This window comes from Setaria italica, chromosome VI, assembly GCF_000263155.2.
Source record: "Setaria italica strain Yugu1 chromosome VI, Setaria_italica_v2.0, whole genome shotgun sequence".
Lineage (NCBI taxonomy): Eukaryota > Viridiplantae > Streptophyta > Magnoliopsida > Poales > Poaceae > Setaria > Setaria italica.
Genome location: NC_028455.1, coordinates 32,220,909 through 32,288,745, shown reverse-complemented (window position 1 = coordinate 32,288,745; position 67,837 = coordinate 32,220,909). Strand labels below are relative to the sequence as shown.

The 67,837-nt window shown below is 47.1% G+C and overlaps 8 protein-coding genes, 1 long non-coding RNA gene and 2 pseudogenes across 12 annotated transcripts; 5 read left to right on the top strand and 6 right to left on the bottom strand.

Annotated features, from left to right (window-relative positions):
• Nucleotides 1–12,672: 12,672 nt before the first annotated feature.
• On the bottom strand, nt 12,673–15,871 carry LOC101772615 (E3 ubiquitin-protein ligase UPL5-like). Its single transcript, XM_004974778.3, has 3 exons — nt 14,576–15,871; nt 13,312–13,901; nt 12,673–13,152 (listed from the first exon to the last, which is right to left on the bottom strand). Exons 1-3 carry the CDS (start codon nt 15,141–15,143, stop codon nt 12,889–12,891), a joined length of 1,422 nt encoding a protein of 473 aa, XP_004974835.3. The 5' UTR covers nt 15,144–15,871; the 3' UTR covers nt 12,673–12,888.
• Nucleotides 15,872–17,541: 1,670 nt separating this feature from the next.
• Nucleotides 17,542–21,426, top strand: LOC101772209 (E3 ubiquitin-protein ligase UPL5). Its single transcript, XM_004974777.2, has 3 exons — nt 17,542–19,267; nt 20,121–20,710; nt 20,923–21,426. Exons 1-3 carry the CDS (start codon nt 17,668–17,670, stop codon nt 21,184–21,186), a joined length of 2,454 nt encoding a protein of 817 aa, XP_004974834.1. The 5' UTR covers nt 17,542–17,667; the 3' UTR covers nt 21,187–21,426.
• Nucleotides 21,427–21,478: 52 nt separating this feature from the next.
• On the bottom strand, nt 21,479–26,306 carry LOC101769120 (glycerophosphodiester phosphodiesterase GDPDL4). 2 transcript variants are annotated; one of them, XM_004973787.3, is made up of 9 exons: nt 26,020–26,306; nt 25,295–25,588; nt 24,750–24,865; nt 24,171–24,669; nt 23,947–23,985; nt 23,554–23,844; nt 23,268–23,407; nt 22,346–22,832; nt 21,479–22,012 (listed from the first exon to the last, which is right to left on the bottom strand). In XM_004973787.3, the coding sequence occupies exons 1-9, from the start codon at nt 26,159–26,161 to the stop codon at nt 21,714–21,716; spliced, it is 2,307 nt and encodes a 768-aa protein (XP_004973844.1). In that variant the 5' UTR covers nt 26,162–26,306; the 3' UTR covers nt 21,479–21,713. The 2 variants fall into 2 exon arrangements, with proteins under 2 accessions (XP_004973844.1, XP_004973845.1); XM_004973788.2 differs by having other exon boundaries at nt 21,485–22,012; nt 22,342–22,832.
• A 5,360-nt stretch (nt 26,307–31,666) lies between these two features.
• On the bottom strand, nt 31,667–33,226 carry LOC101768717 (uncharacterized abhydrolase domain-containing protein DDB_G0269086). The gene is made up of 2 exons (XM_004973786.4): nt 33,071–33,226; nt 31,667–32,856 (listed from the first exon to the last, which is right to left on the bottom strand). The coding sequence occupies exons 1-2, from the start codon at nt 33,083–33,085 to the stop codon at nt 32,071–32,073; spliced, it is 801 nt and encodes a 266-aa protein (XP_004973843.1). The 5' UTR covers nt 33,086–33,226; the 3' UTR covers nt 31,667–32,070.
• Nucleotides 33,227–37,943: 4,717 nt separating this feature from the next.
• Nucleotides 37,944–39,548, top strand: LOC101767643. Its single transcript, XM_004973783.3, has 5 exons — nt 37,944–38,392; nt 38,549–38,657; nt 38,749–38,830; nt 39,027–39,084; nt 39,212–39,548. Exons 1-5 carry the CDS (start codon nt 38,084–38,086, stop codon nt 39,356–39,358), a joined length of 705 nt encoding a protein of 234 aa, XP_004973840.1. The 5' UTR covers nt 37,944–38,083; the 3' UTR covers nt 39,359–39,548.
• Nucleotides 39,549–39,563: 15 nt separating this feature from the next.
• Nucleotides 39,564–44,194, bottom strand: LOC101768042. Of its 2 annotated transcripts, none has more exons than XM_004973785.3 (6): nt 43,324–44,194; nt 42,370–42,481; nt 42,111–42,282; nt 41,817–42,022; nt 40,387–40,521; nt 39,564–40,026 (listed from the first exon to the last, which is right to left on the bottom strand). In XM_004973785.3, exons 1-5 carry the CDS (start codon nt 43,980–43,982, stop codon nt 40,390–40,392), a joined length of 1,281 nt encoding a protein of 426 aa, XP_004973842.1. In that variant the 5' UTR covers nt 43,983–44,194; the 3' UTR covers nt 39,564–40,026; nt 40,387–40,389. The 2 variants fall into 2 exon arrangements, with proteins under 2 accessions (XP_004973842.1, XP_004973841.1); XM_004973784.3 differs by having other exon boundaries at nt 42,370–42,484; nt 43,324–44,193.
• A 5,082-nt stretch (nt 44,195–49,276) lies between these two features.
• Nucleotides 49,277–51,267, top strand: LOC111257751. The gene is made up of 4 exons (XR_002678332.1): nt 49,277–49,558; nt 49,657–49,744; nt 50,699–50,803; nt 50,926–51,267. It is a non-coding gene; the product is annotated as an uncharacterized LOC111257751 (long non-coding RNA).
• A 2,237-nt stretch (nt 51,268–53,504) lies between these two features.
• Nucleotides 53,505–56,312, top strand: LOC101766283 (serine--glyoxylate aminotransferase). 2 transcript variants are annotated; one of them, XM_004973781.4, is made up of 6 exons: nt 53,505–53,654; nt 54,421–54,637; nt 54,749–55,033; nt 55,125–55,491; nt 55,618–55,828; nt 55,910–56,312. In XM_004973781.4, the coding sequence occupies exons 2-6, from the start codon at nt 54,430–54,432 to the stop codon at nt 56,045–56,047; spliced, it is 1,209 nt and encodes a 402-aa protein (XP_004973838.1). In that variant the 5' UTR covers nt 53,505–53,654; nt 54,421–54,429; the 3' UTR covers nt 56,048–56,312. The 2 variants fall into 2 exon arrangements, with proteins under 2 accessions (XP_004973838.1, XP_004973839.1); XM_004973782.4 differs by having other exon boundaries at nt 53,556–53,654; nt 54,407–54,637.
• On the bottom strand, nt 56,288–56,958 carry LOC101767249 (annotated as a pseudogene).
• Nucleotides 56,959–60,850: 3,892 nt separating this feature from the next.
• Nucleotides 60,851–61,414, top strand: LOC101771801 (annotated as a pseudogene).
• A 5,285-nt stretch (nt 61,415–66,699) lies between these two features.
• On the bottom strand, nt 66,700–67,370 carry LOC101765869. Its single transcript, XM_004973779.2, has one exon. The coding sequence runs from the start codon at nt 67,296–67,298 to the stop codon at nt 66,876–66,878; it is 423 nt and encodes a 140-aa protein (XP_004973836.1). The 5' UTR covers nt 67,299–67,370; the 3' UTR covers nt 66,700–66,875.
• Nucleotides 67,371–67,837: the final 467 nt, after the last annotated feature.

The window sequence follows — 67,837 nt, the reverse complement described above, 5'->3', positions numbered from 1 at the left end:
CATACGATAAGATTTCCAAAACATAGTCATGCTTGACTATACCTAGAAATATATTTAAGAAATAAATTTTAACATAGATAATTATGACTACTTCAAACAAGTACTTAAACAATAAAAACAAATGTTTCGTTTCCACGAACAAAAATGTTAAACATGGCACACAAACAATAGTACACTACTAATAGAAATTGAACATTGAGAATATTTTATTGTATGTGACAAACAATAGAAACTAAATATTATGAATAAATGAATCCACGTCACCAAACACTTTAGTCTTTAAAGCAAAAATAATTTAACATCATGAACAAATTAGTCTATAAAATGAAATAAATAATTTTATACGTGAGCAAATTATTCTACATGGAAACTAACGTGTCCACATCGTGAACAAGGTATTCTTATTGGCTAAAAATTTAGTCACAAAGAGAACAAAAGATTTAACATCGCTAACAAATTAGTATACAAAATGAGTAAAATGGCTCCACACATGTCAAATTTTTCTAAATAAATAACAAACGCTTCGAAAACTCAATCTTATAGGCGAATAAAATATATATACAAATGGCGAACAAGTGAATATACAAAATAAAAGGAAAAGAAAGTGAGAGAGAAAAGAAAAAAGAAAGACAAATAAATAAAATAAAACAAAGTTAGTATTATCGGAAAAAGAAAAAAGAAAAAAGAAAAAAAATAGGACATGGCTGCAAGCATAGTTATATAAATATATGGTGTAAATCAAACTATGTTTTAAAATAATCACATGTTCTCTAGTGGCATAGTGGTGGGAACTTCCCTTACTCCTTGTAGGTATGTTTGAACCCCTCTCCTTGTGCTATTTTTAGTTTTATACTGTAGGAAAATAAAAGAATCGGGCACGGGCTAAGCCATATCCTGCGGCCAAAGACTAAATGGGTCGAATTTCTCTTCCTTCCTAAATTTCTGAATGCCCAACAAAAACACGTTTTACATCGCTCTCCTTATTTTTCCTCTTCTTTTACCCTTCCTTTCTCTTTCCTCTGTACCCTTCTCCTATGGAATCCTTTGAACCCTTCTCCTATGAAATCCTCTGTGTGCATCGATCGAGGACCCACCCCCACACCATAAAATATATCACCAGCGACTACTAGTTGAAAAAGGAAGGAGACTCCATTACAATCACTTGCAATTAGAGAGGAGAGGTTTCTTTCCCAAGGTCGAGGGGTGCACAGATTTGAGTAGAGATGGCAATGACAGATCCACGCGTTGTGATTTATGCCTTGTGGCGGCAACAGATCTACACGTGGAGGATCGTAGGAAGGCGGCATTGACCACGCATATGGCATAGAAGAGGTGTGGCGGATCTGCGCGTCGTGAGAGGTTGTGGATCCATGCATGGTGAGTGATGCGCCGTGACGGCAACAGATTGTTGTGAAGCAAACGACAGCAAGGAGGCAGCAATGGATCCACACGTCATGAGTGATGCGACGTGGTGGCAGTGTGGGAGCAATGACAGGAGCGGTGTGCACGGTGGTTGTATGTTTTCCCCTTTTTTCTATACATTTTTTTATACACAAATCTTTTACACACACAAGTCTTTGCTACACAAAATTGGTATTCTTTTGTCTGCAAAATCTATGCTCCAAAGTTTTTGGCTTTAGTTTTTTCATTTTTTTTGTGTTCTCCAAACTTTTTTTGATATTTTATTTTCTATAAGTTTCCACCCATGATTTTTTACAAATCTCTTTACTATAAATATGATTTGTAAATATTTTAAATAAACTTTTTGTAAATAAATTTATCATATAAAAATGTTTAATATAATTTTTTTATGTATTTTGTATATACCTACCATATTCTAATTTCTATATGTAAATTTATGCTATGTAATTTTTTAATATAAATCCCTATTATATAAGTATGATTTTATGTACAAGGGAAAAATGAGAAGGGAAAAAGGAAAGGAGGTGGTTCGATAAGGGTGAGGTCCATATATTAATAAAAATAGAAAAAAAGGGGATGTGTGGTTATGAGTGGGGGGTTGGGATGGGAGATAGAGGGGGCTTGGTTACGCATTGCTTTGGTGAGCATGGTGCAGACAATGCCATCACGGAGTGCACGGAGCAGCCCTCTTTGCAAGAGTTGTGTTACCTTTTCTTTACCTACCTGGTGAGTTCATCCCATAAGAAGAAAATAAGATATTGAGGTTACCATGGTTTTTTTTTGGAAAAAAGTCTATTTGAACCCCTTGACTATCGTGTGACTATGAATTTCCTCTCCAGATGGTTTAAATCTGGTTTTGTCCAATGTGGTGCCATATCACGCATCCTTGCTGGCAACCTACTTGGTCGGCCCCACATGGCAGTCTCTGGCAGTCTCTATCCTAATCTTATATCTTTCGTTCTCTCTCTCCTCACATTTTGTTTATATAGTTATCCCCAATCGCAGATGCCGACAAGGGTGAAGCGGAGCAAGTGTTAGTGATCCTACATGATATAACTCGAGGTTGAGTTCCCATTTGTCACCTTATGCGTGGTGAAGGCAACACAGGAGATGACATGGGAGCAGCTCCACCTAGCCTCCTGGATCAAGGTGGGCGCCTTCTGGAGGGACACCTACGTGCTTGCCTACCTCCATGTTGCTCGGCTCCTAGCAAGAGAGAGTCGCTCAAGGCGCTCAACATGGGCCACTAGGATCACGGTGCACCACTTCCTTATCAGCCTCACATCTTGTAACAACTATACCTAAATTAAGTGCTTTTAAACCTAAACAAGTGGTTAATCACTAAGCAAAGAGGTGAAATGTCCATTTTGACCCTAAGAAGCTCTTTTTGGAGTTTAAAATAAAACATGAGATTTTATATGCAAACTTAATTTTTTACCCAAATAAGAGTTGTAAAAATTTTAATTTCAAACAACATTTGTTAAAGACACTTTGTATAATTCGGAGTGGGAGAAGGTCAAAAACAGGAATCAAAACAGGAGTATTAAAGAACCCTATAAACCACCTAAGTCCTGGAATTCAAGTTTTCCTTCAACTTTGCAACCTGCTATCTCACGAATTCATATCTAACCTCAAGTCAGGCCGTTAATAAAAGTTGTAGTCCCTTGAGTGTATCCTAACTTTGTTACACTAACCCTGGTCCAAATCGAATCGAAACCTTCTCAAATTCTTGGTCAAAGTTGGGTAAAACAGTCAACTCAGCCCCTTGGGCATTCCAACACTAAGTCTGGAAACTGTCTAGAGTGCGCCTCTTGGCGAGGGCGTTCCTCCAAATTTTTGAACTAAACTCAAGAAAAATTCTTAATAGAAGTTGAAGTACTCAGTTTGGAGATCAACTCCTTTAATAACACTTTGGTCTAATTCAACTTAGAAGCTGCCCTAAAGTCGACTCAAAGATAGCAAAACTCCTGAAATTCAACCCCTTCGGCCAAAAATGGCTAAGTCTGAATTCTCAGATTTTTGGAAAACTTTGGCTCGGGCTATCTCCAAATCCTTACAAAATCTAGACAAACACCTTTAACAAAGTTTGAACTACAACCAGAGTTGTACAAGTTTGCTTAAAGGAGTTTTGAGCTTTTATTTTAAAAATCCTTAGAGGGAAGCTCCCAAAGCCGGTCACGCTTGCTACCCGGCATAGCCTCGACGCCCGCGCACCCGGGGCATGTTCGCCCGCACGCCGCGTGGCCGCCGGCCACCGGCAGCTCGCCGGCGCCCTATCCCCAACGAGACAGCGACAGGGCGGGAGCCTCGACGCCCAACCCGCGTCTACGACAGGACAGGGCGAGCGCCGGGCCAGCCAACCGCCGGCCGAGCGTATCCCTTCCCCCTGCCGCGCATCTGCTCCGCCCAACCAGAGCTTCGCCCGCCCGTCGGAGAAGCTGCCATGCCGCCGTCGTCCCACGCCTCCGCCCGCTCGCCCAACCCAAGCTTGGCCCTCCGCTTCGCCCGCCCGACAGACCGGAGGCACACGCCACGCTTCGCCCTAGGCCAATCACGGCAGGAGAGCGCCCGGAGCTCCACTTCCCCAGCCCAATGGCGCCGCTGGCCAATGGCCACCTCGCCCGCGCACCCGCCGCTCCCCGGCCTTATCCTCCGGCCACTGGAGCCCCGCCTCGACCCTCTGCTCCACCAGTGCCCTATAAAAGGGTCAAGCTCACCGTTAGCGCCACCCTTTGCCACCTCCCGCTCACCGCGCCCCTGCTTCTCCTTTGCGCCGCCGCTAGGCTCCCATGGAGCGCTCACCTCCACACCACCCCACACTCCGATGACTTCTCCGCCCGCTTCGCCACCCCTCCGCGCACGTCTCCGAGCAGCTCGTGGCCTCCCTGACGCCGCTGGTGTGCCGGAACGCCGCCTGCACCGCCAACCGCCAAGCCCAGTCGCTGGCCATCTCCGTCGTCCCAACCCCACCAAGTCGAGCTCAGGTGAGTCCCTGACCCTCTCCAGCAACTTGTTGCCCGGTCCCCGCCGGCGAACCGCTGGGGATTTCACCGTCGCCGCCGCGCGCACCCTCGGGAACGGCATTGCGTCTTCCCCAATCTTTCCAGGGGCCTGGGCGCAAAACTCAGGGACCCCTACGTGTTTAAACCTTAGACTCAGGGGGTAGAGTGCAAGTTTGCCACGGTTTTTAGTTTAAAAATAGGCAGAAAAAGAGTTAAATTTTGTAAATTCCCAGTAAATCGTAGAAAAATCAGAAAAATACCAAACCACTTTTGTTGGAATCCTTTCTCTGTCTAGTTCCTAAGAAAAATAAGTTTGCTCGTGTTACTATTGTAAATAATATCCTATATTTTAGTTATGGTTTAAAGCTTTTAAATCATTATAAATAGAAGAAAGGTGAGAAAAATGTAAAACCAACTCTGTGATGCTTGTTGCTATGTGTAGAAGCTCAGAAAAATAATTAGGGCTCTAGTCTAGAACTTACAGTCACTGCTTTAACTTTATTTTGAGAATCTAAGATTAAATCTTCCTTTTTGCATAAGTTTTGATCCAGGGCTCTGAAAAATGTGAAATCAGTTGGGTTGAGTTTTTTTTGCAGTATAGTTGGCAGAAAAAATATGAGTTGTGGTAAAAATCAGAAAGAAAATCACCTTCCTTGTTAAGCATCTTTAAATAGAAGGTAAATAGGGAATTAGTTGTCCTTCTCCAAAAATCATGAAAAATTCACCAAAGCTCCTGTAACATACCTTTAACATACTGGTAAAATTTCACCCTCAGTTTCACTGTAATTTTGGAGATAGAAAAAGTTAAGATCATGCTACCTTTAATAATGAAATGCATATAATTCCTTTTGAAGTCATCCAGTGGCTTCCAAAATTTTACAGCAACTTATTAATGGCTTAAGTGAGGTGCTATAATTTTCTCAGTACCTTTAGCTACTATTTGGTTATGAAATTATTTTTGGATAATTAATCGACCTAAAGGAATAAAAGGGAGCACAAATCCTAATACGTTAAATAAGTGGAATTGGAAGAGGTACATAAAAACATTTAGAAGTAAGTAACTTACCTCATGCCCTTGAACCACCCCAAACACGACCTTCCACTCTCTTCGTGCAACTCTAAGTCGTAAGAAACTATATATGTACACAATCGCCATTAAATTCAACCTCAAGTTTAAACCGACCACATTCTTTTGAAGTTAAAGAAAGTTAAACCTTGTCGAGGTGAATGTGGCTGTTATGCAACTTCCTTTCTACTTTAAGCCATGCCTTGCATCGTTGGGTACACGCGCGAATACAACTAAACTCTTGCATGTGCATGTCGTATAGAAGCTAATCTCGCCGACGGAACCTACGAGCTCCACCCTGCACCGGAGGAAGAACCCGCCGCGGAGCTTCATCACTTGGAGGGAGAGCCTGACCCAGATCAGGACCCCGAGGAACCACTAACTTTTCCTGAAGGCAAGCCCCGGTGCATGAATTCCCTGTTTTACATTTATACCCATTTGTTGATGCTTATGATTGTGCATTTACGTTGTAGGAGTTGATTGAAACCATAGATGCATGAATTTAGTACCTTGATCTGAATACTAGTTGCTAAGGTCGAGTAGTTGCGATGCTTAATAGGTTCCGGTAAAAGTCGAGTGATTTCATGTCACTCGCGAGTTATAGGAGTTGAATGTTTTATTTATGTTGCAACTATAAGGACGACGGACGGGGTCGGGCTTATGTTCGATACTTGATGGATTGCCCCGTCTGTCTAAATGAAATTGGACTAAGGTCAAAACGTGTCGGCGTTCGTGATCAAGTGTTTGAAAGTACTAATCTCATACCTAGTATGGGATGGGGAAGCCTAGTACCTGATTGAACTGGATCGTGGCATACCCTCCGGCTATCCTTGGAACGTCGTTACCATGGTGCATCATGTGGGTGCAAGTGCGGTCATAGTACGACAGAGGCCAGGATTATGGAGCATTGCATGCCAAAGGCAGTTGGCCCTGACACGTGCCTAAGGGATCGATGGGGACGGCTGACAAATGAAGCGACCCTTCGTGGTGCGCGGATGTCGTGAGATTAGGTTCGCCATGCATGGTTAATAAATTCGAATTGATTCGTCTGCCTCTCACAGTTTGGGACTACTTGATCGCTATTCTGCACTGAGTAAAGATGGAACATGATAAAGGTCTTAATCTTGATGCTTGTTCTTTAAATTGTTTGGAAACTATGCTTGCTTAGTATAAGCTGCTAATTTAGACTGGTTAAAGGAACATAGAACTTGAGCTAAAATATTGAAAGTAAGGACCAACTATAGATGCTTTTGGCAAAGCAAACCCAAAGCCACAAAGCCTTGCATGTCTAGGTGCTGGTGAAAATAGTTTACCCGACGGGTCAGTCTTGCTGAGTATTAGTTGCTCAGACTTGTTGTGGCTTAACTTTTCAGGTGATGTTAATAGTTTGGCTACTGGCACCACTTGGCCTACCCAGCTCCCTCTGGGCTGGACATCGAGTGGGATCCCTCCTCGGACGGCGAGGGCAGGGATTATTGATGTCATGATCGGCTTCGTCATGATATCGTGTATCGACGTTTAGCTTCCACTTGTTTTTATTCGTCTGTTTGAACCTTACAAACTTGTTTAAATTTTCAAGAACTCTAATGTAATAATTTGTTGAACTAAGTTAATGCGATGGGAATGTTGTAATCTCTGTGCTACTCACCTTCATGTGAGCAATGCTTCTCGATCCTGTGTAAGTGGTTCATCAGATGAAATCCAATGGTCGACCAGGTTGACTTGCTTAAAGTGCATAATCGCGTGTCAGGCGACTTAAATGCATTTTAGTCAGGTTAATTTGGGCGGTTCCGCCACACATCTATCCCGTCCGCCTTTGCCTTTGCATACCTGATGCCCGTGTCGTTGTTGAAAAGGATCAAGATGTCACCTAGAGGAATGAATAGGTTTTTCTTGATAATTGAACTTACACGTGAATTAAACGAAGTGCTCTAATAACCTATCAGTTGGTCCAACACTAGAGGGGTTGAAATATCGTGTAGGTTATTAGAATCTTCAATGACATAAAAGAGCAAACACAAATTTAAGAGGTTCAAAGTTATAGTTTTATGAGGTCAAACTTGTATGATTTGGCTCAAAGTTATGAAATTAATTGTGTTTGAAGCTGCAAAGAAAGAGTAGAGAATAGAGAGGCGGGGTAGAAGGGGATGCTTTCACAAGAAAGGGAAGGAAAATGGTGCATGAATTTGTGTTTCATGTACATGTGCGAAGCAAACATCAGAATTGATAGGCTCGGACTTCGATATCTAATTGCCAACCATGTAAACACACTTTTAGGAGTTCAAAGCTGATGATTTGAGTTTGAAGTTCTGAAATCATTGTGTTTTGAAATAGCGGAACTTAAAAGAGGGATGAAATGGAAAGGGATGCTTTAACATGAGAGGGAAGGGGAATAGTGCATGAGTTTGTATTTCACGCACATGTGTGAAGCACACATTTGGATAGGTCCCTCCTTGGACTTCACTCTCTGACGAGAAACTGCACAAAGAGGTTCAAAGCTCTACCTTTTACGAATTCAAAACTGTATGGTTCTACTTCGAAGCTAAGAAATCATTATGTTTGAAGTCTAAGGAACACAGAGGCAAGACAAAATGTAAAGGGATGCTTTCACAAGTTAGGGAAGGAGAACACTGAGTTTGTGTTTCACGCACACACGTGAATGGAGCGCATATCTAAATTGGTCATCTCAAAGTTTTCTCTCCAACCAGTAAGTGCACATGGCTTTGTCTACTACCACCTGCCTCAAATGGTACTCCACAACTGACCTCCTCATTCAAGTCGACCGGTGAAATCCAACTCCTGGTGCACAACATAACTTCTGAACCATAGTGATCCATCTTATGGTGCTCAACCGCATTTGTTAACCCCTGGCCCGCAGTGGTGACTTATATGTCATGTGTACGCTGGCTGGGTGCTCCAGCTCAGGGCAACAATTGTCGAGCTCAGGCTTTCCCAGGATGCTAGGATTCATCTGAGTATCTGATCTCCCTGATTTGCTCCAGATGATTTTTGCTTCTCGTGATGATCTTAAGCATTGCATGTCATTTTAATTTCTTCAATTCTTCTTGTGTTCGCAAGGCATATTGGCATGACATTTTGTCCGTTATAGCAGGAAGGGGATGACTATGTAGTGAAACTTTAGCATGTGTAAGACACACACATAGACTTTTGTTACAAATTATTCATGTTTTTTCACATACATCCTTCACACATTCCCTCTTTATATAACCTATCACGTTAGGGATATACGGAGAGCCCTAGCCCACGCACATAAATGCTTGCTGCTTGCTCCCAATCACTTCATCTTCCTAGTGCAACTCCTCCTCTCTTCATCTTCTCGCGACCCTGAACACAGCCCTGCCCAAGCATCCCAACGCCGAACCGACCTTTTGATGCCACCCTTGGCACCATTAGCCCCACCGCATTCCCCCCTCACCCCCACCAGTAGTCGCATCTAGTGAAGCCTCACCGCACTACCTACACCCACCATCGGCACCCGCTAGCTTAGCCTTGCCCTCCCATAACCACTTCAGCAAGCTTCCCCCGCCACCTACCTTCACAACTACCCCGACCTCCCCTTTAAATCTGATAGTCATAGATGCCCTTCCCAACCCCAAACCCCTAAACCCTAACCTAAATCCCTATTCTCAACCTAAATTAGAGCTTGCCGGAGTTGGACTTGTCATCGACGAAGATGAGGTGCTCGTCAGAGAAGAAGAGGTCGCTGGAGTTGGATCTCCCTAGGATTTGTTATCCGATTTTGCTTCCTCCTCCTCCTTCTTTCCACTTTTTTTCCCTATTTTGGATGTTCTTATTCTAGTGATCTGGTTTCTAAATTTGGGGCCTCTTGATTTAAGTCTAAATGGAGAGGTCTTTACACTTAGATTTCCCATAATTTAAGTCCCCTTGTGTGTAACACCTCATCCTCCAAAGCCGCACCACCCAGCCCTTCCGAGAGGTGGGCACGCGTACACATAGCACCCTGCTTACACTTTCATCCTCGCTTTGTGTAAAAGGGTTAACCTGAAGGTGTTATGGCTGGCTCCACCCTTGCTCAACTAGCAAGGTGGTACTAAACATGCGCAACTGCACTCATGGGCCACACTGGGCCAACCATATTGGGCCGGGTGTCACATTGTGCATGTAAAATTCTAGCATGTGTAAGAAGCACATGGCACATGCGTGTGTGTGAATGTGGGTACGAGTGTGGTGTACACTTCGTGCGCGCGCGCGTGGGTGTGAGTGTATTGTACGCATCTTCGTTGTACTTCCATATACTAATTCCTCTACATTTCCTTCCATGTACTAATTCTTCTTTTGCTTTTACACTTCCTTCTGCATCACAACATTTCATCTCGATCCACTACGCATAAGTCCCTTGCTTTTCTCAAGGAGGATGATTGGATTAGCCTTGATGCATAAAGTACATCCTAGAAATGGATGCATGTCTCGTTGATTCAGATGCTCTGGGATTGAAGTTTTCTTGAGAAGTTGAGGTGGCAGGGTCGAGAAAGGATAGAGTTCTTCCAAGGAGGCAAGGATTCTCTGTTACCAGCGAGAACATATGCGAGTACATCCGCCTGTTGATCAAGGATAACTTCGTGGAGTGCACAAGATGTCATCGAAGCAGTTTTTCTGCTGGATTTAGTAGCATGTTCATCGACTGGGTATCCCCAAAAGCGTTCTTCGAGAGCTTAGACATCACAAGTTTTGATCACATGTTGTGGTACAATAGCCCATAGCTGGGAAAGAGTGGATGGCACACACCGAGTACATCAAAGATCGGACACACAACAGAAGAATGCTAAATCAGCTGGTTTTGGAAGGTATGTTCAATTGCTATACCATTTGAAAGAGGAATCCATGGGCACAATAGCCAGCGAGTAGGCTAGCGGATCCCAGCAGAAGTTTGTATTTTTTTTCAAGATTTACTCCTTATCAATCAATTAAGATTTTACTTATCCATCGATCTCGGTAATTTTTATAAGAAATTGAATACAGATGGGTATTTGAGGTTAAAATTTGGGAATTTGGGGTTGGCGATTACCTATAGATTGTAGGCTTAGAGGGAGTTCCGAACGTCTAGCGGCTCACTGGCTAGTGGTGGAGGTGGGAAAGACGGCGGGGGAGCATAGGCGGCAAGGGTGCCACCAAAATAGGCGGTGGTGGTGGTGAGCCTTGCTGGCTCCAACGGGTTAGTGTCGGATGATGAAGGATAGGAGCGGTGGAGGCTGCTTGTGCCGAGTGGAAGGCAGTGGTGATGGGGCATCTGGCGTTGGGAGTCGGGCAGTGGTGACGAGGGATGTTTGGCACCATAAGTCGGGCAGTGCCATGATGGGTCTTCATCGCATGAGGAAGATGGAAGAGGAGGAGATAAAGGAGAGACCAAGAAGAGCTAGATTTGAACTATTGTATCTAGATTCAACGGTTAATGATGATTGATGAAACAGTAAGTTTCAACTAGCTATTAAGGAGATAGATCTTTTTCATTTTTTTAATTATGTGTGTGTCACAACGAATACATTTCATCCCAGCCTCTCAGGTTCTTCTCTCGGAACATACTGATTAGTGTGTGTGCGCGCACGCGCGCGTGTGTGTGGATTTGTTGTTCTCTATGTACCTCAAAACATTTGTGCCGTGAGCACACAACTCCGGGGGCGTTCAAAAGCAGAGGTTATCGTGGGATTAGACAGTGGCATCAGATTTGGTGGCAAGAGGTGTTAAAGATAAGGAAGGAGAGTGGAGTCGGGGCAATGGGACGATGGATGATATTTCAGGATGAAAAATGATTCGATGAGGTAGAGGGAAGTGACTATTAAATTTTCTACCTAACGATCAAACAATTGCCTTGGGATCACAAATACGTCTTAAACAAATCAACACCCAAAGCAATAGAAACATGTAATAGTCAGTGCACACTAGAAATTTCCTTCTCACCTTCAAGCCTAGTTGTCTCCCTTGCCTTCTCCTTCCTTTGCACAACACCAAGATCTCCTACCATTGAAGCCTTCCTTGAACAACAACGGCAATGATCGAGCTCCCTTGCGTTCTCCCAAGTGAAGCTCCTTACTTGCAGTGCACTAGAATTTATCATATGTAGATCTACAAAGCACAAAAATCAAAGAATTTTCGTTCTCACCTCCAAGCCTTGTAGAACAACAGAATTATCTCCTTTGTCTTTTGCTTCCTTTTCTTTAACAACAGAGGAACAAATCTAGCTCCCTTATCTTCTCCGCAAATAATGCATTTCCTTCCCCCTCCTCATGGACACAAGCTCCTCCTCCAACCTCGATCTGAGTGGCGGCGGCTTGGAGTCTCTCTTCTAGAGTTTGGGTCATGGGGGTGGGCCGTCCTGGCCATGGCTAGTGGTTAGTGCTTGGGACGGTAGGGATGGAGTTATCTCGACGGTAGTAGAATTGTTTTGAGGCGGGGATTCAAGGGTTCAGGGAGGCACTGGAATTGAAGGGTTTTATTGGCGGGAGGAATTGGAGGAGGTGACAAGACGGAGGTGTCAAGGGAGGGATTTGGCGGCAGCGTGCTGCATGGGGAAGATAGCAAGGCGCGAGCTAGAATTCAGTGGTGGGATTGGGAAATTTTGGTGGCGTGGATAGCTGGGGTGGTGCAGGAGCTGTAATTTCGAAAGACTTTTTTGTTACTAATTGTTTCTAAGGTTAATTTCGAAAGACTTTTTTGTTACTAATTGTTTCTAAGGTTATATGCCAACAAGGTGCACATGTAGCATGAAGTGGTATCACCTTCCTCAATCTTCCCTACTAGAGAGTGAACTCTTAGTCGGTTTTCAATTGGCACTCTAGGGAAACAAACTTTTGCTAGGAGCATCACCATTTTCCAAGGAAATAAGAAAACAACAGGGAAACTTGACGTTTCCTGTAGTGAAATTTTACTTAATATTAAATATTCGTAGATAGCATTGTCGGACTTTGACTCATCCCATATTCGCACATTTATCCACATTTATAACAAAGATAATCCGACATTAATATCTGTATCTAAATACTAGCATGTTTGGTCCGCAGCCACGTCACGCCACGCCACAGACTGTGGCGTGGAAATCAGTGCCACAGGCCGTGGCGTAGCGAGCCACGGCTGGGAACTAAGCACACCCACTATCTGTGCCGAACTCTAAAAAAATATAAAAACAAACATGAGGTCAACAATATGTAAACCCAAACAAGAAACTTTTACATGATGTCATGTAATGACCTGGGATGAATCTTTCTCGCGACAGACTTGCATGTCTCTTAAAGTAGTCAAGACCAGCCTAAGAACACACCGCTACTACGATGTCAGTTACAGTATCCAAAATCAGTGCATACAAGATACACTCCAAATGCGGAGGATTAAGTTACTTAACACTGAATCGGAGAGCAGAAGAAGCTACGACGCACCAAAGCCGCAGCTCACATGTTCCTGAACGACCATCTGCAGCCGGCTTTGCATCATGCTTAACGAAGTGTAAGCTGGCAGGTTGAGGTGGTAGAAGCAGGTTTGCGAGGTGGGGAGATGGTCGCGGGAACTGGAGGCCCTAAATATGAACAGCCTGCAATCGAGCCCCAAGAAACCATCTGACGGCAAATGCTTCACCGAGGTCCAGAAGAAGAGCAGCCTCCTTTGCTGTTCAACCGTCATGCTTTCCACAACCTGCCATGCGAAAGATTTTCTGTTAATTGTTACTCGAATCATATGTTGAATAATTGTCTGTTAATTACATTTGATCAAAATTCAGCATCTCGAAACAGTTTAAATCATCTACATAGCTTACTACTCATCAAGACACATGAGTTAAAGAGACGGCCATACCTTCCAGAACCAGTTGACCTGGCCATCATTTTCTTTGTATCCACGGTGGTGAGTATGAGCTCTCCATTGTTTCACATCTATACTGTCCTTGCTTCCACCAAGCATCTCGTCAAAATCTTCAACATTCAGACTCTCGAAGAACGCTGTCTGAGATATCGTTTCGCCAAGCATGCTGCTAAATCCTTCAGCGAAATGGCCCAGTTGACGTCTGGTGCAGTTCACGAAGCTATCTTGAATTAGCAGATTGATGTACTCATATAGATTCTCACTATTAACTGAAGTATCCTTTCCTCCTGGGAAGAGTTCAGTCACCGTCCTTAACCCTAACACATCGACTTCTCGAATGAATCGTAGCCCCAACACGTCTGAATCCACAAGAGTCGGATCCATTTCTAGGATCTTCTTGCAGCTGGCATGCAAGGATGGATCTGGATCCGCAATGTCATCCAGCGTAATAGGTCTTCCAGCTAGTTGCAAGAATAATGTCCGGTCAAATAAAACTCCCACATGGATTTTATGCCTCAGGGCTAATGCAATCATCCGTCCTGCGAACTTGAAGTACTGCAGGTGCAGTGGATCCACGACGGATGCTGCAATACGGATGGAAATGCAAAAGGTTAGAAAGGTATGAAAGGAACCTTGAACATTATTGGGAGTTTGTGATTGATTGCGGTGTGAATTCAAACATGTACCCAATGAAGCCACGCCCCACGACACACGAGGGAGCATGTGGCTCGTATCGTGGGTCCGTGTGCAACACAAATCAATTGGTATAAATTCAAACATCTGTAACATAGTGCAGAACTGAAAACAAGTAAATCTTTGGTTTAAGAAACAAAAAACAGGGTGAAACAGTTAAAAGTATTCGGTGACAAAAAAAGTAGCAAAAATAATTAAATGGAAGAACATTTAACTATGGTTAGAAAAGAAACCGGCATAAAAGAAAATTTCAGTTATAAAAAAATATATTACATTTTTGTAGAAATGCATTGAAGGTCCGCGCAATTCAGGAATAAACTGAAGATAACTGCTTCGTCATCGAGCCATTTGAATATTTATTGCATGATTGCAACATTGGATGAATTTTGACCAACACAAACAAACTTACTGATGAAGTTCTTATGATTTTACCATTGCCTCTGTTACCCTGAATCAAACTAAAAGAGGGCCACTGGTGCCTATGTGTTGAAAAGATTATCATGCCAATCTTGTAGAAACAAACCGACATAGAACTTTATCAGAAGGCCAGGAGAAGCAAACTCACTTGGATTGATGAAGAACCTTCGCCTGTCATGCGGACACGGTGAGAAGAGAACAAGGCAAGGGTTGAACAGGGCCTGGCACACCAAGCAGAACCACTCTCTCACCACGCCAGGGCCGGCGGCTTGCTCGTGCTTGAACGCCACTACCAGAGCCGCAGCGCGAAGAGCCCGGGGCGTCGCGAGAGCAATGTACCCGAATGAGTCGGAGAGCAACCTCGAACGATGAGCATCTCGTGCGGCGGTGGCGCGTCTCTGCCGGCGACGGATTCCGGCAGCATCGCCATGGCCAGGTGCCTCCGCGCCTCGAACTCGAGAAACGTCCCTGTGCCTGGTGATCCAGCGGATGTTCTGGCTCAGCTCCCTCCCGGCGCTCAGCACAAGCGCAGTGACCGCCGTCGCGTGCACCTCCAACGTGTCTCCGACCATTTCGTGGATATCCGGCCACGCGTCCAGCTCGGCCAGGACGGCCCAAACAACGCTGTGCAGCGAGGCTGTCCACTTGGGCACCGCGCTCGACGACGAGCCGTGCTGCTGGCGCAGCAGCAACAAGCTCGTCTCGAACATAGCCATCCAATCGTTGACGCTCCTCAGCAGGGGTCGCCACCGTACCCTCCTCGTCGGGCGACGCGGCGTGCCGGCATCATCATCCTCAAGCACCTACGCGCGGAGCACGGACCAGAAGATCTTGAACTCGGCCAAGTTCTTCATAGCCGACGTGTGGGACAGCACCTGCTCGTCGCCGGCGATCTCTTCAATAAGAACGTTCGCCATATCCCCAGCAAGCCGGGTCAAGTGCTCGGCGACCCGCCGTCGCGGCACGTCGCGCCAGCGCTCCGTGGTCCGGTTGGGATCGGAGAGCGCCGTTGCAAGCAGGCTCCGAAAGCCAGTGTAGAGCGGGTCGTCCGCACGCGCGCCGCCGGCGAAGGACCCGCAGAAATCCAAGAGCAAGGGCGCCGTCCACGCCTTGACGGTGGGCAGGAAGCATCGGATGGCGCGCTCGGCTCCGCCGCGGCACGCCTCGTCGCTGGAGAGGTAGAGCTGGACGAGCAGGACAGGGGCGCCGCTGCGGAGGAAGACGTCCAGGTGGTCGTCGAAATCCCACGAGCCGCCAGAGTACGCATTGGCGGCTCGGTCGAAATCAAGAAACCTCGCGACGACCTTCTCCAGGGACGCGGCGGCGTCCTGCTGACCAGCCGCGGCGAGACTGGCCTCGGCGGCGATCTCGGACGCGCAGGTCGCCCCTGCGGACGGCGCCCTTCCTTAGGCGGTCGAGGACCGAGTCCAGGGTGTCATCCCGGTGCGCCCGGATCACGGTGGTGCGGGAGTCGATGTTGCGCAGCAGAAGCTTTCTACAAAGAGATACTAGTAGCACTTTAATTGAACTTTCGTTTCAGTTGGTCGTGACCAAGAAACCACATCGGCTTTGCTTGGTGGGCCGGAAATGTTAGAGTTATCAATTTGTCCGGTAAGTTACTTGGAGTTGAGGTCAGCTGATCTTGACTTATAATCCCGCAATCACGTAAATTGCCTGAAATTTTAAGGAACAAACAGCAAAGATAATGTTTAAGGTTTCAGTCGAACTTTCAGTGTTTATTTATTCCATTTTGGTGTTCATGCAACGATAATATGAGTTGGAGTCTTTGAGTGAAACGTTGCAATACAAAAAATTTTAATCTCTAAGATACATCATTATTATGCTACGGAAGAATCCTTGTCGTTAGAGGATAACTTCTTGCTAAACGGCTCAATAACAAGCTGGATGTGTTGACGTCCGTTTCTTTTTTCATCAGGGATTATATTCTTTTCTTAATCTTGGATTGTTTGAGTTGGTATCGCTGCCAAAAGAACATATCTTTAGCTCTCGTAGGCTCCATTTTCTGCATATTTAATCAGTCATTTGACTACTACTACGAACAGGGAGCAGAAATTAGCTTAGAATATCACTTCCTTTATTTAATTGAATCAAATGCAGGTTGCTGCCTTCATGTAGAAGTGTCCTGTGATGGTATCTTTTCTTTTGTGTGTGGTCAAATGAGAAGCTACTTCCATGTATCTTTAATTGGAGAGTTTGCTGGTTACGTTTTATTAGATACTACATGTGTTTGTTTTAATGTAGTATTATTTATGAAAAATAGGGATGCTTTTGCAACGAGATTGTAGAAAACGGGCCGTTGCATGATAAGGAGAGTTCTAATACAGCTATACAAATACAATCATCGGTCAATGGATAATTTTAGTAATTATTAAATTTCATATGGTTTTGGGATTGTGATTTTCACCAGCTTGGCGGAGGTGGTGGTTGGTGGGTGGAGTGGCAAAGCGGCAGCCGCCGCGGGCCGTGGGTGGTGGAGGAGGCTGGTTAGGTGGTGTTGGGGCGATAGCATCACGAGTTGAGAGGTTAGCATTGGGGACTTGGGGCGGTGGTGGATCTGACTAAGAGCCCGGGGGTAGGATGGAGGTGAGGTTGAAGATGCACCTGGACTATTGGATTTCCATCTAATTCAGATGTTGATGGTCCCTAAAACATCCGAGTAATAGGCAGACAGCCCTAAAAATACCCTTTGTTTTCATCGTCCAACATTTGACAGCAACAAAAAACATTACATGATCCTTTCAACCTAAAGGCAGGAACCTTCACTTGATTCCGTTTTTTTTTTTTTTTGAAAAAAGAGGTGAGCACATTCTATGTGTTCTGCAGCTAATTTGACTTAAAAAACTTTTTGCCCTTTTCCAGTCACATAATAATCAGTTAAATTTGCTGAAGGATTAGATTGACACAAGTGGTCCACCTTGCAAATCAGTAGTGATACGCAAACTCCCAGCCAGTAAGATTGATGGGGAGGAATGTCAATTGTCAACCCATCCAGGGCTCCAGCCTCCAGCTTTGTGAATTGTGATTGCGTCGTTTAGACCAAGAGCGAAGTTATCCTCGCTCAGTGGTCGCTTCGAGTATCACACGGAAATTGGCCCCCAAATTGGTCTTTCGGGGGAAAAAAAACCCCAAAAAACTAGGCCCCCAGTCCCGTGCTCTTCGATCGGACTTTCCCCTACTCACCAAAACCCCCAAAACAGCCCCAAGTGAACACGCAACCGCATGGCTACGCCCGGCGCCGCCGCGTCGGAGCCCGATCACGGCGCCCCGCCCACCGCCGCCGTCCAGCTCCTGCTTCGCAACATCGACTCCCGGACCACCGTGATCCGGGCGCGGCGGGAGGACACCGTGGGCTCGGTCCTCGACCGCCTCGGCAACGGCGTCCCCCCGCGCGGGGGCGAGCTGCGGGCCGTCCACGCCGGCCGGGAGCTCCCGCGCGGGGCGACGGTCGGGGAGCTCGGCCTCCCCTGGGACGCCACGATCCACGTCTCCTACCGGCTCCTCTCCACCCCGCACGCCGACGCGTGGCGCCTCGCGTCCGAGATCACCGCCGCGGCCAGGGTCGCCGCCACCGCGACGGGCGGCCAGCAGCAGCCGCACGAGGCCGCGCCCCTCGAGAAGCTCGTCAGGAGGTTCCTCGATTCGGCCGGCGCCGCCCAACAGAGGAGATCGCACAGCGCCCTGGGGCCCGTCGCCGACCACCTGGACATCTTCCTCCGCAGCGGCGCCCCCGGCGTGCTCGTCCAGCTCTACCACTCCAACGACGAGCACCGCCGCGCCGTAGCCGAGCGCGCCATCCGGTGCTTCCTGTGCCCCGACGCCCCGTCGGGGAAGGGCATTGTCAGGGCGTGGACGGCGCCGGTGCTCTTGGAGTTCTGCGGGTCCATCGCCACCGGTGCGCGCACGGGCGACTCGCTCTACACTGCCTTGCGAAGCATGCTCGCGACGGTGCTCTCCGACCCCGAGTGGACGCCGGAGCGCTGGCACGGCGTGTCGTGGCGGCGGGTGGCCGAGCAGTCGACCCGGCTTGCTGGGGAGATGGCGAAAGGTATTATCCAAGAGATCGCCACGGCGTACAGGAGCTGCTGGAGCCGCCCAGCGGCAGCTACGAGAAACTTGGTCGAGTTCAAGGCATTCTGGTCCGTGCTGCGTCGCCAGGTGCTTGAGCTGGACGACGACCGCATTCAGCCTTGGAGAAAGCTTCTGAGCCAGATACTGGAATACCTGCTGAGGAGCGTTAAAGACTGCATGGCCAGGTTCGAGATGAGCTTGCCGCCGGCGCCGCCGCCGGGGCACAGGCATACCTCGTCGTCGAGCGCGCTGCCCAAGTGGACGGCCTCGCTGCACAGCGTTTGGGCCGTCCTAGCCGAGCTGGACGACTGGCCGGATCTCCACCACGCTATGCGAGCCACGCTGGCGGCGCACGCGAGAGCAGTCACCGCGCTCGTGCTGAGCGCCGGGAGCGAGTTCATTGAGAACATCCGCTGGATCACCAGGCACAGAGACCTCCTCGAGTTCGACGCACGGAGGCACCTGGCCATGGCAATGCTGCCGGAACTCGTCAGGGGTACCGACGCGCGGCCGCCCTACGAACTGCTTGTCGATCGGGCGCGGCTGCTGCCGGACTCGTTCGGGTACATTGTTCATGCGACGCCCCAGGAGCTAGGCGCTGCCATGTCTGTGGCGTTCAAGCACGAGCAAGCCACCGGTCCCGGCGTGCTAAGGGAGTGGTTCTGCTTGGTGTGTCAGGCGCTGTTCAACCCACGCGTTGTTCTCTTCTCAGCGTGTCCACATGACAGGAGAAGGTTTTTCATCAATCCAAGTGAGTTGCTTCTAGCGGCCATCTGATGAAATTGAATATCAGTTTCATTGTATTGTACAATCCTGACTGTTCTTCTAGTATATTGTCGTGATAATTTCTTCAATACAGAGATGCTTACTTGACAGGTAGTTCAGACATTTGTCCTCTTTTAGTTCGAGTCAGGTTAGTGAACATTGGTCATGTAAATGTACTGAGGAACACAAGCATATCCTTACGCTAAGGTCCATTTGTAAAATATAAGAACTTGACCGGTAAGTTTGCTTGTGTTGGTCAAAATGTTAATCAATATTGCAACCATCGATCAAATAGCTAAATTATGAAGCTCAAACATGCTAAGATGATTTTTGTAATCTGGCCAATTCGGATTGCAGGAATCGAACCTTTTACAGTGAAACTTGTTAGACACACGGGTCAATTTACCCATAGCTTTAAACTGGAGACATAAGGTGAACAATATACAATTTTCAGTCTAGTGTTCCTGATTCTTAGGGAGCTTTGGTGCATTTCTTCAAAAAGATAGTGTTAGTAATTTAGTATCCTTCTTATTTTGAGCTGAATCTTTCTTTTAAGATGGTTTCTTTTCAAGGACAAGATTCAGTTTCCTTATATTTAGTTATTTTAGCTACTTTTTTTACTGAATATTATCTCTGTTTTGTTTTCCAATCCAAGATAACTCTGTTTTCCTCTGTGTTACTTGATCTTTGCATTCATACCACAAGCAATCAAAGTACCATATGCATGTCACTATAGAAGCAGGTGCATACACCATTTGAGGTTCCCAAATCTCAATAATGGTAACACTATTGTCCCTCTGACATCACTCTAACCTTCTGCACTTACATCTGCATTGCAGCATCTGTTGTGGATCCACTGCACCTGGAGTACTTTGAATTTGCAGGGCGGATGATTGCATTGGCCTTGAGGCACAAAATACATGTGGGAGTATACTTTGACCGGACATTGTTCTTGCAATTAGCTGGGAGACCTATTACACTGGAGGATATTGCGGACACAGATCCATCCCTGCATGCAAGCTGCAAAAAGATCCTAGAAATGGATCCGGGTCTTGTGGATTCAAACACATTGGAACTAACATTTGTTCGAGAAGATGAGGTGTTGGGGTCTAGGACAGTCACCGAGCTCTTCCCTGGAGGGAAAGATATTGCTGTTACTAGTGAGAATAGATGCAAGTACATCGATCTGCTGATTCAAGATAGGTTCGTGAACTGCACCAGACGTCAACTAGCTTATTTTGCTGCAGGATTTCGTACTATGTTCGACAAATGGAAACCCTGGACAGAGTTCTTTGCGAGTTTGGATAATGAAGATTTTGATCAGATGTTGGGTGGTAGCAAGGGCACTATAGATGTGAACCAGTGGAGAGCTCATACTGACTACCGTGGATACAAAGAAAAAGATCGCCAAATCAAATGGTTCTGGAAGGTAAGCCCAACTCTTTAACTCTATCTTGAGTAAGTTAACTAGAAGGTTTTTAATGTTCAAAAAAAGTTAACTAGAAGGTTTTACCTCTTCCAAGCCAGTGAATTTTGATCAAATGGAACACATTTGTCCAATGGTGCCTTTGTGTAGACATAAGACAAAGCAATATGTAGTGATATATTTTTCATGAAAATAAATATTTTTTTACATGCCAGGCCGTGGAAAACATGACGGTCGAACAGCAGGGGAGGCTACTTTTCTTCTGGACCTCAGTGAAATGTTTGCCGTCAGATGGTTTCTGGGGACTGGGGTGCAGGCTGTTCATATACAGGGCCTCCAGCTCCCGCGACCATCTCCCCACTTCGCAAACCTGCTTCTACCACCTCCATCTGCCAGCTTACACTTCATCCAGCATGATGCAAAGCCGGCTGCGTGTGATCGTTCAGGAACATGTGAGCAGCGGCTTTGGTGCGTCATAGCTTCTGCTGCTTCCTGGTTCAATGTAGTGTTGTACATACAGAGGATTGTCCTCCGCAGTCGTGCTCTATCTTATATGCTAATGTTTGATAGTTGATACTGTGACCGAGAGCATAGTTGCAATATGTTCTTAGGCTGTTCTTCACTTTAGGAGACAAAGCTTAGTCCTAAGAAATGTTCACCTTTTAACTGACATCAGGAAAATTTGTTATGTGCGTAAGGGTAAGGCTTGCCAATTTGCTGAACATGTACCGTGTCATTTAGCTCAGTATGAGGATCTATGCAGAGCAGTGATGTGCAAACACCAGGAACTGTGGCTTCCATTAGCAATGTATAACACCAATGCTCGCTGAATAGTGTAACATTTCTACCGGGGAATTTATACAGGTGGAAACGAATATGCAGGGACATACTGAAACAGCTACAGAAACAAGTGCTTGGGAGCACCAAAACATCGGTCGAAGCTTGCCTGAATCATACAGCCTCAAGGTTTGCTCAGATCAGCCTACTATACAGCCTCATGGTTTGCTCAGATCAGAAGAGCTGTGAAAACCATTACAAACAGCATGCCAGTACTTACAGTAGCCTTGTGAGCAGCAGCAGGAGGCGCACCAGGAGTTTCGGCGCCACTTGAGGAACCACCGGACCCATTTCTTGACGCAACAGGAGGAAGCGGTGCCTCCTCCACGCTTGAAGCATTCAGTGTCGGCATTGGCGGCACAGATGGCGGCTGGGCTTTGAAGGGTTGAAGTAACTGGTAAAGGGAGCCAACGTCAATGCGCTGCATGTAGTTGGGCATGTCATTTCCCAAACCTGTACAAGTGTTTTCTGCCAATACAGGAGTATGCAAATGTCAGAAACAGGAGAGTAAATAATGCAGCTACTAATTAAATACTATAATAGATTAACCCTACGAAAGAATGTGAATAATCATCTCCCTAATCTTATGGCAAAAGCAGGGTGAATGTAGGATCATAACTCGAAATTTTGATATCGCACAAGCTACATGACAGTGGAGTGGAAAATGGCACCACCATTGCGAAGGCTTTAAAAATGGCCTAAGCACAACTAGCTATGTTCGCATGCTACTTTCCATCATACCCTGTAGATGCAAGCAGTAAAATCACGACCCACTATATGTGGATGACAAACGAGACTTACTTTTGTATCTTCTGACTGTCTTCGGGAAGTCAGTTATGATGCCTGACAGATTAAATGATTGAACATAGTAATTGATCTCAACAGTTTCATCTGCAAAGAAGTCCAACGGTTGTGATACAAACTCATTCCGGAACACCTGTGCGTACACAGCTAGCCCTGCTGACTGTAGATCTTTCACAAGACTGTTCTGTCGGATCGCAAAATCTTGACTTAAGGTAAAAACAGATTTCCTATCAACAACTACAGCATCAGCAAACTTCTTCATGGCTTCTAATGAGGAAGTAGAAGCATCCCCAATGCCTAAGGGGAGAGTGTACACAAGCTTGCATTTTGTTTTCTGCTGCTTCAGTTTGACAAGAACAGCACTATCTTTCGACTGGATCAGAACTTGCTTGGTAGTCTGATTATCATAGCCAGCAGCACTTAAGGCAGCATTTACAGAATCAACTATGTCAATTCCTAATGACTTTGCCACAAATGCAGCATTCTGCAGTACAAAAGATAGAATGATATATGAATAAAGAACTCCACTTATTTGAGATAAGTCAAGATATTTGTCATATGCAAAGCTGAATAGAATATGTGGTAGGGCATGAGAAAGAAATAGTGTCTTTCCATTATCTAATCCCAGAGGCCTATACAAGTACAAGTTCAGTGTGTCTATAATAGATATAGAACTCATCGAGATGACAACAGTTAAGCAAGCTATACCATTTACAAATATAAAAAATGAAAACAGATCATGAGCTCTTCGTTAAAATAAATTATATTGATTATTCTTCAAGATATAGAAAGTTTACGATCTGGTAAACTTTTGACTGTCACATACTCATAATAGAGATATAAAATTCAGGTATAAATTATAAAGATTAACCCTATGGGTCATATCAAAATAACCAAAACTTCAAGCAAAAGTTATCACCTCAATGATGATCATGACACCAGACAAATCCTTATCCATTCCGATTGCTAGAAAGTCAGATAAGTTCAGAAACTTCCCTTGATTTGTGTACCTTGGGTTCCTTACAAGATAATAATCACTCACTGGGGAAGATATTTTGGCTGTAGGAAAAGAGCAAGTCAAAAGGCTACTAATGGGTTGTGCTTTTTTGTAAGCCATTCTTGCATCTATAATGTTATTTGCCATTTACTTTAGGTAGAAAACAACAACAACAATTTATCTGGATAATGATACAAAAGAAACTCACGTTTTAAGGTGCTACTATTAATGTCATCCCAAGTAAGGTTGAATGTGAAGATTCCTGCTGTAGCCTGAATTTCTGGAACAACAGAACTAAGAGAGCTGAAAGTTGTTCCCTGCACATTCGTGGTATCAAGCAGGTTAATGGAACTCATGCACATAAGAACTCCATCACTTGTCACTTGAACAGGACAATCAATGACATCTGCGCCATCATTAATTGCACTATTGTAGGCCAGGTCCGTACAGTCTGGATAATCTCCACTAGCACCATTATGCGAGATAACTAAGGGTTCCCCTGTATAAAAACACTACAACAATTAAACTGAGTTTTAATAGAATACATTCAACCATCATGGTAAAACTACTAAGGTAGGTCTTACACCGAGATGAGACATACCATGACCAGTCTCACTTGAATTCAGATTAGCGAAGCAACCTGCAGATGAGGAGATTCAAAGGCATAAAAAAGAGCATGTTGCTTATTTGTTCACAAATATCATCCTAAGAAAATTTCCGCAATGGGCACAACCGTATCTTAAAGTGCGGTAAGATTATTTTGCACTCTGCAATTCCAATCTATAGTATTATAGTTGAGTCTTTAACATGTACTTAGTAACTTACCAATAGCCTCTGATGCAGTAATAGGGTGTTCTGACAATACACCATCAACAGAGAAGCCACCATCGCTGATAAAGTTTAGGTATTCTGCCAATGGATCATAACTGTAGTTATAGGGAATAATTCTATCATTTGCAAAATCAGAGGCATATATTTCCAGCCCTGCATTGTGGGCTTCGGCGACAATTGATGTGGACGGCTGTAGATAGTTATCCTTTGTCACTGGCCAAATGTATGTCTTCGGGACCATTATGCCAGATGCAATAGACTTAATAAGCGTTAGGTTACTCAAAAGTGAACCATATGTTTGGTTTATAGAATGATCCAAGAGGGATTTATCAAGAAAGCTAAACACAAGCTTTGTTTTGCGATGAACTGTTCCAGATATATTTTGGAGGAAGCCAAGTTCAGGTGACGAGATATAATCCACAGATACACGCTTTTGGATGGAAAGTATGTAGTTCCTCATGTTCAAACCATGTTCTTTGTAGAAGGTGTCATGCTACACACATGAAATAGAAATCAGCTTTTGAAGGTAGCACTAGCAACAACAAATTCCAAGCTACAAGGACAATACTCAACCTGAACATTCAACCAAACAGAAGGCTGCTTGACAATGGACAGCAAGTCTGTGACAGAGAGGATAGAATATCCGACAGAATCGAATCTGTAGGTGCGAGACCAAATTGCTTGTGTTACTGCTCAAAATAGTAGATAATCAGTTAAGAGTAAAGAAGCTTACATCATTAGATCATCACACTTTCAGCAAGTATTTATAAGGCACTAAAAGCACAAATGCTTGAGTAATGAGTACACACAACTTGAGAGAAAAAGGAAGCCCATAATGTGAAACTAGTTAAAAATAATAAAATAAAACTAAACACAACGAAAATCGTAATACGTTACATTGTTTCAAGATTCATGACCTTGGTGGTGTGTCCAGGGGCATGTCTGCGCATACTTAGTCTTTTTCTTTGTGAGGGAAAAATACTACTAAAGAGTAAAGACTGCTAATGCGTATACCCAATTATTATTAGTTTGTACTTACTACACGTCTGAGATGTACAGAGCTTACGGAATCCAATTGCTCTATAGTGAAATGTTTGCAATGATATTGTTATACTCACAAGAAACAGACTGAAGCTCATCCTTGGTAAAGTCCAGAGCAAACCATCCATTTTTCCGCACGCCATCGATGACATAGGTCCGCTTTCTCGCCTGGTAAGTGTGGGCGACGTTGGTGCAATTATTCATGTTTATGTCCCGAAGGCAGACTCCAACGCCATCCTTTGTCAGCTGGACGTCACACCACAGAGTTGTACCGGGTGCGCTGGCGATCAACGCAAAGGAGTAGGCATCTGAGCTGGAGTCGGGAAACACTCCTGAGAACCCGCCTTTGGCCACAACTCGTGGAGCATCACCTGCACGACAAATGCACATGATTATTCCCGTTAGAGAATATCCGCTCAAACCATCACCCAATTAATTTGACAAGGCTTGACCACACGAATGAACGAAACAAGATTTTTTTTTAATACTCGAACGAAACAAATTTGAAACCCCCACCCCCAAAAAAAAGGTGGTTGCTGACTTGCAGTAGCTGTAGTGCAAGCTGTAGCACTCCACTTCGTGTAACCACTAACTAAGGTTGAGAGAAAACTTCCTATAATCCTCAGCAAAAGGGGGTGGCCTCTATGGGCCTCTCCGCCTCTAGAACAAGCACCCACAAATTCCCCATCGGCTTCGCCGGCTGCCGTACAGAACCCTCGGAAGCACGCACCTCATCTCCCGTATGAACAAGAGCACGAAGCGAAGCAGAGCTTGCAGAAAGCTGCGGGTGGCTGGGCCTTACCTCTTAGGGTTTTGTACGCGGAGGGAAGCCGGGGCCCCTGCGCGGCGGCTGCGCCGGCGAGGACCATGACGCAGCCGCAGCACAGCAGCGCGGCGAGGGACGCGGATACCCCTCCTCCTCCATGTCCTCTACCCCTCCTCATCTCCGGAGAGCTTCCAGAACCTTCCCGCGGCGCACGGGCAGGATTGAGGAGCAGCGGCGGGGATTGAGAAGAAGAGACAGATGGAAGGGAGAGGAGAGACAAGCTCTAAGCAGAGCAGTGTGCAGACTGCAGAGCACGGGAATTCGGAATGCGCCTGTTGTTTTTTAAGCAGGGAGCATATAAAGCAGCTGCGCACGGCCTCCGTAGCCGCGGCCGCGTTCAAACGCCGGCCCCACGTGTCAGCGCGCAGCAAGGTGGAGCACTGAGGGCGGGCCCACTCCGCAGCGACACGCTCGTGAGCACGCTGTACCCGTACCGCCGGGTTGGGGGAGCTCGCGAATCGGCCCTTCGCGCACGCGGTGTGGGTGTGTGTCACCTTTTGGCAGTACACGCTTTGTTCGTTCTCCTGCCTCCTTTTTTGTAGTCTTTTGGTCGTTTTTTTACTGCTGACAGTGCTCGAAATGGTCGTTAGCAAAGGCTTGGAAATCATTATCCGGTCAAAAGAACAAAGAAAACAGGCTGCTCTACTACCTCTACCACAGGTGGATCACTGAATCGGAATTGTCGATATATGCATCGTGTAAATTTCAAAATTTGGGATATGAAATTTAGCAAAAACAGGTTACGCTGGTTATATATACTGTTTTGCGGTTCAGCTCCTTTTTGACTTCTTATATGGTAGTCTAGTAGAGCTGGAAGTCTGAAGCTCATCTCAAACAAAAAAAAACAAAAAGAAAGTCTGAAACTGGGAAGCCATGGTGCCAGGCAGTTGTAAAGCGCGGCGCACTTTCTCGCATTCAGCTGCGGCTAATTCGCTCGAAAGTGGTGGGGCCGTGGGGGGTCTCGCAGAACTGTGCGCTATGGGGATGGCATCTATGATCCTTGATCCGTTACAGCACTGGCTGCTAATCTGACAGTAATCTCAATTTGTTCCCTCCCCACTACTAGCACAAGGCGGGGACAGCTACTGTACTGCTCTAACAAAAAGCAAAGCTCCGGGTCTGGTCGTTTTGGAATCGGCATTTGCCCTCCGTCTATCCATATCGAATAGCTCAGCGGCCCGGATAGGAATTAATCTCGACATTAGCATTGATGCTCGGGATAAGCTTAAAACATTTTAGTGTATGCAGTGATTTGTTGTTTAGGTGACTTTTCTCACTTGTTTGTTTAAGAAATTGAAAAGGTATCTACCATTTGAGTGTTTCATACATATATCTCTTCAGAAGCAGCATCACAAGGGGTGTGAACTAAGCTGTGATAACAATGGAGTAGCAAGATAATCAAATAGGTAAATTAACTTGTCATAAACATTTCACCGAACATCTTGTCTGCATGAACAAAACAGCAACCATGCTTGAAACTTTCAAACCGCAAGCCATCCAATGATTCAATAAGAAAATATTTGCAGCAGCGAGCTCAATAGAATATCAATCCACATTATCTCATATTAACATATCAAAGAACACACATATGTCTCTCATGCCAACTCATCATCTATAAAAATAACCACTTCACATATGGATCAATAGCAATCAAAATGGTAACTCATCTGGCAAAGAAAATATCAAATCAAGAGTAGACACCGAGATTTATGTGGAAACCTCTTGCGAGGAAAAACCACCATGGGGCGGCGACACTGCATGAATAAGCAATACAAGATATGAGAGCCAACAAGAATGGAGAGGCTACAAATCCTATGGATTTCACTTTCTATTCTATGGATCTGGTGTATCTAAGTCTCTCCTCTCCTCTCCCTGACCCTAGCTCTCTCCCAAGGTGAAGAACAGAACAGTATGATCTGGTTCGAGTTGGGGCTGCCCAGATGGTAAAGGGCTCTCTAATTTAGCTTAGCAAATTTAAGGATCGAGTTCAATAAGGGTTGGACCATAATAATATATGATTTTGAGCTAAAAATAGATAGGGCTGAGTTGGATTGTGAAAGAGGTATAAGGGTCATGATCCATTACCACTCCTAGCTACCCCTTAAAATGTCAGAATGGTAATGAGGCCCCCAAAGTTGCAGATTATCACAAACAGCCTCAATTTCAACATACAATATGTATAGGCAATGTTTGCCATAACAAATGATCTAATGGGCTTCCAAATTGGTGAATTTAGGAGCTGCACATCACATAGGCAAGTAAGCTCAATTATGACCCTGTTTATTTTGGCTTTTGTGCTTTTGACTTAGTCAAAAGCCACAAGCTGGAACATGAAAAAAAAACCTTCAAAAATAGGATTTGAGAAGTAGAAATAGGATTTGTATTAGAAGCCAAAAAATCAAAGTTAATAGGTGCTTTGATGACTTTTGTAGGATGTTGTTTCAAGAGGTATTACATACATTATGCATTTTATTTATTCAAAAGCCAATACATGAATGGCCTTTTTCTACTTTTCTTTTAAAGCTAGCTTTTTTGCCACCCATAAAAACCCATTTCTCAACAGTAAAAGCCCAAACAAACATACCCGCGTCAAGGACAAGGATCAGGTGCAGTTAGGTCATTCTTAATGGAGTTCATTCTTATTAAAAGAGGATGAAACCATGTATACAATATTTGTCTATTTCTAATATAATATGTCTTGCATGTAGTCTTGAAAACAGCAAATAATTAAATTGTACATTGTGTGAAGTTAATTGATAATTTGTTTACATGGTATCCTTGGAAACATGACTATGAAATAATCTTAGTGCATGGGAACTCTATCAGAGAGAAGAGAGGGAGAGCGAGAGGGATCGCGAGATGACCATGACTGATGGTTACTCGAGGAATGGCCTTGGGTGCCGGTTACACAATACTAGCGCTCTCACAGCAGAAGCACACGACAGCAATAGTGCTGGCACCGAGAGCTTGAGGAGAATTGAACTACCCGTATGCTGCCTCGACGAGACAACGAGCGGCAATAGTATTGCCGGGGCTTCCAACGGTCAAGGTAGTGGATTGGGACGGTGCCATTTCGCCGAGGGTAGTAAGAAACGGCCCACGGCGATTCCTCACGCGATGCGGGGAAGGGCGGGTACACGCCGACAGCGACTACTCTCTCGTCACCGGTGTGCATGCGTGCCCCCGCTCCAAGGCCACCCGCGAGCCAACGAGCATCGATGAAATGGAGAATAAAGGTGGACCTGAGCATCATGCGTGGAAGCATTAATTTCAAAAAAAAAAGCATCATGGAAGCACCACGTTTTGGACTAGGGCTCGGCTTGACCCCGGAGATCGCGTCAACGTACGTGCGGGGACAAATCGAAAGAAACATCTCGTACCTGGTCGGAGATCACGAATGATGATGCCCGTTTGGTTCATCTATATGCACGCGTGCCATCGATCGTACGTCACCGGTCTAAGTCGTCGATCTCGTCCTTCTTAGCGAAGGGAATACGGCCTGAGTGCACGACTTGTGGACTTCATCATAAGCTCGTCGGCAAAGCCGCGAATTAAAGGGGGGTATCGTTCCAATCATTTCTGCCACTCGAACCACTTGCAGTTTTTTGCAATCCTCGTCGTGGGCTCGTGGGAGACTGCTGGGAGCTCGCGCGTTATCCTGTACAGTTACGTTTTTTCTTCCGTTCCGCGCGAGAGGTGCCATGAGGATTGACTGTCCACAAGCGCGACGTGACGGGACGCGACGTGACGCGACGCGACGCGACGGCGCGGGCGTCACTGGTCGGTGTCTGCATGCGCTCGGCCGGAGGCGGCTAGCTGCGGAAAAGAGCTCGAGGCCTAGTAGCGCTACTTTCCTTCTAAATTGTAAGGTATTTTAATTTTTCTATATTATAGATATTATTATATGTCTAGACATAAATTATATTTAAGTGTATAACAAATATTATGTACTTAAAGAGTTAAAACGATCTTCAATTTGAAATGGAGGGAATAGCTACTACCCCTAGTCGTTACTCGTTATTCCAACGAATGCGACCAGTTCTTCGATCCTCACGGTATTTTTCTTCATGTCACTAATCACTTAGCTTCTATGCGTATGCGTACACAACCTTGGCCTCCTAATCGATGTGTGATGTGCCCCGTCTAAATTGACCAGCCATTACTGCGAAGGTTAGCCACACCATTCTTCTTATCATCGTCGCCCTCATCGGTTGGTCGGTTAGTGTTGCTCGCCGGTCGTGTACAGCGTCAACAAAGCTGTGCCGTGCGAGCGCCGGCGCCGGAGACACCAGGTCGTGCTAGGCTGCTAGCTAATGGCGGCACCGTTGCCCAGACCGAGAGATCACAGGGGAGCGTGACAGCTGACGCGACAGGAGCCGAGGAGCGTGGTCCGGAAGGACGGGATGCAGGGTGGACTGTAGCATTGTGGGCCACTGCGACACGGAAAACGCACGCCCCCATCCGAGCCCATTAGGGTAGACCTAGCTATATCGCCCCCTACGGCCGGTACCACCCATAGATCCTATACGACTTGCGGAAGTCCGTTTATTACGTGGCTTCCCGGCTTCCGGTGTTGAAGATTCGTGCGAGCTTTTTTATCCGTTCGATGCACCTAATCCCTCCTTAGCTCTAACTCTCTAGCACGCTCGAGCCACCGTCCACCGCCAAATGGAGGAGATGGAGGAGAATCCCATTTGGGTTTCAAATTTCAAATGCAGTTTTCTTAAACCGTTAATCCGTTTTGAAATCAATTTGAAACATTTGGAATGTGTTGTTTCAACATTTTGAATAACTACTTCAACATTTTGGACATATTGCTTCAACATTTATACATAAAATGTTGATCTAGTCTATCAGAATTGTTGAACTAAATTTGAGAAAATGTTAAACCTAGCATTTGAAAATGTTGATTGCATTACTTCAACACTGTAAGTATATATATTCAATTTTTATGCTTAAATTTGAAAATAGTATAATCAGAATGCTGGATTTTTTTCAGAATGAGTTGAGCTAAACTCTTCGTGTTAAAAATCACATCACCGTACATCTTATCCTATAATTGGGTAATAGCTTGGACAATTAGAAGAATGAATAAAGAAAAAATAAACAAAAGTTTGTATGTTATGATGAATCTACCGCTGCATGTGTTAGGAACAAGACCCTGCACACGGGTAATGCAATTAGTGGAGAGTAATGCAATTAGTATTTGGACCTAATGGGCTTTATATTCATGAAGCCTAATGAACTTCCGGAAGCTAAATGGGATCCCCTGTACCACCAGCCCTTTTGCAAACACAGCCGTGTCCTGCAAAGTGGCTTCGGATGGGCCGGGTCCAAAGAAGACTCCACCCCAAACAAGAGCCCATGTTAGGTTGTTTATTATCGGACTTGGACCGACCATCCTCTCACAAAAAGTGGGGGAAAAAGACGTACTTCGTTGAATGGGGTACACGCATACTGCAGCTCTCTCCGCACAATTTTCCGTGATCGGTGATCTTATGCCATTTGGAGGAATTCAGCATGGTGTGCACGTACAACCATAGAATTCAGACATACAACTCGAGAAAGCACCAAGCTTGCCACAAAGCTGGACATAGCATGATTGTGATTTTGACTCATATGGTGACACTTCAAAAGATGGAAAAAACTTGATTGATTAACTAGTACAAAGAAAAATACAGCACAGACATTCACGGTACACGTATTAACCAGCATAATCAAACGACAGACAGCTCCAAGGCACGGCCCCACCAATGCGCCGTCAACGTCAAGCCACGCCACATCAGCGCTGACGCCGGGCCCCAGAACCCCACAAACACAGAAACACACACAGATACATTATTCAACGCACGAACGCCCCTTACTACGGGCGGCCCCACGTAGCTATGACACGAACGTGAACCCGAACGCCGACGCGGCGGCGGCGACGCGCCCACGAAGGCCGCGACCATATACAGGCGCCGTGCCGTGCGTGGCACGAGACAGCAAGATCGTCGATCGCACGCGCGCGGGACGTGCCCGCTGGACTCACTCGGACTTGCCGGCCGCCTCGGCAGCAGGGGCTGCTGCCGCCTCGGCCTCTGCCGGCGCCGCGGCCTCCTCAGCGGCGGCGGCAGCAGCAGGCGCTGCCTCCTCCTTGGCCTCCAGTTCTTTCGCCTCGGCCTCGGTGGCGGCCGTCTCTGCCTCTGCCTCGGCGGGCTTGGTGTCGACCACCGGTGCGGCCTCTACCTCGGCCTCGGCAGCAGCTGGCTCCGCCTCCTTGGTCTCGGCCTCAGCCGGCGCTGCAGCGTCTTGCTCCGCTTCCTTGGTCTCTGCCACGGCTGGAGCTGCCTCGGGCTCTGCTTCCTTGGTCTCGGCCTCAGCCGGAGCTGCCACGGGCTCGGCTTCCTTCGTCTCCGTCTCGGCTGCGACAGCCTCCGTCTCGGTCTCCCTGGCCTCAACCTCGGCCGTGGCAGCCTCAGGCTCGGCCTCTTTTGTCTCACCTTCGGCCGGCGCCGCCTCAGGCTCTGCCTCCTTGGTCTCCGTCTCGGCCGGCGCCGCCTCGGGCTCTGCCTCCTTGGCCTCTGCCTCGGCCGGAGCAGCCACTGCCTCGACCTCCCGGGTATCAGTCTCGGCAGGGGCAGCCTCCGCCTCGGGCTCCTTGGCGGCCTCCGGCTCGGCCGGAGCTGCCTCCGCGGCCGGGGTCTCTTCCACGACCGGAGCAGCGGCTTCCTCCTTCGGGGCCTCCTCGGCGACGACGGCTGGTTGGACAGGGACAGGCTCCGCCACCACCGGAGCCTCCTCGACGGGCAGCGTGGCGGTCGGGACCTGGACCTGCACGCACGCACGGAAGGAACGATGAGCACGTGTGCGTTCAGTACGATCAGAAGCATCACGCATCAACATACGCTGATCCATCCGAGATCCGTTGCTGCATATGCAATGCAACCCTCGATCGAAACAGATGATCGATTCGGTCGCACATAGATCATAGATGCAGAGATCAAATTAAGATTGGAGAATCAAATCGGAAGACACAGTGCATTACCTCGACGGTGGCCATTGGTGCTGAGTTGCGGCTGCCGAGCTTGACCGACCTGTGTGTGTTATGAGCACTGAAGCTCCGAGCTAAGCAGAGCTTTTACCAGTGTGATCGATCGCGTGTGTGGCTGTGTTGTGACTGATGCAGTGGGTTGAGGCAGTGGGGCTATATATAGAGCCCCCCAAGGCCAAAATGGTCATTGCAGAAAGATTTTTTTTTTTAAAAAAAAGAGTATGAATCTTGGAGCTCCACATGGCTACATGCAATCTCATTCCCGAATCGTACGTCCATTCAGGGCAACTTGCTCCGCTGGATCAAAAGATGGCCCTGATCGAGCTCAAGCCCATCCATGCATGATGCACACATGAGAGGAGGGAAGATGCAATGCACGCTGATGCTAACGCTGCTAGGGTCCGTCCAGATCAGAGTAACGCGGGTACAGCTGCCACTGTATCTCTTTCGGCTTTGGTCGAAGCAGGGAGACGGCGGCGAGTGGCTGTCAGGAACAGGCCAAGGGCATCAGAGCTGGCCGGCCGGCCGGGCCACGATGGCAAGCGCGCCTTTCGAGGAGGAAATTCTAATCTTTTTGTTTTGTAGGATCGAGAGATCGATCGATGGGCATCGATTTCGGGAGCGTCGGCAGGCACTCGATGGTGGCGTGAAGACAGTGCAACTTGTTGAGCAGCAGCAGCAGCCGAAGAATGTGCGCTCTCGGATGGGGGGCGTCGATCGAAGAGGGTGACAACACGCATGATTTACAGTGAAAGTAGCTAGCGTGTGTCATCGAAGTAGCTTAGCTAGCTAGGGTCAATTTGGCAGGTATGCAACACAAACTGTTCATCAAGTCGATCTGCAGATTACCGGCGGATTCACTTAGAAACAAAGAAAACACACGAATGAATGAATGCCGTCTATGGCATAGACTGCTGAAGTGTCGACGATGCACAAGGGAACGTCAAGATCGTATCGCGACGCAATGATGCCAACGAGGATTCTCTCGAGACATGATGCCATCCAGTCCAGTAGTAGGATTTGATCGTCAACTTTGCGGATGGAGAGTCACAGTGGGATGTTTGATACTAGATGCTAAATTTTAGTAGTGTCAGATCGGATGTTCGGATACGGAGGACTAAACATGAGCTAATTATAAAACTAATTGCAGAACCCCTATGCTAATTTGCGAGCGAACCTATTAAGCCTAATTAATCCATCATTAGCAGATGGTTACTGTAGCATCACATTGTCAAATTATAGACTAATTAGGCTTAATAGATTCGTCTCGCGAATTAGACTCTATCTATGTAATTAGTTTTATAATTAACCTATGTTTAATACTCCTAATTAGCATTACAGGTGCTAAACTTTAGCAGTTATATAAAAGAGGAGAAGGTGAACGTAATTAACAAAGTTCATGGACCGAAGCTTCTAGTGGCAGTAAATAAACTACTGTGGCCATCCTATCCTACGTGTATATCCATGCATGCCATGGAAGAGGTCGCCAAATGCACAGCTACGAGGAGGTAGTTTTACAGCTAACACGGGAGCTGCTCAGCTCTCGTCTTTGGGGTGTGAAGTGCTCGCATGTGGCTGCCTCCGGTTCCGTGGGCAACAATGATTCCGGCAGATGGAGCGAGCGCGACCTCCGCTGTTGGATCACCTAAACTTTCTGCGCCTTTTCCCGAAAGCCAGCGTAGAAAAATGGAAGCTCTCCGCTGCATCGTCAGCGTCGATCGCCTGATCGATGAATCAGTTCGAGCTGGCTCAGCTCGTGCTCCCCATTTTCCCGTTCCAGGAGAAGAGAAATGGACGCCGTGGAAGAACCAATCGGCGTCGTCGGCTAGCTACCTCGTCCGGCCGTGCATGTACGCCACGTATCGCGTATGAACCGTTGATGGGCGTGGTGATGAGCAAGATCATGTACCATGTTGCTTTGCTCAGACAGCAACTGGTGGCAGAATTCGACCATGTGAATAGCACAAAAAGAAAGAGAAACAAACTTACCACATTGTTCAAAACGGTGTGGTTGAATTTTGATTGTTGAAATTCAGTTTGAGAGGCAGTGGAAAATGGGCAGGCAACGAACAGTGTCAATGCAGCAATCGACTATCGGAGTAGTACCTAGACAGCCGTTCACGGTGATTTTGGGACGATGCAGACTTGTGCGCGTCCTCTGCTTACTTTACAGCGTGGACCGGAATCAGGACGGACGGATGACACAGCATCGCTTAGCACCTTTGTCGGAAGAAAATGATAAGAACAGGCAGGATTTAAAGCACGGGGGCAGAGTCCGGACCGAACCTCCAACGTGCACTGTAGGGCTTTGATCGATTTGGTGCCGAAATCGCCGCGAATCAGCATGGCCGGCGGCGGTCAGGATTAAGGGCCCCATCGGCACCGCCACGCCCATGATCGGTCCTGCCGAAGAGTCTCTGAAGCTCAAACTCTGCCGTGTTCGTGAGCATGGCGTCTTTTTCTGATGAAAATTGAAGAGATGAGAGGGGAGCAACAGCGGTGGCCATGGAGTGGCTGCCGCAGAGATCTGGGAGGCGCTTTCATGGGAGCCGTGGCCGCCAGCGACGCTGATGTGGCAACAGGTCATGGGCGGCGGCGGGACCCGCGAGCAGTCCTTGCTCAACAGTGGCGGCGCGGAATTTCACGATGCAGAGGTGGCGTGGCGTGCGGCAGCTGGACGCGAGTGTTCAGGTCTGCCTGCCTTCTTCTGTCCTGATCGTCATGGAGAGATTACCCATGACAGTGCTCTGTTTCAGTCTTTCAGAGAAAAACAACATTTGTGTCGTCGTGGAGCCAGTAGTACAAGGTGTAGTTTGTTTCTTACTGGAAAAAAAAACGCATGCTGTTTAATTTCTCGTTTTGATTGAGTAGTTCCCGGTTGCATTCACATCTGAATTCTTTGTTTTTTGAAAGAAAAATGTAAATGCTGCCATATTTGCGATTTTTTAATCAAAAATACTTTGTGAGGTGTGAAAAACGATTTACAGTACGTCAATGCAAAGAAAATTTGAGTTGAAACCATCCAGCTTGAGAGAAGCTAGGAAGCCCTACTGTACTCCAAGGTCCAAGCACCGCAAAACACGCCAGATCGGTTGATTAGTGTGAGCTGTTTGATGGCCTTCGTAATTTCTTCAACTTCTTCAGGGCACTGAACGTTGTCTTCCTCTTGCCCGGTCACCCGGCTACGGCTACACCCATCTCTGCCTGCATCCTAGCCATCGCTACTCGCCGCAACGTCACTTCCCTAAACCGACGTGGTGTGAATGTGTGATACAATGGCGAAAGCTAGCATAAAATCTATGTGGTGCACAACACTCTTAGCTCAGTAGAAACGAAACTGATTTATATGGTCAAAAAGAACCATAGTACTAAATGTTTTCTCCTACCCGGTGCCAGTGCACCAACCTAATTCAACGTGGCTTTGCTGACCCTATTCTTTTTGGGCCTTCCGATCCCCTTCCTTACACGGTTAAACCCATCGCCTTTAAGCCCATTAGTGATGAATCTTCTTTTAGCAGAGTCTTGCAAATGACTTAAGCGGTGCCATTCCAAGCATCCTAAGCCGCCGTGGATTGAGGTCATATTTTGGATCCATGGACTAAATATTAGGTCTAAACTTTAATTCATTAGCTGATCCATACAGGGACTACCCCAATTTAATTTTAGTCCATTATTAGTCCTCCAAGCCCACCTAATTAGATTAAAAATAGCTAAAACGAGCCAATCGTCCGAGAAATGACCAGAGTAGCCCTCCACTTTATCTCTTCCCACACATGTAAAAAGAAAGGATAAAATGAACTTTATGTGTCTCCCATCTGCCTTTTAGTCCTAGGATCTAAACATGGTATGGATTTAGCTAACCTTTAATCACCTGGAGTTTTGTTCGGACTAAACCTTTTTTTCACTGCAAACCAGCAGGGACCAGACTAAACCTTAGTTCTAGATGAGCGACAGTGCGATCAAGTCCGTGCAAAAATATTTTAACTAGATAGCCAAATTTGTCAGTGGGTTGGTCTTGATGAATCCACAACATTTCCCTTTCTATTTGTAATTTTTTGTGAGTAGGGGCTGGGCACATGTCCCTTTTTATTTTTATAATATATTTAGTTGTGTGTAGGATATTTAGCCAGTAATATCTGACTCACAATTTACTCTCTGCCTTAACAAATATAGCGATGGAGATAGTGCTATATACTGGGGTCATGTTTATTTTGCATGCTCTACATTACTCTCTGTCTAGTATGTTTTCTCATAATTTATGAAAAATAAGTACCAGCGATTTATGAAATGAAAGAGTGCAGGTGCAGACTGAGTCAAACCGGCCCAACCAAGGAAGCATAAGGGTCCATGAAAAACTTTAATTCAATTTTAGTACTTTCAAGTATATATATAATTTGACAGCTTCGCTTAGAAAAATCCAGAACTTGTCCAAATTAAAAAAATATATCAACGTGAATTGGGACGTTTGAATTTGAAACTTTTTAACTTGGATTTGGCAACATTCCGTCAAACAAATGCGATAAAAAATGAAAATGATAAAAGGAGGGACAAACACGATTATACGAATGCCCCTAGATAACTAGGAACTTCATACATCGAACAAACCATCTTAGAACTGCATAGACTGAACCCAATCTACAGTTGCAAGCAGTAACCAGTCCCCTAAACTCGCTGCCCAGCAGCCCAAGCTTCAAATGGAGTAGGGCATAGCTGATATAGGTACGTTACCCATTGTGCATCGTCCCAACCAAGCCACGTTTGGGGAGCATCCTTCCTTACTTACCTTGGCAACCCAACCTTGCAGCCGTGTGAATATTACACATTGGAGGCATGTATCCTTGCATGGCTGCTATTCTTTCATCGCATACTATCCTTTCCTTGCGACCTGGACATGGATCGCCTCCTCACCAAAACTCCAAAACCCACTCGGTCACGTATAAGACGCCTGCAACTGCAGTCCCATCCATTTCACATTCAGAGCTGGCTCGGATTTAATCTGCGGTCTCGATGGATTCAACTCTGCCGTGCCGCCTCCTTCCTCTTCCATCGGTGCAGCGCCACCATGACTGCCCAGGAAGCAGATGGCCGGGGCGTGTCAAGACGGGCAGAGCAGGAAGGAATTCCGGCAAATTCTGCGCGAGAGGGCTGTTCGGCAGCGGCGGCGGCGGCGACGGGCTCCGGACCGTGATGAGGATGGTGAAGCTGAACTCGGCCATCCAGAACCGGAGCGTCAGGGAGCTGCTCGAGCTCATCGGCGACGAGTGCCTCTACTTCCTCAGCAACCTCCGGTCCATCGATGTCTCGCAGCTGGGCAAGGTAAAAAACGAGACCGTATATACATCAGCACTAAATGCTACTACTAGTAAAAACTCGTACAAACACCTCCGTGCTGCATCGAGTTTGCTTACCTGACATCGCTTGCCTGCAAACCCTGCATCCTCCTGAGTTCCTGACCCGTGCCGTTGTTGGCAGGACATGTTCCTGCTTCTCCACGCGCTGATGGTCCGGCACCACGTGTCGTTCGTGCTCAAGCCGACGCCGGACGAAACGGGCTTCGACCTGGGTGTCAAATGGTCTCTAGGTCTGTCTTCTGTTGAACCAAACATTTGGTCAGTTTGACAGTTTCAGCAATGGACCACGAAACTGAAGCTCTGGGATCGTTTGTTCTGCAGAATGGAAGGGGCAGAAGCTGCCATGGGACCTGGACTGCAACGTCTCCACCACGCACGTCTACAGGGGCCTCCTGCTCATCAGGTAACAATTCTAGCGTCAGGCTAAACTGAGACCTTGGGTAAATTTGTTGGCATTTTACCGTCAATTTTCCGAGTAAAAACCATGGTTTGCGTTAGGAACAAATCCTTTGCACATGGGACAAAGTTAGCTTTAGGGATTAGGGTTGCTGAAAGATCAAAAGAACGGACTGAATCGCGTTGATTTCCTATTGTTGCAGCCAAGTGAACAAGACCTGCGTGCCACTCCTCCAGAGGATTCTTGGGATCATCCAGCAGGCAAGCATAACAAACAGATAACAGATTTCTGAAACAAAGTTACCACCAACATAGCAATCACTTTCATTTCTTTCTTTCTTTTTTTGCAAAATGCTAACAGCAAATGATTTCTCTTTCGTGACTGCAGAATTTGGATGCAGTGATTTTGACTATTGTGAACAAGGTCCTGCCTGAAGGTACTCTTGACGAGAAAAAGACCAGCACGATAATTTTCTGCGTCATCATTGGTCTGGTGGTCATGTTACTGTTCTACGCCCTGTTCAAGAACTTGTAGGCTCAGGAGAGCAAGACACAGTTATCCACTGTTGTACAGCTAGCAGAGCTTCTTGTAAATCATCAGCACATCACGCAGAAACAGAAACACCAAATTCTGGACATAGCCAACCATCGTGCGGCGGTTGTTGGATGTAAACTGCAACTAGTGCTGATGCACAAGATGGATGTGATAAAGGATTACCAATGAACAGGGGAGCAAAAGATGATCGTTCGATAACTGTATAAGTTAGGTATCACCCACAGGAACATAATATTGGGGGTACAGGTGTCTCAAGTCAACTAAGGACTAGCAATGTAAGAGGCTTTCAGGTAGCAAACGAGAAAGCAACTTCTTACCAGAAAACGCACCTACGATAGCTGAATTTACATCAGGCAAAGTACATCAGCTCTCGCTGTCCTTTTAGTTTCGCTCCGACACTGCTTTCTATTTAACAAACTAGAAAGTCAGATACACTACTACGTCTGACCTTTTGCGAGCATCAGACATTCAGGCTAGACTATGTAACAACTCCCATTCCTTGCTACTGTGAAGAGATTAGCCACCATTTCTCACAGGTAAACCAGCCCAACAATAAGAAATAGTTAACAAACACTTTCAGCAGATTTCTGTCGTTTCATCAGTGCCTACTACCAGGATGTTAGCCCAGAGCCCAGAGGACATTTTGTCTGCAGCCAAAAGTTAAACCACCACCAATTTCTGCATTAGAATATTAGACAAACGAGCTAATACCAAGCTGCAGAATAAAAGAAATGGTAACGATCAGCAGTCAAGGCACTTAATGCAAGAAATCTGGTGAGATAAAAACAATTAAATTTGGTCAAGTCAAAGCTTTACAGTACCAATTCGACCGCTTTCAATAGACTCCTTTTACTAATGCAACATATTTAAAACGGGTAAACTAGGACTTGAAAGCAAGCAACTGCAAAAGGATGGATGTTCTCCAGCAAGTAGTCAAGTACTAGGCAGGGCAAGCCCCCATATACATAAGGGATGCTATTGGGATTTAGGAGAGTCAAATAACTAACCAGTCAGATCTTGGTAGGTTGCTTAAAAAGGTGATCTGAAACCAACTCTGAGACACCCTGAGCAGTAAGACTTTCACATCCAAATAGTTGTTTAAGTTTCGAGTCACAAAGTATCACTGTGGAATTCTCTGGATCCTGTAACAAAACAAGAAAAGAAAACCAATTAGGCCACCAACCTGTTTCTTCTTTTGCACAGACACCAGTGATTGTACAAGTATCTGCAATCTGCTTTTATATAGAAAATAGATCACATTGAAACAATGTACTAAGGAAGAGAACCAGCAAATATGAACTGACGCAATTCACCTAGCAATATAGCATAGTTTATTTTACTTACAGAAAGAGTAGCAAGCTCTTATTGTAAACTGTAATTAAAAAAATCTCACAGGAAGATAAGCTCCGCCATTAAATGAGTCAACCATAACACATGCCTCCCTAGAAATTTCTAGCATCAACAAAAGCATTTCATCTAGATATGTAAGCAGCCTAGAACGCATATTTTCAATGTTCTCGGCTTATCTCTGTGACAACAAAATGAAAAAGGAAACAGAATGTAGTGGGGAAATAGAAGGAAGGGTGCATTATATTACACCAGGACAAGAGTGAGGTTCCAGACTATGGGTAGCCAATAATATATTTCACCTATTGCTTTTGTTCCGATTTGTCATTCATAAAGCTTTAGGTGGCAAAATCATTACTGGTCAATTACGTATGAAAACGCTAAAGCGAAAAGGGGGCTTATATGGAACACGCTTTGCTTATGCTTCACTCTTGTCATAGGTCAAAAGGATAGACAATAAACCAAATTGCATACACAAGCAACATGCACATACTAGCATGTTGTTTAATGATTTTCATATAGGATGTGACACAATATGAAATTATGCTGACCCCATATACCAGTGCTTCAAGTACCAAAATTAAAAAGCACATGGATATATACACTCAGCAACTTGTATATAGAGACAGCCATATGCATCTAGTTGGTCAACTAACAACCACTATGCCACCAACCAAACCCAAATCTAAGAAAGAAAACAGCATGCAAGGGATCTACCTCATAAAAAAAACAATATTTATCAAGCAAGGGTCCAACAGTCCAACCAACAAAAATTGTCATGGATAAGAAAAGTTCTCAGGTATGACAAGATCAGTCTAAAGCACAAATAATGCAGTTACTAATATCAATGAGTTCATATTTTCTTCCTAGTGAGATAGCAATCTAACTTTCCAAAATAATATATGCGTCCTCTTTTCTGGAATGACATTCTGGTACTATATAGCAGAGATAAACATTTCCTTTCATCTTTCATAGTTTTCCAAGGTTGGACGGAATTACTTGCAATGCCCACTAGATGTTTAATATTGCATACAACATTTCAAAGAGGGACAGTAGCACATAACAGTTCTTGTAGTAATCATCCACTGACCTCTAGATTATTGCTTTTAATGTGGTCCCAGACACGCTTAACAGCCTCAGAATGGGGCATCTCTCTTTCTCCAGTCCCCAAAAAGGTGGCCAGAGCATCAGAAATGACAAAGGGCAGCTGCTTAACATCAGTTTCAACAGGAGAAACAGGAGAAATAGGTTCACCACCCTCTGACTTCAATTTCTTTGATTCTCGTTTCGAATCATCTGCAGGAATTTGGACCATATGTTCGGTAAACAAAACATTGATCATTTTGCGACAATTTAGCTATGGTGTGGCAGGAGAAAATCTTACTGGTAGTCTCAAGAGGACGTATATGCTTAGACAAAAGCTTGTTCATCTTGAACATGTCAGTGCTATCAGTCTCGAAAACTAATCGGAGCTCGTCATTGCATATGATCTTTCTCTTATTGTTAGGATCCTGCAAATTGTTCTTGCGAATGTATGCCCAAAGCTGCTTAACAATCTACATTGATTAACAGCAATGTCAGGTTTTCTGCCATGATGTAAACATCTATACAAGATATTAGAAAGATGGGCCAGAAAGATAGACCTCAGTTCTAGCCATGGCCGGTTCACCAACGATAGCTTGCAGCTCTGGAGACACACCGCAGACTTTGTTTAATCCTCCTGGGCCACCTCTTCGTTTTGCTCCAGCACTAGCACTGCTACATTAACACAAAAAGGACAGTAAGTTACCAGCAAATGACAGCTGACAATTGAGAACAGGGGACACATCGATATCTCGTATTATCCAAGGGAGGGAAGTTCCCTTCGAGATTTATCAGGAACATTCTCACATGCAGACAGTTTGATGTGTGCTGAATAGTAAGTAGTATGGTTTCAGTACATGTAAAGTGTCATAAATTCCTTTCAAGTTATTAAGCATAGCAAACAGAAAGGCTCCTTTCTAGTTCCAGCTAGATACCTAAACGTAGAACCCACTGCGCAAATTCATCTGTTAAGCACAATGACAGTTACGGATAAGCTTCTTTGTTTGAAACTGGTTGCTTGAAAAGCAAACATTTTGATGGGGATGATGAAATCCATTACTACTACGGGAGCATTCAAATGTTTTCACAGGTACACTAGATGTGATTCCCTCCCCTAATCATGGAACCATGGACATTAAATGTCTAGTACAAGTAGACATGGCACCACAAAATTCCTCAAATGAACCAACAGGAGCTCTAGACAACAAGTTCCTTGCACTTCATCCCACCCCACTAATCACTCCTATCCTGAAAAATATTTCAGTCCACCAGAAACAATCAATCCCGAATCCGTACCACGATACAGACACTGTGACCACCCAAAAAAGATGTAAGCTTTTACAGTTAATCCCACTTCAATCCACCAAACAAATCTGAAAAGGGAACAAAACTCACATCCAAGAGATTTTAGGAGATTAGCTTCGCGTAGAAGCTACTCCATCTAATTGTAACCGCACGAGGACGGAGATCCTCCAAACCCTAATCCGAAGAGGGGGAATGAAGAGAAGTGTCACCTGTCCTTCTTCGAGCCAGCAGGCGCCGCCGCTGCACGGGGACTCTCGCCCGGAGTGGCTGCCGCAGCAGATGCAGCCGCCGCCGCCGCCGCCGCTGCGGCCATCTGCTGATGCTGCTGTTGCTGTAGCTGGACGAGCCTCTGCAGCTGCGCCTGGTCCGCCTGCGGGAAGGGCTGATGCCCGTAGCGGTACGACGCGGCGGTGTCGAACGGCGAGGGGGGCGCCCCGTGGCGGTGCTGCTGGTGCTGGTACTGCTGCGAGGCGGAGAGGTAGGACTGCATCTGCTGCGGGAAGAAGTGGGGAACGGCCGGCGCGGGGGCGGGGGCGGAGGCCGAGGACGCCGCGGCGGCGGAGGTGGAGAAGGGCAGCTGCGCGGGAGCCTCGCCGCGGGCTCGGCCACCGCCGCCGGCGCCGGCGCCGGTGGGCGCGGGGTCGAAAGGGTCCTTCCGCGATGCGGCGGGGTCGGGCGCCGCGGCCGCCGGGCCGAGGAGCGCGACGAGGACGCTGCGGATGAGCGGCGCCTTGGGGGAGACGTCGACGCCGAGCTGCGCCCCGAGCTGCCGCACCACGGAGTCCGCGGATATCCCGGTGCCGCCCTGCGCGGCGGTCTGGCGGACGATGGACTCCACGTAGTGGGCCAGCTCCTGGTCGGACAACATCGGGGCTAGGGGAGGGGGTGGCGAGGATCAGGAGGGGGCGGGGCCTCTCCTATCCTCTGTCTCTCTCTCTCTCTTCGGCGGCGGCGGAGGCGGTGGTGCGGCGCCTCCACGCGCTTTTGAAAATTGAAATGGGTGGGGGGACGGGGGGGATCCCTCCCTGCGGGGGAGGCGCGTTTCAGTTTCGGGGGTGGTGGGTTGTGGGGCTCGCGGTGGTTCAGGCGTCCTCGCCCTTGGTTTTGTGGCTTCCTCCGCTGGCTGGGCTTGCGGTTCCGGTCCGGATGGGGATAGACGAGGGGCGATTTTGCGGCCGCGCGCCTCAGTTTTCTTCTATGTTCAAGATTGGGTTCCGGTGGACGTGTTTGAACTTTTTTGGTGAGAGAGTAACCTAGGAGTGGACCTTTTAGTGAGTGAAATGGGAGCCTGATCGATTCATGGATCCCATCCTTTTAAGAGCCGAAGAATAATCTTGACCTGCGGAACTCGGAATGGGTGAGGTTTCATGTGTAACCACTTATCAAATTTTCGAATGGTGAATATCTTCGAGTAGATAAAGTTAGGTGATGTTTGAATTTTATAAAAGTGAAAGAAAAATAGGTGTAACTTTGAGAGCTTAGATATCCTCGCTCCTCGGAGAGACGGTGGGACACTGCATGGCTCCAGGTAACGGTTGAGTTGAGTTGCCCAATAGAAAGTTACCAAGAAAACGGTTGCCATGCAAAAGGTTATGTGACGTCGAGACAATGCACGTACCTTTTCACCACTATCGCCTTGCAAACTCCCACGATATTTAAAAAATAGTTTGCATTACGTTACATGCTTTACGATAGATTGAATTATTCAATAGGCGGATAATACCATAAGGGACGTGAAGTGGCCTTCAATTAATGGTTAAAGAGAGCAACATAGTAGAATACCATAAGCTATGCAGAAATAAATCTCAAAATAGCCACGTAAAAAGTAACACCAAAACACCATATAATGTAATATCATACCGGTATTACTATTAACATAAGAAGGTTTTAAATATTCACATCATGGTGCATAATCATTTGCAAAACCATTGAAAGGTATATGATTCGTTTGATCGATTGCCCCGTATATTTGTGTAAAACAAACCACATTTACCATAGATTTGCTTGAAAATTTAGAGCAAGACTTTATACACAGCCATAAAATAATTTAGGAAGTTTTTTTAGCAGGATGATACGAGGCCCATAAATTTGAAAGTTCAAGATAGGTTCTTAAACTTACAAGCATCTTGAAAAAAATTTGAACACATCTTTAAGATAGGACCCAACGTCATAGTGCATGTCCTTTTAGAAGTTAGGGAATTGAGGGACGTTTGGATACCAGCGCTAAACTTTAGTCCTGTCACATCAGATGTTCGGATGCTAATTAGGAGGACTAAATATGAGCTATTTATAAAACAAATAGCAGAACCCCTAGGCTAAATCGCGAGACGAATCTATCAAGACTAATTAACCATCATTAGCGAATGGTTACTGTAGCACCACATTGTCAAATCATGGACTAATTAGACTTAATAGATTCATCTCACGATTTAGCCTAGGGGTTGTGCAATTAGTTTTGTAATTAGCCTATATTTAATACTCCTAATTAGTGTTCAAACATCCGATGTGACAGGATCCTATCTCCCAAGTACCCCCTAAACACGATGGTCTATCAAATGATCAGACGGACAAACAACCACCATATGTCTTGTAGCTAATAGTTGGAAAGTCTAGTAGTGATATGATAGTCAATTAAAAGATAGATGGCTAGCAAATATCCATGCCTTATCATTTCTAATTATCACGTTAATCTTTCATAATTGTAAAACCTAACTAAAAACAATCACGAAGCCATGAAGGTATGGAGCGAACGCTCTGAATCAGCACAGGTAGTCGGAAGTTTGTGTGCATTCTAGTTGCCTTCGTCATGTTGTTGTTGGGCGCTGACGGGGCTTTCCTAATTAGCGCGCGCTAAGATGGCTTCCCGCCATTGATTCCCGACATTCCAGCCATCGATTCCCGACAGCTTCCAAACTTTTCGTTTTGGGAAAGTTTTAAATCCTGTAACTTTTCATTTTCGAAATATCATAACTTATGCACATAACTTCGATGCATAACTTTGTAAATATAACTTTTTTATAAGATAATTTTTTAGCACAACTTCAATAGCATGTAGAATTTATGTGTACAACTTCTAAGTACAATTTGTAAGAATAACTTCGAATTTTGTTTTTTTGGAAAGCTCTAACCTATATGCACAACTTGTACGCATAACTTTTTTCTTAACAACAATTTAGGTGATAAATTCATAATACAACTTTCATGATATAATATACATAACTTATATGCGTAACATTTGTGCGGGTCAGCACATGGTCGTGCTCCACGTGGGACCCACTGGCTGCTGCGTCGCGCGCCGCAAAGCGCTGTTCAGGTCCTCTTTGGTAGGGCTCCGGCTTAGAGGAGCCAGTGGAGCCACTTTTTTTTTCTGATTTCTCCATGTAAAATAGCTCTGGCTCTTGTAGTGCTCCACGAGTGGAGTCATTTTTTATCAAATTGTTTGGTAGAATTTCAATTGGAGTCCCAGGAGAAGTTGGGACTCGAGCCTTGCAAAGGGCCCTGAATGTTGCGGCGCTGATGAAAGCCGGAAACCGCCGAGGCCAGCAAGCCCCCGAGCCAAAGGTGCAAACCAAAAAAACGGCCCGCCATGAAGCGCGAACAAGACACATGTGCCCCTCCCAGATCGGCAGAATGGCACCGAGCCACCGAGCCCCCCGGGTCGACAGATGGCTGGCCTGGCTGGATAAACCGTACACCGCCCGGAGGCTCGGTAGCCCCCGCCGGACGCAACCTTCCCCCTTTCCTGCGCGCGGTCCTCGTGCACCGCGCGCCCCCACCGCGGTAGTTGCGCGACCCGACCCAAACCCTCCCCCGCGCGCACCCACCGCCCCAGGGGCCCCGCGCGCCAGCCACACGCGCGCCCGGGAGGCGAGGAGCACGCCCCGCGCGCCGGCCGCCGCGCCACTTGGGGTTGGCGCTGGCCGCTCACCTGCTCTGCCGCCGCACGCCTCCACCTCCACTCCACGCTCCACGCCAGCCAGCCTCTGACGGCCGGAGCAGCACGCGCGGGCGCGAGGCCGCGGCGCTTTTCGCCTGGCCGCCTGCTGCCGCGCCTCCCCGTCTCTGCCACTGCCGTGCCGTGCCGAGCCGCTGCCGTGTGCGGAGCCGTGCCTGTGCTGCTGCCTCTGCCTGCAGGCGTAAGTCTTACCGACCGGTTACATCACTGCACCGCGGCAGCAAACGTGTCAGCGCGGACCAGCAGCGGGCATCCGATGCGGCCGAAGCGCGCGCGGCAGCACTGCCGTCTGCCGTGGGCCAGCAGTGGCAGTGACCAGTGAGCTCTCCCACCGTCGTGCCGGCCGAGCAGGATGAGTCGACAGACACATGCTGCTCTGGAGTTTGGTGGTGGGGTGACGGCGATCTGCTTTGACCCGGCGGTTATCGCCACAACACCCCACTTCGATTCCAGGCCGGCGTTCTCCGCATCTGTTCTGTTCAGTCCGCTGAACAGGGACGGAGGAGGAAGAAAGCAGCAGGACGATGGTCTCTGCTGTACGGGAGTTGTAGCGAAGCTGGTGCGTGCAGTGCAGCGTGCCTGCCACAGCACTCGCGCCGCGCGTGGCGCGTGCCGACGAACAGGGGGGGATCTCGGTCCACGGTCTTTGCCCGCTCCCCGCTGTGTGTGCCCTGACACCCCGACCTGCCCTTTTGCTTTCTCGTCCTTTCTCCCATCTCCATTTCGCGTGTTCCGAGGCGCGCGCGCGGGCGGGCACCACACCTCCGCCGGAATCCAGACGTCGGACGGGTCGACGCAATCATTGAACCGCCAATGAATCCACCACAACGCTACGCTACAGGCCAATCCGTCCATGGCTTGGCTCTCTTGTCGTCACAGGACGCCAAAGGATTATGGGTTTGGGATCGATCGAAAACCAGCCCGGGACCGGGAGGGAGGACCCGGACCGGAGCAGAGCAGAGGGTAACCTGATCTCGCGGTGAGACGTGGAGTCTGGGCTCGGCAGATTGGTGGTCGACGTCGACGACGAGATCACGAGACGGCGACCACCATTGGCTGTAGTGCGTGGTTGCCGAACGGAGGGAGTCTGGTGGGAGCCTGCAAAGGATCTTGCGCCTTTTCTATGTTTGTTCTTCCTGGACCCTCGTCGTGTCTGACCCGGGCCCCCTTGCCACAATTGTCAGAGCCTTCCTGTCCACTAGATTTATAAAACCTCGACTGCTAGTCTGCTACTACTGCTAGTCTATACTTCAACAGACCAACGGTGCTGCTGCATCACCCATTACTCCACCAAAGGCAGCATTTACAAAAGGGTATTGGGTATACGCTTCAGAATACGCATTGTATCCAGTGAAAAATACGATACACAGGAAGTGACGTATACGGTACTTCGCAGTTCACGTTTTAGTACTACTAGATATGGACCGACGCTCGCGTGGATCCAAGTTTTGGCCCAGTTCCACGCCTGGGCTGATGGGCTGGCCCACGTGACAATCCAAGAAATAGAAACCATACCCACACTACACAACACACACCAGGCCGAGCTATTCTGCGAGGCCAAATTGATCCTCCGGCCGTCTCGGCCCGATCTGATGCGTGCGACAAGCGAGCTGAATTTACTGAACCGGACAAAAAGGCTACATGTGTACTTATAAAGATCCAAGATCCAAAATAATTGAAAATATATTTTACGCAAACAATTTCTCCTATACCTCTCACGTTGGACCCACTGCGCAGGTCAAAGGGGTGTGACAGGAAGGGGGAGATGGAAAAAACAACCAAAGGAAAATGATTCTGCCAAAATCGAATTTTTTTTTGACACCGCGCTTTCTCCAACCCGCCCGACGTATCCACCGCAATCCTCAAAATTTTCACCATGAATCAATCATCAGCCTTAATAATGTACTCTTTCCAAATTTGTGGTTGTAAACTACCAATATCCCTACCAAATAGACCATGTCGGAATCCAAGCAAATCACAAATCAATCATCGATCATCGGTAGAAGGTTTCCATTTACGATCCCCCTACCATCAAAGCCACATCGAGAAGACCACATCACTGGTGATTTTGTTTACCCGCTCGCGTACCCACGCTTGTCCCGCCCGTCAATCCAGCCCGCCGATCGCGGCTACTCTCTCCTCACTCTTTCCTTCTTTGTCACGCCCATCCCATCGGCCATCGCCTCCCCATTCGTCTGCGCCGCCTCTCCTTTCTCCTACACTCCCTGACCAGTCCGGCCTCCCCCGGACTCCCTCTATGAACGCTGCCCCACGCCTTGACCAAGACACCGCACGACGGAGCTCCTCACCGCCTTTGCCCCACGCTTGTTCATCCTCCACCGGCGTGGCCTCCTCCACACTACCGCACCTCGCGCGCTCGCCTTGGTAGCAGCTTAATCCGACCTCTGTGCAGCCGCCGCCATGGATGCTTCCCCAGGGCGATGTCCAATGCCGATTCTGAGGCCCCTTGCATCACATGATGACATCAGGTAAGACGACACCCTGATTGGATTTGTGAAATTTACTCGCGTTATTGTTGTAGTCATGTTCCCCTATTCTTGGTGTTCTTGATCGTCATTTGTGTCAGTTTCTGGAGGAGTTTCTGCAGGAGAAATAGCAACTTGGGCCTGTCCTATAGCTAATGCTATCTATCTGAGGCAGGATGTTGAATCAAGGTAAGAGATAATTTGGTTTCATATTACTAGTCTTGCTCAGATTCACTAATTCATCTGCTCTCTTCCTGTATAGGAGCCGACTTTATAAAAAGAGCTATCTTTAGGCACATTGGATGATTAAGTAGAACTTCCATATTTCTATATCTCAGTACATGATGGAATTGTTTGCATTCTGGAAAATAATAAATATCGTAGAAATAAGGAGAATATCAAGCATACTTTAACAGCTTACAAGTTCAAATCATATGCATTCATTGCCCCGGATGCCTAATTTTTGTGGAAATGGTTTTGGACCATTGAATGGGATGCATCCTGCGGTATGTCAATTAAAATTGTTGTACTTTCATTAGGATATACTCTGTAGTCAAATGAACATGTCTTTAAGTGTCACGAATGGAGCAAATAAACTACCTTCAAATCTACTTCTAAAACTATTTATCAACCATGGATGCACGCATGAGTTCCAAAATAAATAGACCTGGTATATTAGATATATTAGGCAGGAGTATATTGATAAAGCCTTGCCTGTTCGAAAACTATATTCGGTATTTTTCTTAGCTTGTTGATCAGAATAATGCATGCTTATCAATTCAAATACTTAGATGTATCATCCATATATTTTACTTCTGATCAAATAGGTAGGTTCATTTGTTTTGCTTAATGCGTTGGATTATTTTAGTTGGAGACAGTGAGACCATAGATGGGCATTGTAGTGATTAAGTTAAGCTATGTTTGTACTTATGTCATTTCACCAAGTGTAGCTGGCTATGTTGCTTGAGTGATTAAAAAAACCTATAACCTGTTCCTTTTAATGTTTCTTAGATTTTGCTAATCTTTTAGTCAGCTTATAGCACTGGCATAAATTCAGTTTATCCGTGCCAATTAGATTTTCTAAATGCAGCCACACTGATGGTTTTCAACAGAGCTGTGATATGCCAGTATTAGTGTTTGTAGGCAACATGAGCAAGCATCCCTGCGTGGAGCCATCAAGTTGCATCTTCTGCACTCATCTCTATCAAGGTGTTCATCTGATTGGTGGTATGAAGGAATGTGGTGCAGGTGCTTGATTCTGCCTAATACAATTAAATATATTTTTCCATTCTGCACCATCATTTTTGTGATGTTCATCTTTCATCAGATTTGTTTGATTGACATAATCTATTTTTCCCATGACATGGTAGGCTAGGAGGATAAGGTTGGTAGCCATAATTGATGATCTCTTGCAAGCATGTCGGGCAAAAATAAGTAAGCCACCAAACCTGAATCAGGATTGGAACTGGAGTGTTATGATGGGTTTCTTAGATGTAAGCCTGACCTACAGTCCTTCTCATGTTCACTCCATTTTACTGATTCCATATTCAAACGTCCTGGCTTGGGGATGGGGCACATACATGTCCTCCTCTAAACCCTTATTCCTATGTTTTCTGGTGAATTCTGTGGCATTTGTTGTGATTAGAGATGGTATTCTTGGTCATGGAAGGCGGAAATACCCAATGAAGGAAATGTCTTTTCTTAATTGAGTTCACATGGTGTGCTTGTACCAGATGATAAATGATGCTCGTTTAGCCTTCTCTGTTTTGCACTTGGTTGTAATTCTCCTCGCTTGTAATTCTATAGCACATTATTTAGCTGGTTTGGGTGTGAGTTTGATGCCGGGTGATGTCTAAGTTAATGGCCTGACGTGCTACCTGGTGATGTAATTAACTTGGTGGCAGACAATTTGTCATTAGTTTAAGTTAATGGATGCATGTTCAATCTTAATAAATAAATTGAGTAGTGAGAAATGATCAGGGTGGAATGATAGGGTTAAGAGGTAGAAGTAGGGAAGGAGCTGGAGAGGAGTAAAGAGAAAACTAAAGTAAGAAACCATTCACCTGTTTTTTGTCTACACTTTGTTTCTAAAAAAGCCATCATGGTACTTTCATCCTGTTGAAGTACTTGGCAATTTAAGTAGTTTAAACCTTGATTTAATAATACGTTTAGATAAGTTCTATGATTTTGCTATTTATGCTGATTAAATAAATATATCAGTAGTCCGAGTCTGTTTTATGAAAGTAAAATGTAAATCATGTTTTTGTTTTTTTTTTAAACACGTGCGGCACGCACGTGCATTTTACTTGTCTCTGAAACATCAATGTCTCGCACAAGAAACACTGCACTGGATTCAACAAACGTGTACGGGTGCTTGGTTGCTGACCACGCACAGCCACCACGCCACAAGTGTGGCGCCGCCGCAAAAGCTGGTTGCTGACAAAGGTTATGTTGTGGCAGCTTTTTTTCTTCATGATTTTGGCCAAAGTTGTGGCTCAAGAATTTGCCGCCGCATCTGCGGCTTGGCAACGTGCGGCCCGCGTACAAGCGGCCCCTACATACATTTTGCCTGATTTTTTTGGTAGGATATTTTGCTTGATTGAGATTTGCGGCAGAGGCAGCATGGACACTTCCGCCCTCATGCCCTCACTTGAACATTCACAGCTCACCTGCACTAGCTGTTACCTCCCCCTTCCCATCATTTTCTTTTGTTTTCAATTCAACTCTGAACTCTCTTTCTTTTTCAGGCCTGCTCAAAAATCATTTTTGTCGTTTGCATAACTAAAAAGACGACGACGCACGGGAAGGAAAAAAAAATGGTGCTGGGTTTCCACGGACACCGCCGAGCCCAAGCGGGAGGGGATAACGTGCCGCGCCGAGGGGTGACGTGGCCGCATCCGCGCCCGTCGCCTGCAGATTGGCACCCACTGGAGCCGAGCTAACCCGTACGTGTCACCTCCATCCGCTCATCCATGTGGACCTTTTTTTATAAGCATGAATCGATGCATGTTTTTGAATCGTTCATGAAAAGATGAACTCCATTTCTTGAATAGACGAACCGGTACATGACTGAGACAGGTAGGACAATGATTCGCTTTGCGGCAAAGAAGCCCTTAAGAATTGGGCAGCAGATTAGGACTCCTAGGACCGTCGCTGTGGCTGAAACAGCTCTAGTTGTGGCTCCTATGATGGAACAACTTTTTTGGTGGAGTTAAAGCTGTTTTGAAAATTATTTGGCAAAACGACTTCTTCTATATTTTTATGAATAGATGTAAGAGGTCAAATGTCCTACATTTTTGGACTGCTACTCCAACGAATGACTCTAGGGAACGCGATTTCGCTTCTCTGCTGGAGCCATTTTTCATTTTTCATGGACCGTTAGGCTCCGGCGGGAGCCGTTGGAGGAGCTGAAGTGGGAGGCCTTCCAAAAGGAGCCTTAGGGGTGTTTGGTGGCCTTAGGATGTTTGGTTCTTTAGTCTGGACTAAAGTTACTATCACATCGAATATTTAGATACTAATTAGGAGTATTAAATATAGACTAATTATAAAATCAATTGCACAGATGGAGACTAATTTGCGAGATGAATCTATTAAACCTAATTAGTTTGTGATTTGACAATGTGATGCTACAGCAAACATGTGCTCATCATGAATTAATTAAGCTTAAAATTCGTCTTGCGAATTAGTCTCCATCCGTATAATTAGTTTTATAATTAATCTATATTTAATTCTTCTAATTAGCTCCTAAAAATTCGATGTGACATCAACTAGAGCTCAAATATCAAGCACCCCTTACTTTCAAAAAGAATTGGGCAGCAGCGGCTGCGGCGTCATCCGCGGACGCTGGAGCGCTGCAAGCCACTCCCCTCCTCCCAGTCCCCGGGGGCCGGAGCTCTGAGGGCCTCTCCCGCCAGGGCGCCTTATCTGCCACGCGGGACGGGGGCGGGGCCCACGAAAGGATCGTCCTTTGGACATTGGCTCCTATATAGGCGTCGTCATCCCAATCCCCCTCCCCCCAGCCTCCCGTATTTCACATACGTGCGCGGCTCCTTTTCCTCCTCCCTGCGGTCTGCGAGCAAGCCACAGCAGAACAGCACAGGTATGCGCGTGCACCCTCGTCTTCGTCTCCGAGCAAATTTTAATCAGCGATGATGGTGCCGTCTAGATTATCATGAATTTGCGAAAGATTTGTGTTTTAGGAAGGAACAGGAGAAGTTTCTGTTCGTTGGTTTTAAGCATGAGTTGATCGAGCTGGCTTTGTCTGGCTGTCTCTGAATGTTTGTCTTTATCCCGAACGAAGTTATCTCTCTGAATATTGTCGCTGCTAGGCATGCCTTTGCGTGGTTGACTGACGTAGCTCGGAGGCATCGGGACAACCTATAGTTGATGAACCTTTGCATGAGCAGGAAGGATCTTATCTCTTGCTGGTTTCGATAAAAACGATGACAGTATTGAAGCCCTTTTGGCTTTTGCCCTTGAGCAAGCGATTTAAGGATCAATTAGCTAACAGGCTTCACATGTAAGAACAATTTAGAAGAAGATAAAATGGTTTTTTACGCATAGGAAACAATTTACCATGTTACTATTCTTACTATTTACATTAGTTTTTGCCATAATTTACATCCTGAAAAGCATGTTTGTGTTCACAAGAACACCGCAATAGAAAGGTTTCAGAGAAAACGAGCAGCTCTTTGGAGGGCTAATGGGCCTATTCGTGGAAAAAAAACGCTGTGGGGCTCTACCTAGGCCCATTAGAAAGCTCACGCTAGATGCCCTGGCAGGTATATGCCGACGGGGCTGGGCCGACCTCGACTGCTGTGTGTTTGACTGGTCTCTTGCCTACTCACACAGTCACACCACTGCAGCAAACAAAGATGGCGGACTACGTGTACGGCCCTGGGCGGACCCACCTGTTCGTCCCGGGCCCGGTGAACATCCCGGACCCCGTCATCCGCGCCATGAACCGCCAGAACGAGGACTACCGCTCGCCGGCCGTGCCCGTCCTCACCAAGATCCTCCTCGAGGACGTAAAAAAGATCTTCAAGACCACCACCGGCACCCCCTTCATCATCCCGACCACCGGTACCTTAATAATCTTCTTCATCTGCATGTGTTCATAGCGAGATGTCAATGCACATTGTAGCAGCTCGATCGTGTGAGCACTGAGCACACTCGTCGTGGCTCGCGTTGCAGGGACGGGCGCGTGGGAGAGTGCGCTGACGAACACGCTGTCACCGGGTGACCGCATCGTGTCGTTCCTGATCGGCCAGTTCAGCCTGCTATGGATCGACCAGCAGCAGCGCCTGGGCTTCAACGTGGACGTGGTGGAGAGCGACTGGGGCCGGGGCGCCGACCTCGACGTCCTCGAGGCCAAGCTCCGCCAGGACACGGCCCACACCATCAAGGCCATCGCCATCGTCCACAACGAGACCGCCACCGGCGTCACCAACGACCTCGCCACCGTCCGCAAGCTCCTCGGTCAGTCCATGATCTCCTCCGATACTCCATGCATTTCACTCCCGATCGCACATATATATAATTATATATATACATATATACATCTACGCAGACACGTACCGGCACCCGGCGCTGATTCTGGTGGACGGCGTGTCGTCCATCTGCGCGCTGGACTTCCGCATGGACGAGTGGGGCGTGGACGTGGCGCTGACGGGGTCGCAGAAGGCGCTGTCGATGCCGACGGGGCTGGGCATCGTGTGCGCCAGCCCCAAGGCGCTGGAGGCGAGCAAGACGGCCAAGTCCGTGCGCGTCTTCTTCGACTGGAACGACTACCTCAAGTCCTACAAGATTGGCTCCTACTGGCCCTACACGCCCTCCATCCAGCTCCTCTACGGCCTGCGCGCCGCGCTCGACCTCCTCTTCTTGGAAGGCCTCGACAACGTCTTCAAGAGGCACAAACGCCTCGGCACCGCCACCAGGTGCGCACGCCTTGTTCTGCTCTGCTTGCATCGGTTTCTTTCTTTCTTTCTTCGATGCAAACGACGCAGTGTGGTGGATGAATTCATGACCGGAGGCTGCTCCATCGACCAATCTTGATTTTGCAGGCTGGCAGTGGAGGCGTGGGGGCTCAAGAACTGCACCCAGAAGGAGGAGTGGTTCAGCGACACGGTCACCGCCGTCGTCGTGCCGCCCTATATCGACAGCGGCGAGATCGTCAAGCACGCCTGGAAGCGGTACAACCTCAGCCTCGGGCTCGGCCTCAACAAGGTCGCCGGGAAGGTGTTCAGGATTGGCCATCTCGGCAACCTCAACGAGGTTCGTATGCTTCCACTGTTCTGCTAAAGACGTCGATCCTGCATTGCAATCTGAAATAACATTCACTGTTCTGCTCTGCAGCTGCAACTGCTGGGGTGCCTGAGCGGGGTGGAGATGGTGCTCAAGGACGTGGGCTACCCGGTGAAGCTCGGCAGCGGCGTGGCGGCCGCGGCGGCGTACCTGTCGAATTCCACGCCTCTGATCCCGTCCAGGATCTGAGCTCCGCGCACCGACACGACAGTCACACAAGGCAAAGCAAGGCCAGCGACGGCCAGAACAAACGGAACCGGGCAGCTCTGTCTGCCTCTGCCGCCTGGCACTGGCAGAGCAGCCGCGTGCAGTAACTATTGGCTATACTCTCTGTGTATGTAAAGTTAGTTTTCACACTCGGCTGTGCTAAGGAGTATAACTTTGTGAACTGCAGCTTTTAATTAAGGAACTGTCTGCGTGTAACTCGGGTATTTCCAAACATAGTTCTCACAAATCATATTGCCCAAATTATGTCTCCAAGTAATTACAGAACAAGCGCAAGTACATGAATTAGTAGAAAATGCTGTAACTCAATGTAAAAAATAGCGGTAACAAATACGAAACGCATCAAAGTTTAGCAATCAACAGCAAGTAGCTGCTGTGCTCTGTTCTGAACTTTTAGGCAGCTTTGGCGAGCTGGCCGAGCTCCCTGTCGACGGCCACCTTGAGGAAGCTGCCTTCCTCGACGACCATCTGCACGGGGAGGAACCCAAGCCCGTTGGCCACGGCGAGCATCACCTCCCTCATCTCCGCACGGAACTCGTCAAGGTCCACCTCGCCGCTGCCGTCCCTGTCGAACCGGGCGAACAGGCCGCGGTAGAGCGTGGCGATCTCGTCGGGCTGCACGGCCGCGTCGTCCACGCCGAAATGCTTCTCCAGGACCCGGAGGCTCATGAGCTCCCCGGCATCTCCGCGTAGGAGAGCAGGCCGTCGTGGTCGGCGTCCAGCGCGGCGAACCGGCCGTCCACCGACGAGTTGAAGGCGCGCTCGTCCTCCACGAAGCTCCGGACCGTGCTCCCGTCCAGGATCTCCACGCTCATGTCTGAACTCTCTCTGTGATCTCGCTCTTGGGACGTGTTCGGGTGAGTGGTGTTTGCTCTGGTTTGGCTCGAGGTTGATGAGATGCAAGGGCGATCGGTCGTTCCTTCCGGTTTTATAGGCTCGCGGGTCGCGAGTGCGGTGGAGGCGCGTTTGGGCTGACGGTTTTTGATGACGAGTTGGGTTGGGCCTGCGGGTTTTGACGTCGGTAGCTTGGAAACGACGCGAAGTACTTTTTCTCTTTGGGCCCGTGCAGCCGTGTTTCCTCTCTGGGTTGGTGGCAGTGGCATGTTGAGAAAACGTGTGCCCCGGGTCGTGCTGACAGGTTGGGCACCATGGGGCGGTTTGGCACCAACGGTTTTTGGAGACGGTTGCTGCGGACGAGGGTGGACGGCATTCTTAGGGGTGTTTGGATAGCATGTGCTAAATTTTAGCATCTGTCACATCGGATGTTTGATACTAATTAGGAGTATTAAACATAGCCTAATTACAAAACTAATTGCATAACCCCTAGGCTAAATCGCGAGACGAATCTATTAAGCCTAATTAATCCATCATTAGCGAATGGTTACTGTAGCACCACATTGTCAAATTATGGACTAATTAGGAACATCGTGCTAAACTTTAGCACCTGTCACATCGGATGTTTGGATACTAATCAGGAGTATTAAATATAGTCTAATTATAAAACTAATTGCACGGATGGAGTCTAATTCGCGACACGAGTCTATTAAGCCTAATTAGTCCATGATTTGACAATGTGGTGCTACAGTAACCATTTGCTAATGATGGATTAATTAGCCTTAATAGATTCGTCTCGCGAATTAGACTCCATCTGTGCAATTAGTTTTGTAATTAGTTCATGTTTAGTCCTTATAATTAGCATCCGAATATCCGATGTGACCCTGCTAAAGTTTAGCACTTCGTATCCAAACACCCCCTAAATAACGTGTCTCGTAGTTCAATCTCAAAGTGGTACTCATTTCACTCTATTTAACCAATTACTTATATAATATTGTTGGTTAAAATTTGGAAAAAATAAGTAATGATAGATATTTCGAATTGGAGGGTGTGGATTATTGCGACAAGTGGCTCAACAGATAAATAGACTTTGGGATTGGCCTTTGTCTCCTCATCTATGCTTGACATTATATCACTATTGTACATAAATTGTTTCCATGCAAATTAATGTGAAACTTTATTTTTCTCATCCCTAATTAGTCACTAGAAATTTGGCAGAGCATGTAGCATAGCTAGGCAAAATAAAACTGAAGCATCATAATGACATGTGGCTGGTACATGGTAAATTAGTTCCGAGAGCATACTCGCAAAATTGTAATGAGTTGATTGTTGAACATTTTTGATAGTAGTAATAAATTGATACTATTTATGTGCATAGCTTCGCTACTTCCATAATTACTCCTATCGCATGGGGTGTCTTGTGTTTTACGAGGTGAACAAAAGAGGTATATAAAGAACACATCAGTTTGTGCGCTGAAGGACAATAATGTTTATCAAAGAATAAAAACTACCATATATACACTGAAACTAACAGAAGTTGTTTGAAAATTTTCATATCCATATGCTTCAACATTAGATCCCATTTAACTTAGGAAAAAGTGGGTGTTCCTTCTTGTGTCATTTACCTCTGATAACGAATTTAGATAGAGGCTCAAACCTGCTCCAAAAGTTTCTCAGCAAGGTGCTCCGACAATTTAAAATTTCAGCACTTTCTAAAGCTCTGCCTCTGACCATTCTGCGTCTTGGGATGCCAGATTGACCCATTTAGATTTTCCAATGGTAGATATATGAAGAATGTATTATTATATTTTATTGTAGAAAAAGGTATGTTACTTTATTAGATATGTGCTAAAATTCCATTTTAACAAACAACCAGTGTCAGTAACAGATTACGGATGAGATAAATTTGCGTATACCCAATTCCAATTCTATAAAGGAAGTAAGGATGTGGAAAAGAAAATCAACATACCTTAAACACAAACCATACTGGCAATATGATTGCATTTTGCGTAAGTTTCTCAAGCTGAGTTGTATTTCGAGCGGACTAACAAATGGAATGAAAGAATCAGTTGACTTTACTTCTGCGGGATGAATTTCCTATTGATGGAAATGATGTTGACCTAGTAGTTATCATACCAAGATTCTTTCCGGTATTTTTTGCTATAGATAAGAGTTGGCAAGTCTACCTTGTTATGATTAGTACAAACGTGGGTTTCATGTATGTTTTTTCTACTTGCACTAAGAATGTAGCAGATATTTTGTTAGCTATATCCATACTGAACTCTGCTTGCACACACTCTTCAACATCCATGACCTATAGCTTCACTGAACATTTGATAGCTAAATTAACTTTGAATTTCAAAGAAACAATTTCGATACAAACTTCCCAACAAAGATTAATTAAACTAAATAATATTGATAAGTTGTAGCATGTTATATAAATCAGAGGTATGTAGTTTCATGAATAGTATTATAAATATAATTAATAAGAGGATTGATCCGATAAGTGTAGTTAATTCCGTTCACCTTACTCTTCAGACTATTATGCACAATATTGAGTTATCAACATTTTTCTTTTTGCAAATACAAAGATAGACTTGGCAACATATCAGATGCATAATAATATACTTAAAACAGGGTTGTGACATGCGTACATGTTCTGTGGAGGTGAAGTAGTTGTATTGTGCTTTGGGTACCTCGCCAGCATTTTGTTGTAGCAGATTACTGCAGCGTGTTCCAGTCATTCACGATGATGCTCTCACCCGACAGAGTGGGAGTAGCAGGACCATTACCGTCTCGTAGCGTTATTGACGCAATGACGCCACAGTACTCGGCCCTTGCCGGTCATTCCATTGTCTACTCTTCCCATGGGCTCGCCGATGCGCATCGCAAGGTGTTGGATCGCAACGCGCGCATCTTTCAGGGTGCGTGCCCAGTGCGCGCTCCAGGTTGCCGTACTCACGATTGGAGGTTGCTCCACTCCTCGCCGTGCAGGAGCACATCACCGTTGCCAAACATGTGAAGTGCCATTCTCTCCTGGATCGAAGTTGTCTGCCCGTGCTGAGTTCTAGGGAGACAGAGGCAGTAGGGATATGGGCGGAGAAGGTCGTCGCGCGTGAGGAAGGAGAAAGAGCGAATGCGCCTGCCTTGTTGTGGCATGGAGGCGGCAGCGGCGGCATAGGTGGCAAGGACATTCCATAGCGGAGCGGGAAGGCTGAATGCGCCGGCGTGGCGGCGTTCTTTTCCCTGGTTGGGGGATTGAGACGCTGGTGGAGCGGGCTGGAGAGAATTCGTGAAGACTCGAGTCGACGGTTGATGGGCCGACCGGACCCGCATCGGATGGTCATTATTGCAAGCTCAACAGATCGGATGGTTAACGGGTTAGCGGGCGACGTGGATATCCTACCCATGTTGGGAATGCACCAGCTCTAAATGAAGAGATTTTCTAAAATTTTTTCTTACTCGCTATTTTTTCTTCTTCACCTATGCCAATTTGTTATGCCATACCCATAGCCTTCCACACTCATCACTTCTATTATACATCCTTATAGTTTTATGGAGCCTGATCTTTGATGTGGCATCTTCTCCCTTTTGCTTCTTTAAAGGTTAGCCAGCGGTATGAATTTCTATGGATTATGATCGATTCAGAAGTGTTTTCCCTAAATCAATATGCTCGTGGCAGTTGTAACCTCTGGTCTCGGATAATAAGGTTTTGGCTGTGAATCAAAAGCCCGCCATCCAAACCGGAGGTTATATCCTTCAAAACTAAAGATTTTTCAAACAAATCAAAAGTTTTGGCCTGAATCCAAAGTTTTTATTATTCGATTAATTCGTTTTGTCATAAACTGAAAGCCTTTGTTAATGCATAATGAGCAAGCGACGGCGTGAGGGGAGGCACATGCAAGTCCACGGTATTGGTCTACTGGAGTCAAAATGAACCATGACAGGTGGAAGTCAAATAACAAGCCGTCGTTGAGAAAGTGGCCACTTGGTATACGACCAAGGTACCCAGTGTACCATGTTGATCTTGCTGATCTCCTCAACGTGGCTGGGCCATTCCAAACTTTCCTGAACTACCTGCAAAAGACCAATGTCATTGAAACTTTTTAGAGCCCGAACAACACCAAAGCGGGCATCACCATCTTTGTCCCCAAGGACTCAGCGTTCGCCGCGCAGAAGAAGAAGAACACCCTTGCAAGGTTCGCTAAGGACCACTGCTCCTGGACCACGTGTTCCACAAGTTCTACTCCCTGCCTGATCTCGGCAAGCTCAACAGGCGCAACCTTGTGGCCACCTTCATCGGCTCACGGTACACGCTCAACCTCACCGACGACAATTTGCACTATCAAAGTGATGTCGATGAGGTCCAACATGAAGGTCATCAGTGCCTTGTATGTGAGAGCTCCAGTTGCTGTGTACGAGGTCGACAAGGATCTCCTGCCAATGCAAATCTTCAAGAGCCAACATGCGCTGACGTCGGCCGCTGGTTGGGACTAAGAGCATCTCTAGCAATCTCCCTTTTCACGATCCAACTAACATATTGGGAGAGTTGATAAGAAAATAGTGCTCCAACAGTCTCCCTTTACCTTTCCCTTTTCCCAATAATTATTGGGATAACCCAATAATTCACCCCAACTCTTCCTAGATAAAGGAGGAGCTGTGACTCTATCAATACGGTAGTTGGATTGGGATGAGATTATTGGGATACTACAAAAGCAACTCTCCCAATAACGGTGAAAGTGGTATTGGGATATCCTATTAACTAATTATTGGAAAATATTTATTGAGGGACTGCTCGAGATGCTCTAAAAAGTCATGGAGACAAGGGTGTTAGAACTAAAAGAGTAATAAATTCCACAAATGATCAAGTTTACTCACTGTAAAATAGCATATGTTTTTTAGATAATGAACACAAAATCCTACTTCATTTCTCTCGTTAGGAGCCGGTACACCATTACAATTATTACATGCAGTACGCGACCCCACATGAATTCAAACATAAGTTTTTCTAAGTATCAACAAGCCTCTCAATAGATTATTCGTAACTAAAGAGCCATCCATTATACACAGTATCAACAAGCCTCTCAATAGATTATTCGTAAACTAAAGAGCCATCCATTATACACGAAGAAGCATCTCCCGTATTATTCGGTATGCCTGACTCATCAGCTCTTTTGATCTTCACTATACTGCAACCGCACTCGGTGTCCAAGGCAGGACATTCTCCTAATTAGGACTCGAAAAAAATTGATTTGTATTTATCAAATACAATTGTATTTGTCATGGATCGTACTGTAGTTGTCGAGATTAGCGGATCAAGACTACGGCAAGTAAATTTCCTTTATGTGCGTAAGGCTTCGGATGGTGGCGTGAGAGGACACAGGGTTAGACTGGTTCGAGCAGGAATAGCCGTACGTCCAGTATGAGGAGCTGCTCGTGTTACTCACGCGAGATCTAGGGGTTACAAACGGGTGAGAGAGGGAGCTGGTCCCAAGTCTCTTGGGTGTGCACTGATGCTCGTGAGGAGAGGATGTGGGTTCTGTTGGCTTGAGCGTCCCCCTGTCTCGGGGCCCTAGTCCTCCTTTTATAGTGCAAGGAGAGCACAAGAGTTACAGGTGAGCCAGGCGTTCGGAGAAGTGAGAGAGATAAGCTAAGTAAAGTCAAACACGGGGAAAAGGACCGAGTCCCCAGGTCGCCACCTTCTTCTCCGACCTTTGTCTCCCGTCAGCGCGGTCGCCGGAGGGGGGCGACTGCCGTTGGATCCTGTCGGCGATCCTCTGGTCGACCATCGTTGCTAGGCATGATGATGATGTTTGGCCACCGCAACTGTGCTCGTCGTGGGGGACGTCCGTCCTCTATAGCCCTGCATGTTGACCGGGAGGCGCGGACGTCGTGTCCCTGTCGCCGGACTGAGCGTGAAAACGGGCGGCGCTCCCTCCTGTGCTGGGGGACGCATGTAATGAGTGCCCTACGGCGAACAAGGGAGGCCGCGGCCGCTGTATCCTGTTGTGGCGGAACCACCTCGGATTACCTTGATTAAAGCACAGTTAAGTCGCCTGACACGCGACACTCATGCCTTAGTCAAGTTAACTTGAAGTGCCGTGGGATTTCATCCGATTAAACCACTTAACAGGACCGGATTAGCAAAACTCACATGAAGGCGAGCGGTTTCAGAGAATACAACAGATCCACTGAGTTAAACAAGTTTGACAATTTAGTCCAACATCAAAACGAAAATCAAAGTTTTACAAGATTCAAAAGTAGCAGAAAGGTAAAATTAGCGGAAGCTAGCGTCAGGGGTCGGATGTCCCTGATGAGGCCGATCAGGACATCAGTGATCCCTTTCCTCGCCGTCCGAGGAGGGATCCCACTCAACCGTCCAACCCAGAGGGAGCTAGGGCGGCCAAGTGACAACGGGAGCAACCTCAGGAGCTGCGACTTCACCTGAAAAGAGAGCCACAAACAAGGCTGAGCTGCTAAGCTCAACAAGACTTAACCGACCGGTGGTAAAACTACTCCACCACGTCTAGACATGCAAGGCTCTTTGGCTAAGGGGTTTATTTGCCAAAAGCGACTAGGTTAGATCCTTGCTTTTAAGTTTTAGCTCAAATTCTAAGTTCATTAACCAGTCTACGTTGGCATCTTACTCCAAACAAACATAGACCCAACTTTATGTATATAAGCTAATCATCAAGACTATGTCATCATCAGACTCTTTCATTACTCAGTGTAGCATAGCGATCAAGCAGTCTCAAACTGTGAGAGGCAGACGAATCGATTCGAGTTTCTTAACCATGCATGGCGAACCTAATCTCACGACATCCGTGCACCACAAGGGTCGCTTCCTGTGTCCACCGTCCCCATCAATTCCCAGGCACGTGTCAGGTCCAAACTTCCCTTGGCATGCAATGCTCCACAGTCCCGGCCTCTACCGTATTGTGACCGCACTTGCATCCACATGATGCACCATGGGAACCTTATTCCAGGGACAACAGGGGTATAAGCCACGTCCTAGTTCAATCAGGTACTAGGCTTCCCCATCCCATACTTGGTATGAGATTAGTACTTTCAAAACACTTGATCACGAACACCAACACTGTCGGGCCTTAACAGATTCCATAGACAGACGGGGCGATCAACCAACCACCAAAAGAGTTAACCAAAACCTTGCCCCGTCCATCGTCTTTATAGTTGTAACAGAAGGAGAACAACCAACTCCTATAACTCGCGAGCGACAGTAAATCACTCGACTTTTACCGCTTCCTATTTAAGCATAGTAACTACTCGGTCCAACAACTAGTGTTTAATTCAAATGACTATGTCATGCATCTAAGGTTGCAAACAACTCCTATACGTAAATGCACAAACATGAGAAAGAAGGCATGCACAAGTTTGGGAAACTTTGGGGTTCATGCTCCGGGGCTTGCCTTCAAGCGAAGGGGAGGGAAGCGGGTCTTCAGCTGGTGCGACTTTGACTTCTAGAACTGGTAGCTCAGCTACAGCTCCGTCTTCTGGCACCAGGTGTAGCTCGTAGACGCCGTTAGCAAGACGAAACTCTACACGAATGCAATGCAGGAGTTAGTGTTTAGACGGTTATTTCAACAGCAACACTCGCAAGTCTTAGCCCAGAAACTTGTAGCAAAGCTACGGAAAGAGTGGGGGGGGTCAACCTTCAGTGGATAGAGAACAAGACCAAGGGTCAGATTGAAAGAAACTTATAATCTGACCCTTAAACCTTAAGGGATAACTGTGTTTGGGGTCCTCAGATCTATTACAGAGAAGTCCCTAAAATCTTACACAGATACCCTCGGGTCAAGGAAAAAGATACAGCCGAGTCCTCGGGCGAAGCAGATAAGGGTCGGCTAACAGACAGGGTCGGGCGAGATGGAAAGAGGGGTCGGGTGAACAGCTAGGGTCAGGCGAACCGGTAAGGGGTCGGCAGCTTACCTTCGGTTTATAGGTGAAGCCTTTTGGGGTCGGGAAGGAGTAGACTTGAGCGGAAGGTCTTAAGCACTAAGGCTTTGGTGGCGGCGATGTCCGGCGGTGCTCCGGCGGCGGCGGAGCTTCTTGTGAGCAACAAGGAAGCTCTAGCACAGCGCGGAGGAGCAGGCGGTTGGGTGGATTGGGAGGGGCGGGTGTTGAGCGAAGATGAAAGTTCCTCAAGAACTTAGGTGGCGGCGCTTGAGCACAAAACAGAGGAACAAGGCGGCGAGGCAACGATGGTGAAGGGAACTCTAGTAGGGCTCTGGCATTCCCTTTTATAGCTGCGCGGAAGAGAGAGGGAGTTGGAGTAGCATGAAGACCGGAAGAAAAGGAGGGAGTGCGCTGCCACGGCGGCGATTGAGCGGCGATGGGCGGCGGAACAGGACTTCGGAGATAGCGTCCTCGGCTATTGGGCACGAGGGACAAGGCGGCGCAGGCGCAATTTTGCCGGGGTTGAGGTTTGGCGGAGGCGGGCGTCGTCGTGCGGCGGATCTGATTGGTGTGACAGGGAGAACGGCGTTACAAGCGAGGTTGCAACAGGTGAAAAGACATGCGGGCTGTGGCTGCGCGGGTGAGAGCGACTGCGTAGAGGCGGCGGAAAAGCCGGAAGGCATCGGGCCTTGCAGTCGGGGTTCCGGTGAGATGATGATGGGCGCGAGCCGCGAGGCGGTTTTGACGCAGCAGGCGGCAAGCTCTGCTACAGCGGCGTCGGAGCACCAAGGCGCGGCCGACGAGGGCGCGAGCGAGACGAGGCGCTGCAGAAAGGGTTGCAGAGGGGCTTCCGCTGTGATTGGGGAGGAGGGCGCGAGAATCCATCCTATCGCGACCGGCGACTGGGCGAAGCGGCGGGCGTCGGAGAAGTTGAGCCACGCGGCGGGGGAGCTCTGAAGCTGTGCAGGCCGCTCGAGTGCGTCTACCTTGGGAGATCCGGGGAAAAGATTGCGGGTCCACCCGTCAGTCTCGGGTTCTCCTCTGCTCCAGATTGAGAGGGACACTGTTGTTGAGATTTAGAAGGAACTGGCGTGGTGAGTTGGAGTCTTCAGGGGTCGGGACCGGGAACTGGAGTGGAGCACTCCTGCTCGGGAAGAGCTGAGACAGAGGAATGGTGGGACTCGGATTAAGATTAAGTCGAAAGATTTAACCGGGGTCGTTACACCTGTATGGTCGTGGCTACAGTGTTTCGCCCGGGTACTTGTGGCGGGTCATGTTGAGGAGCGCGGGCGCCTTTCTGCGCGCCAGAGCCGCGACGCATTTATGGTGAGATTGGTGGGGGCCCACGAGATCCGCGCCCTCGTCTGCTGGTCTGCGCTCGAGGCGGATTCTTGTCATGTGGGCCCGGATTAGTCCGACCCCCTGCGTCTGGGGTTGGGCGAGGCGGAGCCTTGCGGCGAGGGGTCGAGCGCATCCGACCCTGGGACCGTGGGTCGGACGAGGCGGAGTTTTGCCAGCGGGGGGTCGGGCGTGTCCAACCCCGGGACCTTGCTTCGGGCGAGGCGAAGTGGAATACTCCCTGCCCATGCGGGATCGGCGGGGGTTTCTGTTGTTGCAGGTGGGCCTGGACCTCTATGATTATTGTTTAAGGGGCATAAGGAGATCATTAATATTTACCTCAACACGTACTTTTAGTAAAAAAGGAATTATGAGCCATATTTGTCAAATACATCCATATCTTTTAAAGTTAAACATCGTATCCCAGTTTGCTATTATAAATCAGATGGCAATAAAACCATAGAACATGTGTGAGTAGCCATAGGAATAATCGGAGCAATTCTGTTTCAATAAATTAGTCTTGCAATTACATGTATAATGTCTTTGTGTAATGAAATAAACAACATGGATGAAATACACTACATATTTTCGTAGTAACACTGTAACTCGATGTAAACATTGCAATTACGACACTTCAAAATTTAGTAATCTATACTACTCCGAGCGAGTAGTGATCCATCAGTCCATGTCCATGTGACTGTGAGCTTTACGCAGCTTTGGCGAGCTGGCCGAGCTCCCTGTCGACGGCCACCTTGAGGAAGCTGCCTTCCTCGATGACCATCTGCACGGGGAGGAAGCCGAGCCCGTTGGCCACAGCGAGCATCACCTCCCTCATCTCCGCACGGAACTCGTCACGGTCCACCTCGCCGCTGCCGTCCCTGTCGAACTTCGAGAACAGGCCGTGGTACAGCGCCCCGAGCTCGTGGGGCTCAATCGCGGCCTCGTCCACGCCGAAGTGCTTCTCGAGCACCCGGAGGCTCATGAGCTCTCCGGCCATCTCCTCGTAGGAGAGCAGGCCGTCGTGGTCGGCGTCCAGCGCGGCGAACCGGCCGTCCACCGACGAGTTGAAGGCGCTCTCGTCCTCCACGAAGCTCCGGACCGTGCTGCCGTCAAGGATCTCCACGCTCATGTCTGAACTCTTCCTGTGTTCTTGCTCTTTGGGACGTGTGAGTGTGAGTGATGAACTGATGGTCTGCTCTGGTTTGGGGCTCGATTTCGATGAGATGCAAGGGCGATCGGTCGTTCCGGTTTTATAGGCTCGCGGGTCGCGAGTGCGGTGGAGCCAGGCAGCCAGCCAGTCTGTGGAGGCGCGTTTGTGCTGACGGTTTTTGATGACGGGTTGGGTTGGGCCTGCGGGTTTTGACGTTGGTACTTGGTAGGATGCTGCTGGGTGTTGGTGGGTAGCTTGGGACCCCCCCCCCCCCCCCCCCCTCTCTCTGGTGGCAGTGGCATGCATGTTGGGCCCACGGAGAAAACGTGTGCTGGACAGGTTGGGCGCCATGGTCGCACCAACGGTTTTTCGAGACGGTTGCTGCGGACGAGGGTGGACGGCATTCTTCAAATAATTTTTTCCCTAAATCCATATGCTTGTTTGCAGCTGTAACTTGTGGTCTCGAATAATAAAATTTTGGCTGTGAATCAAAAGCCCGCCATCCAAACTGGATGTTA

What these genes read in the sequence shown, in the direction of transcription:
- LOC101772209 (XM_004974777.2), top strand. Translation starts at nt 17,668, where the DNA reads ATGGCTACGCCCGGCGCCGCCGCGTCGGAGCCCGATCACGGCGCCCCG. An exon ending in AAGGTTTTTCATCAATCCAA is followed by an intron (nt 19,268 to 20,120) that starts GTGAGTTGCTTC and finishes TCTGCATTGCAG; the next exon opens with CATCTGTTGTGGATCCACTG. An exon ending in AAATCAAATGGTTCTGGAAG is followed by an intron (nt 20,711 to 20,922) that starts GTAAGCCCAACT and finishes TTTACATGCCAG; the next exon opens with GCCGTGGAAAACATGACGGT.
- LOC101769120 (XM_004973787.3), bottom strand. Translation starts at nt 26,161, where the DNA reads ATGAGGAGGGGTAGAGGACATGGAGGAGGAGGGGTATCCGCGTCCCTC. An exon ending in CTGTTTGGTTGAATGTTCAG is followed by an intron (nt 24,670 to 24,749) that starts GTTGAGTATTGT and finishes TCATGTGTGTAG; the next exon opens with CATGACACCTTCTACAAAGA. An exon ending in TAATAGTAGCACCTTAAAAC is followed by an intron (nt 23,408 to 23,553) that starts GTGAGTTTCTTT and finishes CTTTTCCTACAG; the next exon opens with CCAAAATATCTTCCCCAGTG.
- LOC101766283 (XM_004973781.4), top strand. Translation starts at nt 54,430, where the DNA reads ATGGCGGACTACGTGTACGGCCCTGGGCGGACCCACCTGTTCGTCCCG. An exon ending in CTTCATCATCCCGACCACCG is followed by an intron (nt 54,638 to 54,748) that starts GTACCTTAATAA and finishes CTCGCGTTGCAG; the next exon opens with GGACGGGCGCGTGGGAGAGT. An exon ending in ATCTCGGCAACCTCAACGAG is followed by an intron (nt 55,829 to 55,909) that starts GTTCGTATGCTT and finishes TCTGCTCTGCAG; the next exon opens with CTGCAACTGCTGGGGTGCCT.
- LOC101765869 (XM_004973779.2), bottom strand. Translation starts at nt 67,298, where the DNA reads ATGAGCGTGGAGATCCTTGACGGCAGCACGGTCCGGAGCTTCGTGGAG.
- LOC101768042 (XM_004973784.3), bottom strand. Translation starts at nt 43,982, where the DNA reads ATGTTGTCCGACCAGGAGCTGGCCCACTACGTGGAGTCCATCGTCCGC. An exon ending in CGGCCATGGCTAGAACTGAG is followed by an intron (nt 42,283 to 42,369) that starts GTCTATCTTTCT and finishes TAATCAATGTAG; the next exon opens with ATTGTTAAGCAGCTTTGGGC. An exon ending in TTAAAAGCAATAATCTAGAG is followed by an intron (nt 40,522 to 41,816) that starts GTCAGTGGATGA and finishes GTTTTGTTACAG; the next exon opens with GATCCAGAGAATTCCACAGT.
- LOC101772615 (XM_004974778.3), bottom strand. Translation starts at nt 15,143, where the DNA reads ATGGCTATGTTCGAGACGAGCTTGTTGCTGCTGCGCCAGCAGCACGGC. An exon ending in AAGGTTCTTCATCAATCCAA is followed by an intron (nt 13,902 to 14,575) that starts GTGAGTTTGCTT and finishes TCCGTATTGCAG; the next exon opens with CATCCGTCGTGGATCCACTG. An exon ending in AGGTCAACTGGTTCTGGAAG is followed by an intron (nt 13,153 to 13,311) that starts GTATGGCCGTCT and finishes TTCGCATGGCAG; the next exon opens with GTTGTGGAAAGCATGACGGT.
- LOC101767643 (XM_004973783.3), top strand. Translation starts at nt 38,084, where the DNA reads ATGGATTCAACTCTGCCGTGCCGCCTCCTTCCTCTTCCATCGGTGCAG. An exon ending in ATGTCTCGCAGCTGGGCAAG is followed by an intron (nt 38,393 to 38,548) that starts GTAAAAAACGAG and finishes CGTTGTTGGCAG; the next exon opens with GACATGTTCCTGCTTCTCCA. An exon ending in GGGTGTCAAATGGTCTCTAG is followed by an intron (nt 38,658 to 38,748) that starts GTCTGTCTTCTG and finishes TTTGTTCTGCAG; the next exon opens with AATGGAAGGGGCAGAAGCTG.